The 72,089-nt window shown below is 44.8% G+C and overlaps 1 long non-coding RNA gene across 1 annotated transcript; it reads left to right on the top strand.

Moving 5' to 3' along the window:
- Window positions 1-6,631: 6,631 nt before the first annotated feature.
- On the top strand, window positions 6,632-11,781 carry LOC131591667 (uncharacterized). Its single transcript, XR_009280440.1, has 3 exons — window positions 6,632-6,677; window positions 7,055-7,146; window positions 11,698-11,781. It is a non-coding gene; the product is annotated as an uncharacterized LOC131591667 (long non-coding RNA).
- The last annotated feature ends 60,308 nt before the right edge of the window (window positions 11,782-72,089 follow it).

Raw genomic sequence — 72,089 nt, forward strand, 5'->3', positions numbered from 1 at the left:
CTGAGCCTACAGAAGAAACCACAATTCTCACAACTCCTTTGAATGATCAAAAAATTCTTCAGGCAATTTTCCCCCTCAGGGATAAAAATTAAGGTGAATCGAGAGGTCTTTGTCACACACCTCTCCTCGATCCAGACCCACTTTAAAAGTTGACAACGGCTCTAGGTTGGTAGATATAATGAGAGCTTTTGACACTCTTAACAATCCATTTCTCTTATCTTCTGGACTTTCTCGACAGTCCAGCTGTTTTTGGCTTTTTTGCAGACATTGCCATTTTCAGTGTCCTATGCCCTGCAGACAGCACACTGATCTTTTCTCAACTGCTGTTTGGGTTGGGTCTCCCCTGCTGGGGAGAGAAAGCCTCTGCCACTTCCTTGTGCCTGATCCTGTCCCCTCTGTCCTGGGGGACCCCTTGGACCTTGGGTTTTTTCCCTCTTTGGCCTGAAAAAGGCCATCACCTTCGTCTTTCCTCCTTGTGCTCACTCTATTTACCACACACCGAATACCAGAGCCAGTCCCTGTCCTGCCACATTGTCCAAACAGCTCCTCCCTGCTCCAGTGCTCCCGGCGGGTGCGGCCTGACAGCACCACAGGTGGCCAGGGCGTCCTGCAGCCTCAAAGGGCCGGCAGCTGCTGCTGCCCCTGCCCGGGGCTGGTGGGGTCAGGTACTGCCCAGTGCTGAGTCCCAGCAGCCTCACAGGCCCCCAGCCAGTGCTCCTGGTCCTGCACCTGCACTCCTGGTCCCTGCTTCAACCATATCTCTCTACACTCCTCATTAACCAATTCTGTTCCAGCACACCAACACAATCCATCCATCTCCTGCTGTCAAAGACTCTTTCTTGACTCCCCTTATTGCCCCCCCACCCCGGGCGTGGATTCTCGAGATCCCTTCTAGTTCCAGGCGGTGATATGATATGCTGCTCCCTTCCCCCTACACCACTGTTATTCTCAGGTGGAGTTGTAGGAACAGCATTTCCCTGATCCCTTTGCTCTGGAAGGTGAGGATACAGGGACCTGTAGCTGGCCTTAGGTCAGCTGGTAACACCGGAGGATAAGACAGGGGAAGGTGCTGAAAAACATTTTAATCTTCACTGTTTTCTTCTTCCCCCCCTTTTTCCTCTTCTTTTTTTTTCTTAACACATAGATTTCTCTTGTTGTTTGTTTAAACCTTATCAATCCACATTTCAATCCATCTTTTCCAATTCTCTTCTAGATACTTTCACAGAACTCAACACAAATGAATTCTGTTTTCTAAGGTGGCCATATAAGTCCATTTGACAACTTATACTCTGGCCATACATAATAACAATATTGTACCACCATCTCCATAGTTACCTCTGTGAGAATGCATAATCTGTCCCAAGATCTCAGCATTCTCCCCAAGGGACTCTCCGGGGGTATTGTGGGATCGTCATCCCTTTTGCTGAGACCCCTTCCCGGCTGTACCCTTGCAACCCTCCAGGGGTGCCTTATTTTGCCTGTGCTACCCTCCATGGGTGCCCTCTCAGGCTTCCTCCCCAAAGATCCCATTTTACTCACCGGTGAGATTTTCAGTGGTCCTTCCCTGTGGACTTCACGGACCCCCCTGGTCCGCCACTCGTCTGTCTCCTGGACAGTCTCGGGAACCCAATCGATCGCCCGGTGCTGGCTGCCACCAAGGGGAGCTGATCACCGAAACTGGGTGAGGCGCGCCTTCAGCTCCACTCGCTACCTGCCGGCCCGGACGGTGGAAATATCCCGGAAAAGAGCCCCCAGATTGTCAGGAAAATTAATCCACAAACACTAGAAGTTTATGTCCAAAAAGGAGACAGAGGAGTCCTTTTACTTTATTCGAATAAAGGGAGGGGCCATGGGGCATTCCCCTGGGGTCTCTCAAATTTTTGGAGGGCGCAGCCTCCTTTTTATCCTAATTCCCGGCCGCTTGTCCCTTCTCTCTTTCCTCATAGGCTGAGGTACTTGAGAGGTACAGGCTTCCCGGAGTGCCTGATACCTGCGATGCCTTCCCCCCCCATGCATAATCCCTTCTTAATTCTTAACTTTTGTGGAATTCATGGTGCTCTTTCAGTGCCTCTTTGATCTTTTAGTGGAATCCATCTCATTGTTTCTGTTGTCTCTCACTGATAGCTGCATCTTATCAGCAGACCCACAGCTTGTTTGTAAAGACAAACCCATCATTCCTCTCACTGCGTCCGCGTCCTCCCGCGCACGGACTCGCCTACCCAGTACCGATCCGCGTCCGCGTCTTCCTGCACACGGACCTGCCAAATCCCTCTGCCCGCAGAGGGTCCCTGATCGGAGCTCTAGATATTGAGGAACCGCTCAGAATATTCACTGAGTCTTCATAGAAGTATGGCGATCGTCGTTTATTTCTATCTTTAGCACACTTTTATAGGGTCAGACAGGGTCCGCGGGCGTAGCAAGCTACTATTGGTTAATACGTATGGTTTACATTCTTTCCCCAATACACAAGGCTATTGTTTTTCTTGCATTCTCACTGCTTCAGAAGAGTTTCAAGGACACTGCTTTTAATATCATTGCTTATACCAAAGGCTGTCTTGTGCAGAAAGGCTTTTACTAAAATGTCATGCTTTTGCTCTGTTAAAATGTTTTACTACATTGATCTAGTATCAATATCAATCTGTTAGCAGACAAAGAAACTCTCTAACAGTTTAATGTTAGAAAGGGTATGTTTATAATCACAGCACCGGGCAAGTTCGGTGGTCATCCCCTTAATATGCACTGCAAGTTGACAAAAGATTCCAGTGTCTATTTATTTACAAAAGTCTTGAATATCCAAAATACTAATACATATTCATAACACTAACACCTCCCATTCTCTGTTTCATATTCAAATGCATGGTAATGAGTTTAAAAAGTTGTTATGCCTGTGTGGATGGTTCCCTAATTTGAGGAGGGGGTTGTCTTGACGAGGAGGGGTCATCAAGAGATGAAGGAAAACGGTTCTTCTTCAGTCTGACCTTTCTACCTTTACAATGGTTGACATTACAAATGACATTTGGTATATCTCAAATTTCCTCCCTTTTGACTTTTAAATGGGTTTCCAGATGTAAGGTCTGTGATCTTCCTAAGCCTATTTATCAGTTTCTCTTTTCTCATTATCAGCACAGCTAAACAAACATACAATGACAAGTAATTTTTTACCTAAGTCCAGGATTCATTATCTCAAATACTGCTTCTAACTTAATCATTAACTAATTCCAGCAAGGCCTGTCTCTAGCTAAGATCTTTAATTTTTCAAAAATTCTTAATTCTTTTAAAAATAGTGACAGCACCATTCAGCCGAATTTTAAATTTTTTTTGTTTGGGTTACATCCTTAATGTAGTTAACTGAAAGGTTGATGAAATAAAAGTTAAAGCAAAAACTGGCTTTGGATGATCCCAACAAATCCAATTCTCTAGGTTCCCCCAGTGCCTTAGAAAACTTCTCCATCCACCGGTTCCATCCCTCCATAGTGCTTTCCATTGGGTTGTTCCACCTCCCCATGAAGGGGTGTTCGCTGGGCCTGAAAGGAATCCCAACCAGACATGACTGCAGCGGGTTATCAACTGAGCCCATGGAGAGGCACATATTGTCCTGCTGGAGTGTCCTGGCCAAGGTGACCCACACGTTATGGCTGTGTTGTCTAACTATCCAGCCAAGGGCATGCTGAGCTGTCAGGAGCATCCAGATGATCAGCTCGGTGGTTTTGAGGTTGGTGTTAAAGTGAGTGCCTTTCATTTTGGCTGAAAATGGAGCTTGTTATAAGCATAAGCATAGGTTGTGTCAGGAAAATTAATCTACAAACACCAGAGGTTTATGTCCAAAAAGGAGACAGAGGAGTCCTTTTACTTTATTCGAATAAAGGGAGAGGCCATGGGGCATTCCCCTGGGGTCTCTCAAATTTTTGGAGGGCGCAGCCTCCTTTTTATCCTAATTCCTGGCCGCTTGTCCCTTCTCTCTTTCCCCATAGGCTGAGGTACTTGAGAGGTACAGGCTTCCCGGAACGCCTGATACCGGCGGCGATACCTTCCCCCCCCCCCCCCCCCCCCCCATGCATAATCCCTTCTTAACTTTTATGGAATTCATAGTGTTCTTTCAGTGCCCCTTTGATCTTCTACTGGAATCCATCCCATTGTTTCTGTCGTCTCTCACTGATAGCTACATCTTATCAACTGACCCACAGCTTGTTTGTAAAGACAAACCTGTCATTCCTCTCAATCCCTCCTCTTTTAATTTATGTTAATAATTGTCTTTACAAACTTTAGTTATCATTGACTTAATTTCTTGTTCTTGGGTCTTTTTTGGCTTTGCAATTATTTGCAGGGGCATCACTCTCTGCCCTTTTGTAGCCTTCTCTGGGTCAGTAGGCACGGCTACTACCTGCATTCCTTTGATCACATGTTGAATGAGTTGTATTAAGCAAGGGATCATGCATGGTAAAAAGATTAGAGTTGCTACAACACATAAGAGGAAAAAAAGCATTTGTTTGACCCATAGGCCACCAGGTAACCATGAAAACATGTCCCATTCCCATCCTTTCCATGTTTGGACTGGTACATGGGCTAACTTTCTTATTCCTTTTGTTATTTGTTTCACCACCTTTCCATTGTCATCTATTTGCAAACAGCAGTTTGAGTCATTAAATTTTCCACACACCCCCCCCTTCTTCTGCTAATAAGTAGTCTAATACCATCCGATGTTGAAATATTGCATTTCTCATCTGGGTAGACTGGTCAGCAAGAAGGTCAAGAGCTGTAGCTGTCTGGTTGATTATTATTTCAAAGACAGCTTGCAACCTAATTATCTGATTTAGATTATGAATGGGTTCTCTGGCACCTGATATTAATTCATTTGGGTTCCAGGTAGCTGGTCCATAGTGTTGTATGATTCGTTCAGGTGGCCATTCATTTTTTCCCCACTTTTGGGTGCTCTTTCCAACCAGGGATGTATCAATGGACCGCTTTTCTCTAATTAGATCATCATATACTTTGATTCCTAACTGATTTCCCTGAACTTGTGGTAGCAGAAAGAACAATGGTCTAATATACCCCACATAACATATTCCTGACCAGTTTGGGGGTAGCCTGCGGTAAGCATTTTGGCCACAAATCCAGTAATGCCCCTTTAGAGCCCAGGTCCCATTAGCGAAGGGACCTTTCCAATTTTCATCATCAACTGGTGGGTCAAAATACAGCTTGCTTCCAGGGCCTAGTGGTCCACCAACAATAGTTGCCTCGCCATAAGAATCACAATATTTACATTTCCAAGCTCCTACATGAGGCTTCCACTTGCAATCACATCCCAGATCTGTTTTATTAGATCTGGACCAGAACTTACTGAAAAGGGTTCGAGTTCCATTCCGGTGTTGCCATTTCCACTGATAGTCTCGGACAACATGTGTCGGACTTGTGGAATTATCCTGGGGGCAGCTTAAAAATAAAGGGTCAAAAAACTTATCCTTCCCCACTGCTTTACAGCCTTTAAAATATTTTTGGTAATTATGGAAGGAACACCTTACCCAGCTACCATTAGTGAGCTTAACATGTGCTTGATTCCATCTGCCTTGATATCTGGAACAGTCATAAGGAGGGCAGTCGAGGATCCAACAATCTAAACCCAAAGATAAAGTCCAGTCACAAACGCTCTTTCCCACATATGTGCTTCCTGTTCTGTTTAGGCAATAAATGCCTCTTTCAGAAGAATGAAGCTGCCATGGACTTCCTTCTTTGTCCCAAAATCTTGTTCCATTATGGACTTCACTCAGGGTGCTAACCCACCATTTAGGCTCGACTGGGCTGGCTACCCATGGCCAGCTTTCAGATCCCCCAGGCCCCCCGCAGACCCAACAGTTCCTAAGGTTAAAGGTCTTTGCTACTTGTTCTCCTAAAGTAAAAAAATTATTTTCCCACTTTAGACTCCAACTTAACTGAAAATATAAAGGTGAAGCCATAAAATAGATAGCCTTCGAGAAATAATGGGTTAAAACATAGAATATGAAGGGAACATCTGGAAGTAATAAACACAACGAAAGAGAAGGATAAAAAAAATCACCGGACTAAGCGTAATTTAAGCTGAAGCTAAAGCATGCCTAATGTCAATATGATAAGTTGGCCCTAGGAGGTTGGGAACTCGGCCAACTACACCGGGAAAGGACCAAATTTGGAAAGAAGTTCAAAAGTTTAAGGAGGAAGACTCCTCGGAGACCCTCGCCCACGATGAAGGCCGACCGGAACGACCCCCGAAAAGATCCTCAAAATAGAAGTTTCCGCCCACGCCCCGCCTACGGCACGCCCCATATGAATATGCATTGATATGATGTAATTCCAAACCTAAACTGTATAAAAGGCATGCTTTTGTTGTAAGACTTTGGAAAACTCCCTTTAGAGATTTCCCCAACGTGCACGTTGCTAATAAAATACCTCCTGTCTATCTGACTTAAACTGCGTCTCTTAGACAGTTATTCATCGCCTTTTGGGGCAAAATTCGGCATCAGTTCTGGCGACCCAGGTGGGACGAAACAGGAGACTCAGACTTTGAGGGGTTCCCTCCGAAGAGCCGGTCCGGGGCCGGGACCCTCTGGGGCCCCTGACGGATTTTTGTCAGAAGAGACTCCCCTCCCGGACCAGCGCTCTTCGGCAGAGGAAGGATTCCCTGCATCTCCTGCTCCAATTAAGAGGTATTTTTAATTGTTTATTGGTTTTGGTTTAAAGCGCTTTATTGGGACACGGGGGTCAGACGTGACCACCGAAGGGTAAACCAGGGGACGCCCTGGTAAAAATCCCTAATTGGTACCATTTGTGTTCGATATCTCGGACATCATAGGTTTTGGTACTATTGGTGTTTGTCCCTAATTGGTACCATTTGTGTTCGATATCTCGGACATCATAGGTTTTGGTACTATTGGTGTTTGTCCCTAATTGGTACCATTTGTGTTCGATATCTCGGACATCATAGGTTTTGGTACCATTGGTGTTTGTATGTGTTTTGTGTGTTCGTTTTATGTGTTTGTTGCAAAGTTTTATAGGAGACATCTTGTCACTCTTTATGTAATAGATTGAAACGCGCATTGTGCTGTCTACGTGCCTTGAATTTGGGAAGCCGGTACTTCACAGTTTGAGGGCGACTTTTTTTTGTGACAAAACCTGGTAAAACAATTTTATTTTATAAGTGTGTGTTGTATGTGAGGGTGAGTGAGACGCAGCGTAGCTGCGAAGCGAGAGGGAGTCCTGCTCCGCATTTCCTGTTCTTCGCGAGAAGCCAGGTCGGAAACGGACGAAGCGATTGAGATTGTGTGCATGAAGTGTTAAAATATATCAGCATATCGTGGTTGCGAGAGAGGGACTGTTTCGGTTAACAGAAAACGCAGATACAGGGGATAGTCATGGGAGGTCAACAGAGTAAGGACGTAAATATGAAAACCCCCTTAGGGTGCATCCTAAAGCATTGGAAGGACCTGGGAGGGAGTCCGGGGTTGGAAGGAGGGCAGCCCATTAAAATCAGAGATTGACGGGAGAAAAAACAGCCCTCAGGGACTAGATAGTCCACAGGGGTCAGGGAGCTACATGAATGCTGACAGCCCACCCACACTGGAGGTTGAGGGGGAGGAAGGCAGTGGGTCAGAAGCAGAGAGCCGAAGGGAGGCACGTAGCATACCCGAGCTCAGTCCATATGGAGATAGCAACACCTCCAGAAATGGAGGCGTCTGTAGAATGGAAACCAGTGCACCAAGGACTGGGGATAAAAGCAATTCACCGGGAGGCGACGTCCCTAAATTGAGATACAGCAAGAAGAATGATAATGAGGCATACGAAAGGGAGGCAGAGAGTAACTCACAGAAACTGAACATAGTAATTCAGATAGAGGATAAGAGAAGTGGAGGGGGAGCAGAGGATGAGAGGAACCGCAGCCCGGGACAGGATAAGAGCTGGCAGATACAAAAGAGGCGACAGACGCAGGATGAGAATCGGATGGATTGTGTGATAGAGATAGGAGAGGAAAATGAAGAGCAGGAAGGGGGAAAGAAGAAAGAGAAGAGAAAGAATAGGGAAAGCATTGAGGCACAGGAAGAAAATCCCGGGGAGGGGACCAGTCACTCGTATTACACCAGATCTGTGGCACGGGGGGAAGCAAAGCAAGGGGAGAAAGGGAATCGCACGATAGCTCCTCTCCGACAAGTTATGCCAATAGTAGGGGAAAAGACTAGAGTAAAGGTGCCATTCTCGACGAGTGATTTGAACAATTGGAGGGATGAGGCAAGGAACTTCAGGAGGAATCCAGAGGGAGTAGCAAAGAGGTTTGAACTAATGGCAAAGAACTTAGATATTGATTGGGAGGATATAGAAGTGATGTTGTCAGAGTTGACAGATACGGAAAGGGAACTCGTATTGGAAACGGGGAGGCGACATGCCCAACTATTATCGGGGAGACTAGAAGATAATTTTCCCAGCAGTAAACCAGAGTGGGACCCGGGCAACGCGGAACACTATCAACGGCTAGTGCAGTATAGAGCTAGGGGAGGGTAAAAAGGAATTAGACTTTTTGATTGATACGGGAGCAACCTTTTCGGTTTTAAATCAAGAATTTGTACCTAAAAGTGATGAATTTGTGCAAGTTGTGGGAGCAACAGGCCAACCAGAAAAGGCTTACTTTTGAAACCCATTAAATACAAAATTGGGAAGCAAATGGGAATTCATCAGTTCCTGTATTTACCAAATTCACCAAAACCCCTACTAGGGAGAGACTTATTGGAGAACTTGGGGGCCGTAATAAAGTTTAACAAAGACCAATTGGAGTTTCAAGTAAATGAAGAACAACTGATTACAGCTCTAAGCCTAACGATCAGTTGTGTGGAGCCTAAACCTGAAAGCCACAATTTCGAGCAAATCCTGAGCAAGATGTACCCATTGGTGTGGGCTACTGATATACCTGGAAAATCAAAACAAGCAGCACCGATTGTCGTTGAACTTAAAGCTGGGACAAAACCGGTGAGAAAGAAACAATACCCTCTGAGGATAGAAGATAGGAAAGGGATTGAGCCCACAATCAGAAGGTTTATGGAACTGGGGTTATTGGTAGAATGCGAATCAGATTTTAATACACCAATCCTGCCAGTCAAGAAACCTAATGGAACCTATAGGTTAGTCCAGGATCTGAGAGCAGTAAATGAAATAACTAAGGCATTGCATCCGGTAGTTGCTAACCCATACACGCTTTTGACCAGACTGAAGGAGAATTTGGCCTGGTTCACCGTATTAGATTTAAAAGACGCGTTCTTTTGCCTCCCCTTAGCTCTCGAGAGTCAAAAGATTTTTGCCTTTGAGTGGGAATCTGTAGATAGTGGAAGAAAGACCCAACTCACCTGGACAGTGTTGCCCCAAGGGTGGTGCAATTCCCCTACGATTTTTGGGAATCAGTTAGCCAAGGAACTAGAACAGTGGGAAAGGCCGCTGGGAGATGGCACCCTTCTGCAGTACGTAGACGACCTCCTAATAGCAACAGCGACAGAGGAAGAATGCATTGAATGGACCATTTCCTTGCTGAATTTCCTGGGTTTAAATGGATATCGAGTCTCTCGACAGAAAGCACAGCTGGTACAGACACAAGTGGTGTACCTGGGATACGAAGTCTCCAGAGGACAGCGATCCCTGGGAGCAGCTAGGAAAGAGGCCATCTGCCAGATGCCCAAACCAGAGACGGTGAGAGATCTGCGCGCCTTTTTGGGGATGACAGGTTGGTGTCGGTTATGGATCTACCAGTACGGGATACTCGCTAAACCACTGTATGATTTGTTGAAGGAGGCTAAGAGCATCCTAGTTTGGACTCCCGAGGCAGAAGAAGCCTTCAAGAAGCTGAAGATGGAACTAATGAGAGCACCAGCCTTAGGTCTCCCAGACGTATCAAAACCATTCTGGCTGTTCTCCCACGAACGACAAGGGATGGCCTTAAGAGTCCTAGCACAGCAGCTGGGACCGCACAAGAGAGCTGTGGCCTACTTCTCTAAGCGATTGGATGAAGTAAGCAAAGGATGGCCAGGCTGTCTGAGGGCAGTGGCCGCAGTGATAATTAACATAGAAGAGGCCAGGAAGCTCACGCTGGGCCAAAAGGTGACTGTACTAGTATCCCACACCGTGTCAGCTGTGCTGGAACAGAAAGGCAACCATTGGTTGTCGCCTTCCAGATTCCTAAAATACCAGGCCGTTCTGGCTGAATCAGATGACGTAACCATTCAGGTAACTAACATTGTGAACCCAGCTTCATTTCTAGAAGGAAGAGCCCCGGCAGAACCCATCGAACATGACTACCTGGAGACAATTGAAGCTGTCTATTCCAGTCGCCCGGACCTCAAAGAAGAGCCGTTCGAAGATGCGGACAACTGGTTCTCAGATGGCAGCAGCTTCGTGAAGCAAGGAGTAAGAATGGCTGGTTATGCGGTCACTACTACAGAAAGGGTAATTGAGTCGAACCCCTTACCCACAGGAACTTCAGCCCAGAAGGCAGAACTGATAGCTCTGACTCGAGCTCTGGAATTGGCAGAGAATATGCAAATCAATATATGGACAGACTCTAAATATGCCTTTTCTGTTGTACATGCTCATGGGGCCATCTGGAAAGAAAGAGGACTGTTGACTACACAAGGAAAAACAGTCAAACATGCAGAAGAGGTTCTGCGATTGCTAGAGGCGGTCCAACTCCCAGCTCAAGTGGCCATAATGCATTGTAAGGGATATCTGAAAGGCAATACTATTCCAGAAATAGGAAATAGAAAGGCAGATACAGAGGCCAAATTGGCTGCCACAAAGTCTAGGGAAGTGGGAATAATGGCCCTAATACCAGGAGACCTGGATATCAGTATCAAGCCAGATTACCAGGAATCAGACCATAAATGGATTCAAAGAAATAAGGGCAAAATATTAGAAAATGGTTAGGGTCAATTGGAAACAGGGCAGTTAGTAGTACCAGGAAATGTGATGTGGCAGTTTGTAAAAGCAGAACATGAGAAGGCCCATTGGGGTTTGGATCCGCTTTACCAATATTTGCAAACCAGGATAGCAGGACCGAAATTATTTACTACTATAAAGCACGTAACATCCCAGTGCGAACGGTGCCTGAGAAATAACCCGAATACGAGAACCAAGATACACCAAGGAGCCATAAGTCGAGGTAAATTCCCAGGTGAAGTATGGCAAATTGATTTTTCTGAGCTCCCAAGAAAAGAGGGGCTCCGATATTTGTTGGTATTAACTGATACATTTTCTGGGTGGCCTGAAGCATTCCCTTGCAGGACAAACAAGGAAAGAGAAGTGACCGAAATACTGTTGAATGAAATCATTCCGCGGTTTGGGGTACCGAAGAGTATTTCCTCGGATAGGGGTACACACTTCTGTGCGAAAGTGGTGAGAGCAATAAGCAAAGCATTATGGTATCAAGCCTTGCCTATTGCTCTGCTGAGGCTGAGAGTCAAACCAAGGTCAAAAGAGAAGCTAAGCCCATTCGAAATCCTGTATGGTAGACCTTATGCTATGCAAGTTGTAAACGGGGATGCCATAGGCCAAATCGGTAACCAGTACATTTATGATTATGTAATTACAGTGGGGAAACAATTGGATAAGAATGCTACCGTGGTAATAGAGCACCAACCTAAACAACCTGATTGTAAATTGCATCCGTTTAACCCCGGTGATTGGGTGTATGTTAAGAATCTTTTAGGAAAACCCCTACAAGAGAAGTGGGAAGGACCTTTCCAAGTGCTGCTGACTACCTTCACCGCGGTCCGGATCAAGGAGCGACCTACGTGGATTCATTACTCGCGGGTCAAGAAAGCTCCGGAGAGTAAACAAGAGGAACGGACATCATGACCTTGACTTCACCTCAAGCCCTTTCAACCCTGATCATTGGACTCTCGATAAGTATAGTTCTTCCCCGAGACTCTGACCCGATAGATCCATGGTCTCACGCACACCAGTGTATCCACCCGGAATGGGGAGCGAAGGGACCCTATTTCGAGGTATATGCCCTACGTAACAATCAGCCATACGCAAGTAAATTATGGCATCAATCTTCCATGGTAGCATACAAGGGAGACCAAATCCAAATTGGGTGTCGAGAGCTTGACTCAGTGGAAGGAAGAACAAAGCAGCTAGTATTGACAATTCGATCCTTGGGGAAGTCAGCATCCGAACATAACTTAATTACTTTTAGTCCGGTAAAAATGGGTAAGCCCACTATTTGGAGGCAGCAAAAGGGCCCAATTTCATGTCGGTGGAGTGATTTCCGGGAAGATCCAACCGGATCACAGCCCCAAAGACTTGCCCCAAGAAACCACTCCACCAGCGGAATGCAAACAATGTTTGGGCCAGTTATGATTATATCAAAAATAAGTGGCAATCGGTTAGCACAGAGACATGTATTCCTAGAGGACAGCTAAGTTATGTTTGCGAAAACGCTGTAGTAGAGGCAGAAGATTTATGCTTAGATGCTGAGAATAGAGTGTGCACCTTTGAAGTGCTTTTGCGTAATCGAACACAGTCACAAGTTTACTATATAGGGAATGGGTGTGCTTGCGTACGGACAGCCTGTGACAATGTCACTATAGATAATTGCCAAGAGGAAACTAACAATACTAACTTTTGTGTACGCAACTTTACCAAAATAGTGGGTTGCGATTTTCATTATACTGTCCCAATAACTACTCAACAGCTAATTAACACAGATTTTAACCTGTATCGAGAAATACCAGAATTGCAAATAGGGATGGATGTCAAAATTCTCAAAGCAATGCTCGCACACCCTAAAGTAAAGGAATTGGTGCAAAGAGTGAATCAAACAACTACACGGATGGTATGGCAGGTAGAACATGATTCAGAAAGAATAAAGAATGTCCTCACCGAAGTAGAACAAGTAGGCCAGCATCATTGGTGGGATATCTTCACAGGATTTTCCCCAACAGCCACACAGGTTTTCAATTACCTGGTGCCCCCAATGATATTGGTAGTTGGAGCCTTGTTGGTTTAAACTTTTACAAATATTTTTATGTGGTGGAAGCTAAGGATCATAATGAAAAGGACCCAAATGGTTTGGGCTATGGTACGAGCGCATCAGCGCTCTTAGGATTAGACATCAGCACTCTTAGGATCAGACCTTGACGAAAGAATTCGTAAGTCATAAGAAAAGGGGGGAATGAAGCCATAAAATAGATAGCCTTCGAGAAATAATGGGTTAAAACATAGAATATGAAGGGAACATCTGGAAGTAATAAACACAACGAAAGAGAAGGATAAAAAAAATCACCGGACTAAGCGTAATTTAAGCTGAAGCTAAAGCATGCCTAATGTCAATATGATAAGTTGGCCCTAGGAGGTTGGGAACTCGGCCAACTACACCGGGAAAGGACCAAATTTGGAAAGAAGTTCAAAAGTTTAAGGAGGAAGACTCCTCGGAGACCCTCGCCCACGATGAAGGCCGACCGGAACGACCCCCGAAAAGATCCTCAAAATAGAAGTTTCCGCCCACGCCCCGCCTACGGCACGCCCCATATGAATATGCATTGATATGATGTAATTCCAAACCTAAACTGTATAAAAGGCATGCTTTTGTTGTAAGACTTTGGAAAACTCCCTTTAGAGATTTCCCCAACGTGCACGTTGCTAATAAAATACCTCCTGTCTATCTGACTTAAACTGCGTCTCTTAGACAGTTATTCATCGCCTTTTGGGGCAAAATTCGGCATCAAAGGTAAAATGATTAAGAAAAACATTCTAATAGTGTTACAATCTAATTTCTAATTTTCAATTTCACGTTGTCTTCTACACCACCTGTGGCAAGTGAAAGCACAGAAACAGTTTAGCATAAAGAAAGCAATGACAGCATGGATTGGCTCTCAGTGTCTGGAGATTTGAGATGTTATAAATTTGTATTGTGATATTGGCTTTCGCAGATGAATCTTATATGTTAAATACTTTTTAGCTATGTATGTACTTTTTTCTTACTAACAAGTCTTAAGCTTAAAAGAATTTTCTAGGTACAAGGCAAGGAAACCCCAGAGGGCAAGGACAGTGGGGCCCAAGCTGTTATCAGGAGAACAATAGAGCCCAAACTGTTATCAGCGAAAGATATGAAGCCCAGATACCCTCAGAGGAAGGATGACGGGGGCCGGACTGTTATCAACAATGACCATTTGCAAGAGAAAGGAAACCAAACTCCAAAATAATGCTCATCAGCAAGAATAATGATGACCAGCAAAAATAGTGCTGACCAGCAGAAAATTAAGTTGTGCAAAAGCATGATCTAAGAAGGCAGAACCAGGGAGGGGACACGCTTTGAATATGCATTAACCCCTCACAGCAGGAGGGGATAAAAAGAGTGTTCCTGGGATACCAGGTGTGTTCCTGGCAACTCACCAGGGCACCCGGCCGTTTTAACCCTTTGCTTTATTTCTTTTGTCTCCTAATTGTCTTTTTATTTATATTAAATTCTTTTTATAATTTATTAAGTGAATCTCGTTTTTAAGAATTTGGGGGGCTCTGTCTGGGATAAGTACCTCACCTCTAGGACCACCGGAGATCCAGAACGGGGAAACAGGCGCGCCCCTGCTGAGTTAAGGAGACCCCGCTCCGTTTCTCCTAGCATGGGCCAAGCGGCTGCAGGTCAAAACCCCGAGGACAAGAAGGAGAAGAAATAAAGCAAAGGAAAGGGGAAAAGGCTCCCTAAACCGCGGTATTTTTGCTCCATAATTCTTGTGCACGAAGACCCAAAGAAGAAAACGGATTGTAAGTAATCTTTGGGGGAGCGGGAAGCGGGGGTTTCAAGATACCCCCGGGGTTACTGGGACTGGGTCTCAGGGGAGGGGTTAGCCCCTCGGGAAAGGGAGCCGAAGGTTTTCCTGGCAAAATCCACTGGGAAAACAAAGTAAAATGTAGATTCTCTAAGACTTTGTCAAGTTGAGGATTAAATCCAATAAATTTGGATTTAAAACTGCCAAATTGAGGAATAATCCAAGAAACTTGAGATATTTGACATATTACAGTGCCCATGGGTGGATATTAACAAGTAACTGGGAAATAAAGAGTACCTTATTGTCTTGCTGTGACTGGGTGGAGTTGAATGAACAGATGTTAGAATGCGTAAATAGGTGTGATTGTTGCGTTAAAGTTTGGGGTTTTTTTTTTGGAATTGTGTTGCTAAAGAGGAAAGGTTTTCTGTGCTGTGCTGGAGTAAGAGTGAACACGAGTCGATGTTTCCACAGGGACTGGATCACGGTGGGGACACATGGAGTGATTCGCTTCCTCCCTGCGAGCTCCTGTCTAGGAGCCCCAGGGTGGCAAACCAGAACTGGGGCTTGTAACCCAGGGGCCGCGGGGGTGCTGTATCAAATCTGTTCTCAGCAGGATAGCGGCTCTGGTCTCAGAGCAGAGCCAAGGTTATCTTTAGTGGTGATCTTCACGCCTTTCCCCCCCCCGGGCAACAAGAGCTGCTTGTGGGGGAAGGTCGCTTTGGTGAGCTGGTATGTGATTCAGCGTTTGGAGTTGTTTGTTTTTTGGTTTTTTGGGGTTTTTTTTTAGAAGTTTTTTTTGCCCCACTGTGGCGGCGGTGAAAGGTTTTTCTGGGAGACCGTGCTCCCAGAGCTACTCCCCATCGAGCTATTGAGATGGAGTGGCGGGTCAGCCTCAGGAGTGCAGGGACTCCTGCAGCTCCAGCCGGCGGTGAGTCGGGCCGAACCCTGATAAGATCCGGGCACGGAGGGTGCCCTGAGGGGATGAGCTCAGCTCGTCCCTTTTGAGTAAGGCAAGAGCAAAGGCCGTTTAGGTCTTGGTGCCCCTGGATTGTTTAAACTTATTTTGGAGCTCTCAAGCCGCAGAGCTGTGTTTAGGTTGTTCTGGTGGCTGCAGGCAGGCTGGATTGAACCACAGATGCTGGTTCGGGTTCCCGGCTCCAGGCACAGGGGGATCGGAGGAGCTCTCAGTGACTCCTGGAACCTCCTGAAGCTGTGAAACAGGTCGGGAACATGCCCAATGGTGAGAGAGCTGAGTGAGTCCCTCTGGGACCCAGGTTTTCTAGGCCGGGGTCTTATGAGACCTCGGGCACATTAAGTTCTGTGATTCCGGGAGTAAAAACTGGTGTCAAACTGTCTCAGAGAGCTTTTTCTTAGCCAGATGTGTGAGTGAGATATGGAGCAGTACTGGCGTATGGTATCAGCTCCAAACCAAGGGAGCTGCAAGTTGCAAGCCTTTGTTTTCCCGGGTTCTGAGAGAATTCCGTGTGTGATTGTGTGGTGGGCTTCTGCAGCAGTAAGCTGTGTCGGTGCTTAAAATTTGAAATTTCAGGAAAAACAGAGAAGTTTGGAGGGGGGCTTAGAAGAATTCCAAGAAATGCATCCTGGGAGAAAGTAGAAAAAGAAGTAAGCTCTGTTTGTTTTTTTTTTCTTGAGTGACTGCAATATTTATTTTGTAGAGAAACAAACCAATTTCTTAGTATGCCTTCCAATTTCTTTACTTTAGTGAATATCGTAGAATTTTGTGGTTGATTTTAATTTTAAAGGCAAGTTACAGTAATTTGCATAGTAGTCACTTCTTGAGGTGAAAACTTACCAGTTTGTCAATAAGTGTTAGAGCTGTTAACCCTAATGTTGTTTGTGTCCCGTGCTGATGGGCACAGCCCATGGTTCTTAACAGCAGAACCTGGTGCCAGCCTAAAAGCAAAATCCTGTAGATTGTTGTAAATCTTTTTACTGCTGCTGAAAATTATTTTGTCTCTCTTTTCACAATATGAAATGCTGATCATCTCTCTGATGATTTCTAAAGAGTTCTTGTGATGGTGTGTTTAGCTGAAGATCAGGCTCAGAACTGCCATGATTTCTTGTTCTTTTGAATTTGCCAAGAGAGTGCACATGTCTCTAGGAGTTCTTGTGTTGTTTTGTAGCTGTGCTTATTACAGAAGCAGAAGTAGACCCAGTTAAAAGATTAGAATTAAGATTGTTGGTGTTTTGAATTGAGAAGAGAGTTGTAAAGACTCTAAACTTAGTCTATTTTAATAAATACATGTGTTAATTTAAAAATTAGTCTTATTTTGTGAAAGAAGAGTTTGAAAACAATTGTAAGACTGGTTCTTGCTATAGATGGTTCATAGTATATAAGCTGCAAGTACTGTTGAAACATAAAGGTATTGTCAGAAACTTGTCAATGTATCTAAATGCCTGTAAAAATAAAAGACCTGATCATATCTTGTCATGAGAAAAGTTACACTAGAGATTATTCACATTAAGCAGCTGTGTGAGAATAGACTCCTTTGTACTTGTAGAAGAAAATTTAGAGAAGAATGATGTCTGTGTCTTCATTTCTAGCTTGACTGAAGATCTGTTCAAGGGAGTAGAAATAGTAACTGCAGGTTTGTTTTAGTAAGTAAAGGTAGCTGGCTAGCTGACTGGTCTCTGTGTCTAGCGCCTTTGATGGCTTTGGGGAGGGTCCCCAAAAGGAGGTGTTGGAATTTGTAGTTGATTCTGAAGCAGAGTAATTTGTGTAGTAGAGATTCTGGAGGGATGTGGTGTAAAGAGTGGCAAGATGATAGTGGCAGAGAGAGAGAGAGAGGTCTGTGATCCCTTTCATTAGAGTTATAAAGATTTTTAGAAAGAGAGCGAAAAATGTCTTGTTGGCTCCAAAGAATGAGCACTGGCTTGTGAGGAGAGAAACTTTCAAGTGCGATTAGAGGTGAGAATTGTGCTCGAAATAAGAGATGTTAGGAGCATCTGGAGCGCTGGGTTTAGGTGTGGTTTTATTGCTTTTATGTAAAGCGGCTGCAGCAGGACCCGGTCCCTGTGAGTGGCGAACAGTGGGGCCCGGAGCGGTGGTTCCCGGTCCTCTCCCACCCGATGTGAAAGGTGCAGAGCGCGGTTCGTGAGGGGCGCTGCTGGAGCGGGACCTGCCGTGTCTGTGCCGGGGTCTCGAGGGGTGCGGGGTGCCGGCAGCGCTCGCCGGCCCGGCAGCGGTGCTGGGTGAGGATTGCTGCTGAGGAGTGAGCTGGCCCAGCAGAGGAGCCCCACACCAGAGCGCTGTGGACTCCGGGCTCTGCCCCTCGGCTGTGGTGGGAGCTGAGTGTGCTTGAACATGCCAGTCCTGTGTGTGAAGGGACGGCGCAGCGGAGAGAGGGGACATGGGCTTTGCCCCACGGTCAGCACGGAAGTGACTGGCAAGGACGCAAGTGGGCCCCTGCAGAGCGAGCTGCTGAATAGAGCCTGCTCGGCCCAGAGCTGCGGCAGCAGAGGGGGAGAGAAATGGCCTGAAAAACTGCTGGGAATGGGAAAGAAGGAACGGAACAAAAGCCGAGAAACAAACCAGTGTGATAGGACCAAAGCAAAAGCAGTCTTGCTTGTTAGGTTCTGAAAACCTCATCAAGGTGTTTAATTTCTTGAAATAAGATCTCTTTTTTTTTCTCTTATTTTTTTCCCTTCTTTTCTTTTACTCTTGTTAAAAAGAAGGGGTTTGTTTTAAGAAACTGATAAAAAAAAAGTTTGTGAAGCTAAACAAGTAAATATTAACCAAAGAATAAAAAGGTAATAAATGTAATTTATTTGAAGTTAAGACTAACCTAGCCGTTCTTGTTTAACTAATTTGAACGCGCAGAAAGAGATTTGCTCCTAAGTTTAATGTTAAATTTCGTTTTAACCCAAGAATTTTAAAGAATACTGATGGAAAATTTTGATGTGATGTTTTCACTCTCCCTGTGTTATTAAGAAATTGTTTTCAGGTACTACTGATAATTAAGGCAGAGAAGCTGCAATCTGGACCAAAGAGTGAAGTTGGATTCACACCAATAAGATCAAAAGACCTGAGGACTGGACTGTAACACCCAAACCCAGTGATAGCAAATGTACTCTTGAGCAGAGACCGGCGATAATGAACTGAAACAATCCAAATGATCCAAGGAATGAGCTAAGAATCACGCCTAACTGAGAAGTAAGACCAAGCCTGTATCAGTAGTTTCAAGTCCTGCCTGGACAAGTTCTGGGACACTTTCGATATCCACCTTGGGGGGGAAAACTCCCACTCCAAACAGGAGGACTGGGGCTGTTTTGGTCGGGAAATCCTCGTATATTTTTGCTTTTGCCTGTGATTTGTATAAAAGAGGGGGGAGAACCACAACTTCCATCAGTACCACATCATATACCTTGTCTAAATCATCCTAATACGAGACATGCTATCTGGATTAAATATAAGTGTTTAAATTAGAGAATAATAAGTATTGTGGTTCACAAAGTTAAGCCTCTCATTGCAGGAAGTGTTAGGTGCCAAATCTATTAAAAATAACTTAAATGATAACTTTTTTTTACAGATGGGCAATTACTAGTGCGTGTTGAGTGGGAAATACCTGAGGAACGGTGGGAAACTGCTGTTAAAAGGTGTCAAAAGAAATTTGCTTGGAAATTACAAAAGAGGAAGTGACAAGGAAATAGGGGGCAAGACCAGACTGACCACTACAACTCGCCACCGAGAAGAATATAAAACACCTGCTGTGAGCTGCAACCTCATAGGCAGGATTGGTGGGGGTGTAAGCCATACTGGACCCCTATTATTCCTTCTTCTGTCACTTATCCTTTTCCATTTTGGGACACCAGCAAAGCCATGTTACAAATGCTATCGAAAGCTTTACATGGAAAGACACCGGGGTTTCTTTCTTATTACCCACACCAGTATCAATAATCACTGCTATAACCCATCCAAATTAAGTACCTGTATGCATAAAAGGGAAAATATTAGACCACAGAAAATCTAGGAACAAGTAGTAACAGATTAGAAAACAACTGCCCAAAAGGAGAAAAAGATGGATTTGCTTCACAGTTGTTGCCAGGAGAAATAACCAAGATTTGGTAAGAGAGCAAATGGTAAGTGAAAAGATAAAGCCAACACAGCAACCTAGACCTGTATTAACCTCATATCAGGACCTGTAAGCAAAGCTCAAACAGCAATTAAATGGTGAAAATTTCTTCATGAAGTGAGAAATACTCCTGGTAAAAAGTATAAAGTTGGTAATAAAACTTGTACATAGTAAGTTCCAGAGAAACCAACTCTGTATTAGACCCAAAGGAAAGTAAAAGAAAAATTGTGTACATGGTAATAGAACCAGATTCTCCCAGTGTAATAGTACAGGGAAAAATCCTTACTCTGGAATCCCAGAAATAGCCAAATTTTGGGGAAACATAAATCAACAGAAAAATGACTATTAGAAAGCACCAGATGTCTTATTTTGGGATATGTGAGAAAAAGGCATACCCAAAGCTCCCTTCGCAATGGAAGGGGAGTTGTACTCTGAAAATGATTCAACCAGGATTTTTCCTTTTGTCAGGACGAGACAAATCAATTGGGGGTGTTGGTTTTTGAGGTCCTAAAAAGAAATAAAAGAGAATGGTTTTGAGCACCTCAAAAATGGAGAGATGAGAAATGGCCCCTGAACGCATATTGGAAACATTCTTGGGCACAAGATGGAAGTTGGGGATATCGAACCCCAATTTTTGCATTATGAAACTCCAAACTGTTGTAGAAATCATAACCAATAAAACAGCTGGGGCTATGGAACTAATAGCCATTCAGAGATGAAAAGCCAGAGCTGCAATATATCAGAGTAAGCTGGCTTTAGACTATTTATTGGCTAAAAGAAGGGGTGTTCTGTGAGAAAATTAATACATAAGATTGTTGTTTTCAATGACAATAAAAATGCCATTCTAGATATCGCCAAGGGTATCAGAAAAATGGCCCATGTGCCAGTCCAAAAATGAAAATCAGTAATGACCACTAATTGGTGGGATAATGTATTGGGGATAAAGTAGTAGAAGAAGCTAAGTTTCTTCCCCTTGTAGCAGTGCTACAGCTGGTTTAATATTTCTTCTTTGTTTAATCCCCTGTTTAAATTGGCTGATCACCAGTATATTTTAGGGCATAGCAAATGCCTACAGACTTGAAATTGGTTACATCTGGAATGGCGAAAACAAAAAAATCATGGTATTAAGAAAAGAAAATAATGTGAAAGATCCGTTGGAAGAAGCTAAATTGATTTGTGAAAAAAATGAACGAGTGCTAGAATCTAGAAAACAAGAATTATTGCTCAAGCCAAATGATTTATAAAAAAAGGAGGGGTTTGTTATAAATTTGTATTGTGATATTGGCTTTCGCAGATGAATCTTATATGTTAAATACTTTTTAGCTATGTATGTACTTTTTTCTTACTAACAAGTCTTAAGCTTAAAAGAATTTTCTAGGTACAAGGCAAGGAAACCCCAGAGGGCAAGGACAGTGGGGCCCAAGCTGTTATCAGGAGAACAATAGAGCCCAAATTGTTATCAGCGAAAGATATGAAGCCCAGATACCCTCAGAGGAAGGATGACGGGGGCCGGACTGTTATCAACAATGACCATTTGCAAGAGAAAGGAAACCAAACTCCAAAATAATGCTCATCAGCAAGAATAATGATGACCAGCAAAAATAGTGCTGACCAGCAGAAAATTAAGTTGTGCAAAAGCATGATCTAAGAAGGCAGAACCAGGGAGGGGACACGCTTTGAATATGCATTAACCCCTCACAGCAGGGGGGGATAAAAAGAGTGTTCCTGGGATACCAGATGTGTTCCTGGCAACTCACCAGGGCACCCGGCCGTTTTAACCCTTTGCTTTATTTCTTCTGTCTCCTAATTGTCTTTTTATTTATATTAAATTCTTTTTATAATTTATTAAGTGAATCTCGTTTTTAAGAGAGAGTAGGGATGCCCATACAATTTCAGCAGGCAGTCTGTGGGTAGGCACTCAGGGCTTCCCCCGATGTCGACGCACGGCTACTGCTCCAGTCCACTCCTGCGGAGTGTCAGTCGCGGCTTCCCATCCTTCTCTTCCAGCTGAGATGTCTAAATCTCTGGAGCTTTAGAGACCTTGACTCGAGTGTGATGTGTCCACCCGTGTTAGCTGTCTTGACGGCTGTTTCTGTAGTCAGCAACACCTGGAAAGGTCCACGCCACTTAGCCACTAGGGGTGCTTCTTTCCACTCTTTAACTAGAATCCAGTCTCCTGGTTCGATATTATGCACAGCGAAGTCCAAAGGCAGGGTCTGTGTCAGCTGAGCTTCTTGTCGAAGAGATTTCACAAGAGACAGTATCCGAGCCACATACTGTTTCAGATATACATCACTTATCTCTACCCCCGCCCCAGGCTGAGAATTACAAGGATAAGGAATTCTAAACATCAATTCAAAAGGAGATAGTTGAATATCTTCCCTGGGTCTGGCTCTTATTCTTGCTAAAGCTAGTGGTAAGAGCCAGAGCCATGGCATTTTGGTTTCTATCACTAGCTTTAGAAGATGTTTTTTTATCTCTCCATTCATCCTTTCAACCTGGCCTGAGCTTTGGGGATGCCAGGGAGTGTGGAGGTTCCATTGTATCCCTAAAGCAGTCATTACTCCTTTAAGAATTTTTCCAGTAAAATGAGTTCCTCTATCTGAGTCTATTGCTTCTACCATCCCATATCTTGGAATTATTTGTTCCAAGAATACTTTAATAACTGACCCTGTGGTTGCTGAAACAGCAGGGAAGGCTTCTGGCCATCCTGTTAATTGACATATTATTACCAAAAGATATTTAAATCTCCCCACCCGGGGCATCTCAGTAAAATCTACTTGGCATCTTTGGAAGGGACATAGGGCCCAAGGCCTTTCACCCCTGGCCAGTTTCTTTGTAACTTTGTTATTTGTCTTAGCACAAATTAAACAACCATCAACAGCTCGTTTTGCTAGAACAAAAAGACCCACAGCAACATACATCTTGAGGAAGGTTTCTGCTATCCCTCGGGAGCCTTAATGACTCCCTTCGTGGAGCTGTTTTAGCAGTTGTAAGGCTAAAGCTTTCGGTATCCACTGCTTACCGTCTCTTGTACACCAATTACCCCCTCTTTATTCTGCCCCACTCTTTTTAACTATCTCAAGTTCTTCTGGTGGAAAAGACAGTTTCTCTGGCAAGGGGGCAATTACTGGGAGCAAGGGAAGTAACTTAGAGATTTCTGGCAACAGTGCAGCTTTTCGAGCTTCTTCATCAGCTAGTCTGTTTCCTATTGCCTCTTCTGAGCACCCTGCCTGGTGTCCCTTGATGTGTATTATTGCTACCTTTTTTGGTAAATTCACCACTTCCAATAGGCGGGAGATTAAGTTCTCATGAGCTAACGTTTTTCCTCTGCAGGTTAATAAACCTCTCTCTTCCCACAGTTTCCCAAATGCGTGTATCACACCATATGCATATTTAGAATCAGTAAAAACATTTACTGTCTTGTCTCGGTGTAACTCACAGGCTCTCACGAGTGCATACAGCTCAGCTGTCTGAGCTGACCAGGTGGGCGGTAACCTCCCCCCTTCCTTTAATTGCTTTCCATTCACGACAGTACCCTGTAAACCGTCTTCCTTTTATTACCCTTGAAGACCCATCAATAAACACGTTTTCTCCTTCAGGCCATGGAATGTCTCGCAAATCATTCCTTGCCCTAGTCTGCAGATCTATTACTTGAATACAATCATGGACTTTGCCTTGGCTCTCCTCCTCGGGGCCATTCAGACAGGAGGCTGGGTTAAAACCTTCCTTGCTTTTAAATTCTAAATCCTCCTGTTCTAATAGACACATCTCATATTGTAACAACCGAGAGCTGGTCATCCACTTAGAGGCTCTCTCAGTTAACAAAGCTTTAATCTGGTGTGAAACTTTAACAATCAGATAACCCCCCCCTTGTCAGCTTTCGAGCCTCAGCGACCATCAGCTCTGTGGCTGCACAGTTTTGCAGACAATGGGGCCAGCCTCTGGCCACCGGGTCTAACAGTTTTGAAAAATAGGCAACAGGTCTCTGTGTTCCCCCATGCTCTTGAACTAAAATTCTTTTTGCATGGCCTTGTGTAACATCTACATATAATTCAAATTATTTTTCTATATCTGGAAGAGCTAGGACTGGGGCTTTAACCAATTTGTCTTTTAATTTTTTAAAACTTTGTTCTCCTTCTGGTGTCCATACTACAACATTAGGACTGTCTTGTGTTAAAAAGCTATATAAAGGTCTGGCCACAACAGAAAAGTCTTCTATCCACACTCGGCAGTATCTTACCAACCCTAAAAACTGCCGCAATTCTCTTTTTGTTTGGGGTAATGGTACTTGTAGAATTCCTTGTATCCTTTCTGGATCAATACACCGTAACTCTCTAGTAAAAATATGCCCTAAATATTTGACCTGTTTCTCTACTAACTGTGCTTTCTTTTTAGACACTCTAAGTCCTTTTTTAACAAGAAAATTAAGCAGTTTCACAGTAGCTCTTTCAACTATTTCTTTTTGTTCTCCTGATAACAATAAATCATCTACATACTGTAACAACTCCGGAGGGTGGAGTAAATTCTCTTAGTATTTTTTGCAAAGCTTGTCCAAACAAAACAGGTGACTCTGTATAACCCTGTGGGAGGACTGTCCAAGTCAATTGCTGTTTTATCATTTTACCTCTTTCCTCTTGTTCCCACTCAAAGGCAAAATACTGTTTACTCTCTTCTGTAATCGGACACCCCCAGAAAGCATCCTTTAAATTCAGTACTGAATAGTACTGATGTGAGGAGGGGACCTGGTTCAGAATCGTATAGGGATCCGGAACTGTGGGATGCCTTGATTTGACAATTTTATTTATTATTCTTAAACCTTGCACCATTCTGTAGGTTCCATCTGGTTTCTTAACTGGCAAGATAGGGGTGTTATAAGGAGACATGCATGGTTCCAACAGACCTGCCTTTAGCAGGGACTCAATGATAGGCTGTAACCCTTTCCTTCCCTCCCTTGAAAGAGGGTATTGTTTTTTTTGACACAACTTGTCCTGGTTGCTTCAAAGTAATTTGGAGAGGCTCTATGTCTAATTTTCCATATTTTCCCGGGGCTGCCCACACTTCCGGATCTATTTCAGCATATGCTCTCTCAGACATTTTACACAAAGATATTACAGTGCTGGACTCAGTGTCATTTTTTATAATACTGATTTGCATTCTCATTTTTGCCATCAAATCTCTTCCCAGTAAATTACAATCACAATTAGGAACAAACAGGAACTCATGCATTTCAAACTTGTCTCCCATATCTATTAACAATGGTTGAATAAAATGCACTCGCTCATCTTTTCCGCTTACTCCTTGAATAACTAATGACCTTTTTGACATTTTCCCCCCTTTAGGTATAAAATTTAAGGTGGATCGAGAGGCACCTGTGTCTACTAGAAAACACACCTCCTCTCAATCCGGACCCACCTTAAAAGTTATCAAGGGCTCCTGAGTGGTGGGTCCCTGGTATAATGGAAGCCCCTGACATCTCTAACAATCTATTTCCATTATCCTCTGGACTTCTTCCTCTTGTGGGTCCAGCCCTTTCTGTGGGCATTCCCTTTTCCAATGCCCTTCTTTCCTGCAGATGGCACATTGGTTCCTCCCCAGCCGCTGTTTGGGTCGGTTTTCCCCTGTCGAGGGGGGAATGCCCTGCACACCTCTTTGTGGCCGACCCCGTCCCCTCTGCCCCGGGGGACCCCTTGGACCTTGTGGTTTATTCTTTTGGGGCTGCAAAAACTCTGCCATCATCTTTGCTTTAGCTTTTACTTTTTCTTCATCCCTTCTTACATATATTTGCTGTGTTTTTCTTACCAATTCCTCTTGAGGCTTATTCTGCCACTCTTGATCTTTTTGTACTCCTTTCCTTATGTCAGGCCAAGCTTTAGTAACAAATTGTACTTTTAACAATGTGTCAAAGGCTTGCCCCTCAGGGTCCATTCCCCCATGCTTACGCAAGGCATCCCTAATTCTCTCTAGCCAATGAGAGGGGCTTTCGTGTTTCTCCTGTTCTAACAACATAGCCTTAGCTATGTTGTTAGTTCTAGGAGCTGTTGATTTGATTGCCCTAATCAAATAAGCACGGTAATCACGGAGGCAAGCTAGGCTGGCCTGGTTATTTGGATCCCACTGGGGGTCTACCTGTGGGATGGCATCATCCACTATAGGTACATTAGGTCCAGCTTCCCCCACTGCTTGTGGATGTTCATCCTCCCACAGCTGCCGAGCTTTTTGCAAAATCATCCGTTTCTCTGATGGCCCAAACAAAATCCCCAAAAGAAAATCCCAATCTTTCCAGGTATAATCTGCATTTCCCAAATATTCTTCTATCTTTTCCCCCACCCCTATGGGATCATCCAAGTATGGGGGTAATTCTTTTTTTTCAATCCTCTTATATCCTGGGTAGTAAGTGGTACAACTACAAACCCAAATCCTCCCCCTTGACCTCCCAAAGGGACTTGGCGGAGTGGCATTTGATGGACCCCTGTCTCTTGGGTCCGGGGGGCTTCTGATGCTCTAAATTGAGTTCCCCTTCTAGTTCTAGGGGGTGATATGATATGCTGCTCCCCCCCCCCCCCACCATTGTTATTCTCAGGTGGAGCTGTAGGAACAGCATTTCCCTGATCCCTTTGCCCTGGAAGGTGAGGATACAGGGTATCTGCAGCTGGCCCTGGGTCAGCTGGTAACACCGGAGGACAAGACAGGGGAAGGTGCTGAAAAACATCCCAGTCTTCACCATTTTCCTCTTCCCCCCCTTTTTCCTCTTCTCCTTTTTTTCTTAACACATAGATTTCTCCTGTTGCTTGTTTAAACCATATTAATCCACATTCTCTTTTAATCCATCCTTTCGAATTTTCCTCTAGATACCTCCACAGAATTCGACACAAATGAATTTTATCTGTTCCATAAGATGGCCATATGAGTCCATTCGGCAACTTATACTCTGGCCATACATAATAACAATATTTCACCATCATCTCCATAGTTACTTCTGGGTGAATGCACAATCTGTCCCAAGATCTCAGCATTCTCCCCAAGGGACTCTCCGGGGGTATTGTGGGATCGTCATCCCTTTTGCCAGAACCCCTTCCCGGCTGTACCCTTGCACCCCTCCATGGGTGCCCTGTTTGACCTGTGCTACCTTCCATGGGTGCCCTCCCAGGCTTGCCTGTGCTACCCTCCCTGGGTGCCCTCCCAGGCTTGCTCCCCGAAGATCCCATTTTACTCACCAGTGAGATTTTCAGTGGTCCTTCCCTGTGGACTCTTCACGGACCCCCCTGGTCCGCCACTCGTCTGTCTCCTGGACAGTCTCGGGAACCCAATCGATCGCCCGGTGCCGGCCGCCACCAAGGGGAGCTGATCACCGAAACTGGGTGAGGCGCGCCTTCAGCTCCGCTCGCTGCCTGCCGCCCCGGACGGTGGAAATATCCCAGACCGAGCCCCCAAAATTGTCAGTAAAATTAATCCACAAACACCAGAGGTTTATGTCCAAAAAGGAGACAGAGGAGTCCTTTTTCTTTATTCGAATAAAGGGAGAGATCATGGGGCATTCCCCTGGGGTCTCTCAAATTTTTGGAGGGCGCAGCCTCCTTTTTATCCTAATTCCCGGCCGCTTGTCCCTTCTCTCTTTCCCCATAGGCTGAGGTACTTGAGAGGTACAGGCTTCCTGGAACGCCTGATACCGGCGGCGATACCTCCCCCCCCCCCCCCCCCCCCCCCCGCCACCACAATGCATAATCCCTTCTTAACTTTTATGGAATTCATAGTGTTCTTTCAGTGCCCCTTTGATCTTCTACTGGAATCCATCCCATTGTTTCTGTCGTCTCTCACTGATAGCTACATCTTATCAACTGACCCACAGCTTGTTTGTAAAGACAAACCTGTCATTCCTCTCAGTTGTTAACTTTTTGGGGGAAGATGGGGGGGTATCTCTCTGCCTTTTATTTTTTCCTCCACTCTTCATTCCCCCTTTCCTTAATAAACTAAAACTTGAAGGGTAACGGTAGTGTTAGGAAGTTTAGGGAAAAGGGGGAGGGACTGAAGAGGGAAGGTAAGAATGGGGAAGGTAAGTAAAAAGGAAAATGGGAGTTTAGGGGATAACTGGGGTTAACAGTGAACTTGCTAGGATGTTCCTAGCTTTTTGGAATTGCTGTCATTTCTGGCATTCTGTTTGGCCTGGGACCTGGTGACAGAGCGGCGTATCCTCTGTAGGAGCTGTGTTTTGCAGCACTTTCATCTCCAGGCAGCTGCTGTCTGATCTTCTGGTTTTGTAAGAAAACATTTTAGCAGAATAAGGGCATGATATTTTAGTAAAAGTCTGTCTGCACAACCCAGCTTTCAATCCAGGCAACAATTCTAAGGGCAGTGTCCTTGAAACTCTCCTGGAACAGCGAGAATAAAGAAAAACGATGGCATTGTGTATAAGGAAAAGAATGTTAAACAATATGTATTAACCAATAGTAACTTGTAAAGCCACGTGAACCCTGTAGGACCCTATAAAAGTGTGCAAAACCTAGAAATAAACGACGTTTGCTGTACCTCTATGAGGACACAGTGAATGGTCTGAGCGGTTTTCCATTATGGTTCTGTGGTAGACTTGGAGGAAATCTTGTTATTTTTGTCGGGGACAGTGTTTGTTGACCTTAAATACTTTTGATGCACAACCAAGGGAGCCATCTCGGGCCAGATGGAGCTGACACACAGGTACATCCCTATTTCCACTGGAGATGAATAGATCACATGGACACAGCTCGAGGTGTGGTGAAAGGAAGAGAAAGTTTATTTCTTCTCCCAGGATTTATAGGTTTCTGACCACGGCCAGGGATTGGATGGTCAGGATAACACTTTCCCAACTGCAGAGGCCATGAGAGATGTCCATCACACAAGACGTGTATCAGAAAGAATGTACACATCTCTATGTTTACAGTTACTGTCCTGGAAAAGTCTTTAGAAAACTATGTCAGCAAGCTCAGAAGCTGAGTTTTCAGGCCGACACATCCCCTCCCCCAGGTTATCAATGGGAAAGGCCCTACTATTTGCTGGGTCTCAGGACCTTTGATCAGCACTGGTGGCTTCTCATCAAGCTTAGCTCGAGTCAAATTTGAGAAGTGCTGGTGTATGTCACTGTTGGACACAAAAAGTGGATTCATTCACAGCACACACCTGAACAAGATGCTAAGGAAAAAGCTTTATTATCCAAACTTTTCAGCTTTTTATAGGGTATTACACTACAGGTTTAACATGATTGGTAAAAGGAACACCACCTCTCTGTCCCATTGGTGGGACAAGAGAAAACACGCTAACCACAGCTGAGCAGAACTGTTTTGAGAAAATCAGATTATTTACAATAATAGTCCTTGAGAGAGAAATGCTCTCCAGAGACTTTCCCTTGGGAACAGATCAGCCACTGACAGGCTGGAACTCTCTCAGACTCAGAAAAATCAGGTCCACATCTCACCCTTTCTTTCTATAAAAAAAAAGAAAAAAAGAAAAAATGAGAAAGATGTTCCATGTCTTCTTGTAGAGGGACCATCCGAGTGATCACTCACATCTTCTGCATCTGTGTCATCACTCGAAGGTTCCTCCACTTGATGACCTTCCTCCTGGTCACGGCCTGTGGTTTGCCTGTTGGCTTGATTCTGCCTGTGATAAATGTATCTTTGGATAAAAATTCGTAAAAGCATAAATAAATATAACTGTATCTATAACGATGTAAGAAAATATAAAATATAGTATGGCTTAAGGATTCTTCCCCAGACCCAGCAGTGACTACCCACTCAGGCGGTAATGACTCTAAACGACGCTCATCAGCCTGAAAAAAAAAGCAGGACACGGACAATCGGGCTAAACAATGAGAGGAGCCCGGCCGAGATACCCATCGGCTCCGCACCGGACCTGGACACTCCATCCTGAGAGCCCAACAATCAGGAAGCACTCAGAACCTTTCACATGCGAGAGGACTCTGCCCAACTGTCTATTGATTCAGTTCGCCGATTCCAGGAAATCCATTCAACCAACCATCTAGACTCTTTGTTGAACGGTGACTGCTCGGAGTTTGGCCTCAGGGCACAAAACCCCTATAAAAACCCTGGAGAGACAACTCTCCTTCGTGGATTTTGGAACTCGGTACCTCTGGGTACAGATCCCTGTCCACCCGGCGCTGCGCTGATCTATTTATTGTGGTTTTTTTCTCTCGTTGCTGGTGCTTGAAATTGTTTTATAAATCGCTTTTTTATTAACCTTATTTTGCCATTGCATTTATAACATGCCTTTGCAATTGCAGGTTAGGATGGACACACTTTGTAGGTACCCAGTGCACCCCAGTATCTGTGGATACACATGCATACCCACAACATGAAGCGATAAGTTCAAACGAACCCTCCCACTGCTTGATGGTTAGATTTTCCACCCGAACTTTCACTCGGGGCTGATGTGTCTTGCCTGAAGCCTGCAAAGAAAGGTCATGGTTCAAGATGACCGGGTTATTTGAATTCTGCAGCACCATAAGGTGATTTATCGTGTACAAAGCTTTTGCCAATTGACTTTGCAGGGTTTCACCGTGCATTCCTCATTTTTGTTTTTGAAGAACCTGCTTCAGAGTACCATGAGCACGTTCAACAATGGCTTGACCAGTTAGAGAATACGAAATGCTGAATTTGTGCAAGACACCACACATCTGCGTAAACTGTCCCACATTCTGTGAGGTGTAAACAGGGCCATTGTCAGTTTTCACAGTAGAAGGTATTCCTAGCACGGCAAATGCCTGCCTCCAATGGGCAATGGCATTGCGTGTTTTTTCTCCAGTGTGAGCAGAAGCCCACATTGCAGAGGAGAAAGTGTCAATAGACACATGCACATACTTCACCCTTCCGAATTTGGCAGTTTGGGTAATATCTGTTTGCCAAATTTCCAAGGCCTTGAGACTTCTAGGGTTTATACCCACCAGTAAAGGCAGAGTAAGCGTGTGACAGTCATCACAGGAATTGACAATGTCACTAGCCTCAGTTGGAGTCAACTGAACCTGCTTTTGCAATGCATGTGCATTTTGATGAAAAAATTAATGCGATGCTTTGGCTTGTGCTAGTACATCAGGCTGAGGTGCTACTCAGGAATGGTTAGCCCACTTGTCAGTCCTGGCATTACCTTCTGCTGTGGAACTTGGCAGATCAGCATAGCTTGTCCCTTGCTCTTGAACCAAATCTGGAAGGGCAACTACATTTTCTTTTTGTAGGGACCACTGATTTTCCAGATGGATTTGTACCCACACCCCCATAAGAGACCCGTGGGGCATGGCATGCCCTTTGTCGCAGTCGTCCCCACTAAAAATTTTTCGTGATGCGAACCCCCCAAACTGCCAGTATTTCCGCCCACAGAGATTAGCCATAACCGTGGTAACATAAACCCAAACCACAGCCGATTGTCCCTCTGAGTTCATAATCCGCACCAGCCGCTGGCTGATGAAGCATTTGGCCGTTCCAACTGATAGTAAAAGGTTCTAAAATCTTAGAAAATTCGGAGACTTAGAAAGAAATTAGGTTTGGAAAGCCCTGGGAAAAGTAGGCCCTGAGAAATGTTAGGCCTTGTGCTTGCTAAAGATCAGGTCAAACTGCACCTGTGTAGTCAGTATATGATAAATGATACAATTGTTAGATGTGATTAGATATAATTATAGTTTAAAGAACATGAGGAACAATGTTAGGGGGCTAGGGGGGATCACGAGAAATCCATGCTTGGGTAAAAACAATGCATACAATAGAACAATGTAAGTTTAATAATTAATATGTAAGTTGTATAACGATAGAGTATAAAACATGTTCAACTCAAAAACAAATCAGGTCAGATTTGGGTATGTGTACCCCTGACACCCAGAGCTCTTCAATAAAGCACCTTCATATAATCATTCGTGATTATGTGTGTTCCTGAACGCTAACAAGGACACAGTTGTATCCGAAATTAATACAGATAGTTTGCGAACAGAAATTTTATATTATTATGATGTTGTGTCTCTACCAATTTTTTTTTTCAGTTATCTTTTGTTTTAAGATTTAGAATGATGTGAAGAACAACCTAAACATCGATGCCTTCAGTCAGTCACTGATCAGCTGCAAGCTGACGTCACAGGAGCAGCACATGTTCCAAGACTAAATCACGTTAAATCATCGTTTATGAAAAGAATTTTTTAGAAGATCTAGAAGAGTATAGACTCCATCTAATCGTATATAAAAGCAAATTGTAGTTGTATTTTTACCCTTTAAGCAAATTGCTTTCATGCTTAGATTGCATGAATACCAGAGCACGTGTCTTAAAAGCAGTTAGAGAATAGTTTAAGATAAAAAGTTTAGCTTGTGTGTTAATTGTTATTTGTAGGTTATTGATAATTTTAGAGAAGATATTAGTATAAGGTGTAAGTATTCCCCCTTCAAGAGCTAAAGTGAGCATATTTGAAAGTTCATTTAAACCTTAAAACCTAGCCGTGATTCTGAAAGCATGGTGTCATTTGCATGGAACAAACTGCTTATAGTGATTGTAATGTGTATAGCTTTAATCAACTGTCTGATAAACTAACATCCAAAAGCAACAGAACACATGGGTCACTCTAGCATACCAGACAGGCCAAAAATCAATGTGTTTAAGCCTAGCCATATCTAGAGATCCCTTTTGCACCTGTCTCATAGGAGTCCCTGAACGGGATCCTCAAGCATTTAAAAGTTTAGTTAGCAATGCAACTCGATTAAATCAATTGGCAATGTTACGAGAATGCAATCGCACTGCTTGCTTCATGTCAAGAAGCCTGCTGAAAAACAAAAATTATTAAAATTCTCAACGTTACCATAGGGCCCCCAGAAGAATTGGATTTGTTAGGCTCCACCAATACCTCAGGTGGATGGATAATGTTTGAACCCCCGACAAAAAGCCACTCCAACTAAGTAATGCATCACTGGGCTACAGTTAACCCTATAGTTGATCTCATTACTACCTCTGAAAGTAAAGCTTTTTATTCACGGTGCAATCTCACAGGACGATTACCAAGGTGATTACCTAGTGCAATATTCTTAATCTGTAGAGATAAAGCATGAAATGAGATTCCTGCTAGTCCACATGGAGGACCCTGTTACCTTGGGAAACTTACTTTGTTCCATCCAAACTTACACCAATTGTTGAATATAGCTAGTAAAATAAAAAACATCAAATGGTCAAAGCGAAGTCTGAATAAATTACAATGTGATGATGTTAGAGACCCAGACTTTTGGGGTTGTGGTATAATACGGCTAGCCTCCTTTTTTTTACTCCAGAAGGAGCTGCTGCTAAAGGCTTGTCAACTCTAAAAAAGCTAGCTTGTTAAACCAGGAAAGAACTGAATTTAACATCCACAATGTTAAGTGAACTTTTAGCTGATGTGAGTAGTGTACGTCATGCAGTATTGCAAAATCAAGCTGCAATTGACTTCTTGCTCTTGGCACAAGGACATGGTTGTGAGGAGTTTGAAGGCATGTGCTGTTTGAATCTTTCTGATCATTCAGTTTCCATCCACAAGCAACTAAAACAGCTACAGAATGGGTTACATGCCTTGAAAGAAGATAATGACCCCATTGGAAGTTGGTTAGCCAGCTGGGGCATCACTAGATGGTTGAGGTCTCTTGTGCTAGAAGGGAGTTGGATTTTACTTATGGTGTTAATAGAGATAGTTTTCTTAACCTGTATGTTATCTTGTATCTGTAGAAGTGTGAAACGAGTCGTGCCTAAAGCCTGGCTTGTACAAAAAGGGAAACGGGGAATTGTAGTAAAACATTTTAACAGAGTAAAAGCATGATATTTTAGTAAAAGTCTGTCTGCAAAAACTAGCCTTTGGTATAAGTGACGATATTAAAGGTAGTGTCCTTGAAACTCTCCTGAAGCAGAGAGAATGAAAGAAAAACAGTATCCTTGTGTATGGGAGAAAAAATGTAAACCAATATGTATTAGCCAATAGTAACTTGCTAAGCCCGCGGACCCTGTCAGACCCTATAAAAGTGTGCTAAAGATAGAAATAAACGGTGTTGACTATACTTCTGTGAAGACTCAGTGAATAATCTGGTGGTTTCTCAATAGGAGAATGAGGAGAAGCTTTAATAAGCTGAAATATTCTTTTGGTGGGGCCATGGAGATGTGTTGCCCTGAGAACTCAGCTTTTTGAGCTTGCTGACATAGTTTTCCCAGGACAGTAACTGTAAACATAGATACGTGTACATTCTTTCTGATATACGTCCTTTGATGGACATCTCTCACGGCCAGTGCGGTTGGGAAGGTGTTATCTTGACTATCCAATCCCTGGCCGTGGTCAGAAACCTATAAATTCTGGGAGAAGAAATAAAGCTTGCTCTTCCTTTCACCACACCTCGAGCTGTGTCCGTGTGACCTATTCATCTCCAGCAGCAACAGAGATGGACAATAATTTTCTGAATAACCCCTTTAATTCATGAAAAGAGTATTATGGAGGAATGAACTATTCAAACTGTGAATCTGAGCAAAGGTATCTATTGATAAGTTAATCAAATGGTGGAGTAGCTGTGATCCCATGAGATGCTGGAACAAAGAGAGAGAAGTGAGAGTTGATGAAGACACTTGGCCTTCACAGAGAAAACAAGAAAAACTCTTCCCAGAGATGACCACAGAGACAGATGAAGAGAACCTTTGAATAACTCATCCTTAAAATAATACCCCTCGAGTTCATGGCCCATGAACACACCAGGGTAGTGTGAAAATGGGAGGGAAGCATGATGGCAGAGTTTTTTTCCAGGTGACTGCCAATCATAAGACTGAAAAGCCATGTGAAAACAGTTTTCTTGTGGAGAACTCTCCATGGAATGACAAGGGAAAACTGCTCTCTCTTCAAAGACTGATTAAAAGACTATTGTATAATTGGTAATGCTTTAACATCCTAAGTTTTGTTTCTATGCTGTCAGCTGGTCAAGAAAAAGGTTGGGTGGTGGGGAGGAAAGGTTTCTGGAGGTTTTATTCTGGTTTCTTATTCTTGTAGTTCTATTAATAAACTTTCTTTATTTCTTTTAAGTTTTGAGCCTGCTTTGCCCTTCTCCTAATCCACATCTCACAGCAAGAAATGAGTAAGTATTCTGGTGATTTTTAGCTAGTGCCTTAAACCACCTCATTATTTGGTGCATTGGCTGGGAAACAGAAACTGGAGAATCTAAACTGCTACACGAGACTAATAGTCCTTGAAACTTTCCTGTCTTTGTTTTAAAAACGCCTGGCAAAGACAGGTGGAGGCTTCTCTGTGGACCTGATTTCTCTGAGCCTGAAAGAATTACAGCCTGTCAGTGGCTGATCTGTTCCCAAGGGAAAGTCTCTGGAGAGCGTCTCTCGTTCAAGGTCTATCTCTGTAAAAATTTCACTTTCTCAAAACAGTTCTGCACAGCTGGAGATAGTGTGTTTTTCTCTTATCCCACCAATGGGATAAGAGGTGGTGTTCCCTTTACCAATCATATTAAACCTGTAGCGTAAGACCCTATAAAAGCTTAAAAGTTCGGGGAATAAAAGCCTTTCCTAGCAACTAGTTCCGGTGTGTGCTGTGAATTAATCCACACCTCTACATCATGTCCAACAGCGGCATCTGGTGCTCAACGTGAGTTACAGCATCGACACCGCAACTGGCTAGAAGGTAATTGCCTTCCATCCTTCCCCCGCCCTCCCTCCCGCCCGCCCGGGATAAACTGAGTTTTCAGTCGAGACTGTGGGTTTTTGCCTGCAATTTTTGCTGGAGACCCTTTCCCTGTGACCTGACACCGTGATAGTTACCGTCTTGAGTCGGTAGGAAGAGCTGGTACTGGAATTATGGTTTGATACTCTGCACAGGCATGACATTCCTGAGGCAGATATTAATGCCTTGTATTTATGGGGACAGGAGCAGGGCTTCTTTCCAACTGCTGCCGACGCCCTGCTGAAGGCACACTGGCGGAGCCTTGGCGATGCCTTGTATCAGCTGGTGCTGTCTGGCTGGGGGGAAGAAGCGAAACTCCTCTTTCCATGGATTCACTCGAGAGAGTGTTAAAGTTTAATAAAGGGAAGTTTTATTAATTATAGCAAGCAAGCAATAAGCAAAAGACAGCGCTGGACAGCCGGGAAGCAATCCCGCTTCACCGCGGCCGTGCTTCCGTTTTCTGTGTGTCTCCTTTTAATCAGTCCGGCTCTCCGGGCTCTCCGGTGACGTGTCCTTCCTCGGGTATTTCTGCACATGCGTCTTCATCGGTCTAGGGGTTCGGTCTACCTTATCTTCCTTTAACCTTTCTTCACTGTTCTCTGTAAAGGCTTAGCTCAGTAATTTTCTGGAATTCAAGGAATCTTAGCAAGGACATGATAAACGTCAGTAGCTATACAAGCATCATTAACTATGCATACGTCAGTAACAATCTTGATTTTACAGAACATAGCATTACCGAATATCATATCTGCATGTTTAGTCGAACAAAAGGGTCTCTGTTTATCACAATCCCCCCTTTTTCTATTCCTTACTTTTGTTCGTTAAATCTTTGCATATATAATTATAGTTTAAAGAACATGAGGAACAATGTTAGGGGGCTAGGGGGGATCACGAGAAATCCATGCTTGGGTAAAAACAATGCATACAATAGAACAATGTAAGTTTAATAATTAATATGTAAGTTGTATAACGATAGAGTATAAAACATGTTCAACTCAAAAACAAATCAGGTCAGATTTGGGTATGTGTACCCCTGACACCCAGAGCTCTTCAATAAAGCACCTTCATATAATCATTCGTGATTATGTGTGTTCCTGAACTCTAACACAACCAACCCTGCAACAGGTGACTCCACAGGATCCAGAGGCCACTGTGGGGGCCACGCAGAGGAGGACAGGATGGTGATGTTGACACCTGTGTCGATATGACCTTGCAGGTGGATCTCTGGCAGGGTAGCACCTGGGAGGCCCAGGATACACTGAAGGAAACCCTTCCTTAGCCCCTCGACGTAATCCAGGCCAGCTCTGTCGACGGAGGGGTTCAGGGGGTCCTTCGAGACCGAAAAAAGACCCAAAGGAAGCTACTTTTTCCCCTCGGAGTATCGGGGGATGTTTAATTCTGGCTGGGCTCCAGGGGAAAAAAGAGGCCGGGTTTCACCTTCCCGGGCTCTTTCAAACCTCGGGAGAGGGGCGGGGGGACATATAACACCAACCAATGGGATCATGTTTCAGGGACAGGGAGGGGAGGGGAAAAACACGTCACAGCTGCTTAGAAGGTCCACACAGAAACTAGGAAACACCCAGAAATATGCATTACCACATCTGCCCCTACTTTGATATATGTAATTAAATGAGAGGTAACAGGTTTATACGTCTTACTGACCTGAAGTGGCCCACCAATCTCCATTCGCAGGCTGGTGGGGGTTACTCCGGTCTGCCAACTCTATATGGTTGACATCTGAGGTAGCTGACACTAGTTTAACTATGCTTCTGTACAGTATTTTGCTCAGCACTCCAAACACTAACACTGTTAGCAAAACAACGCCTAGCAGTGACAGAATGGTTTTCACGACTGAAGCCCACCACCCCGAGAGTCCCCAGTTTTTAAACAGTCCATTAAACCACTCATCTGCTTCTTGCTTGACTTGTCCAATCATGCTTTTCATCTCTCGGAGCGTGGCGTGGATGTTAGGAGCTTTTGATATCAGATCCATGCAGCAGAGACCTTCGAACTCCTGGCACTCGTGCCCGTGGAGCAATAGGAGAAAGTCTATTGCAGCACGGTTTTGAAGTGTCGCCTGCCTGGTAATTTCTTCATCTTCTAGGAGGGCACTTATGGCATTAGATGTTAAATTTGCTTGTTTTACTACCCAGCACTCTAGGTGTCCCAATTCACCTAGGGCTTTGGCTGCAGCCACCCAAGGAAGAAAAATGGATGCAGCAATTCTTTTTGATTTTGACCAATGGAAAATCTCTGAGTCACAATTTTCATCTAATTTTGTAGCACTTCTCTTTTGAATTTTTTTTGTCAAATTGGTTTTATGGGTCCACTCACCAATTAATGTTTGATTGGGCGCTAACAGTGATAGACGCCCTATGGTACACGGCCCTCCGAGGAGACGGGATGGAATTCCTGCCCATGCACGGTCCCCACAAATGAGGAACAGTCCTTTGGGGAGGCTTTTGGGTTGTGTATGAGCTAAGGAGTGCACTTTGATGTAGCTTAGTACACGGCACCACCTTTTTGCTGTGAACTCCTCTCGATGTTGTACTATATGGTGGAATGTTTCTTTATGAGTTGAAGGACTGACCCTAAAGTGCACACAGTAGGATGCTGGGGAGGAACCCAGTAGCTCTAACTCATGGGGTTCCTGGGTTGCCTTAGGAAAATGGGGTAGCCACTCTTCGATGGGGTTTCTTAACTCTGCTTCTACATGAGTGCTGTGTAGTTTATTATCTGCTTCAGGAGTCAGTGTACCAAGGCTGTGTGTGAATTCATTATCTTGCAAAGGAATTCCTACCAGACAGGTAGACATAGGATTTTTTGCTGCTGCTGTCGATAGGCATATGTTTTCCTGTTGGAGTGTTTGTGCCAGGGTCACCCAGATGTTCTGGTGTGGCTGTGGGACGATCCAGGCTGCTGTCAGGCTGCTCAGTGCGAGCAGGATGACAGCAGGGTTAAGGCTCATCTTGGATTTGAGTAAGAGGTAGGTTATTTCTAAAAAAAAGGAAACAAACATTTTTAAAACATATTTACAGTTACAGTATGCAGGTCAGAGGCTAGAGAGGTTTCTTCTTGCTCTCTTCAGCGGCGTCTTCTCTTGGAAGCAACAGCCACTTGCTTCTCCTTTTTTCTTGCTGGTGCTGGATTCTTTGGAACAAAAGGTTTTACCCATTTCTGAGGAATCCATCGGGGGCCTGTGGGGGTGGATACACACGCGTAACCACGCCCCCAGGTGACAAGTTCATAGGGACCCTTGGTTTCCCAAGTTTCAGGGTCTCTGATTAACACTGGTGGATGCTGTGACAATTTAAACTGACTACCATTGTTAAAATGCCGAGTTACAGGAGGATTCATGTTTTCAAATGAGCAGTTTAGGAAATTAATGGTAAACAGAGCTTTACAGAGTTTCTGTTGTGGAGACATCCACACTGCTTCACTGCCTTGCCTGGCTAGAACTTGTTTGAGCGTCTGGTGGGTACGCTCGATTACAGCCTGACCTGTGGGGGAGTGGGGGATGCCAGTTTTATGTTCCACTCCCCACTGCTGGACAAATTCCAGGAACTCCTTGGATTTATACGCTGGGCCATTGTCTGTTTTAATTTCTTTAGGGATTCCCAATACAGAAAAGGCCTGTACTAAATGTTGTTTAGCATGCACAGACTTTTCTCCTGCGTGAGCAGAGGCATACACCGCTCCTGAGTATGTATCAATACTCACATGTACATACTTAAGGCGGCCAAAACTGGGGATGTGAGTGATATCTGTTTGCCACACTTCACAGCTCTTAAGGCCTCGGGGATTAACCCCCAGGCCTAATGATGGCACTGCCTGGAGCTGACAATTGGGACAGGTAGCCACGATGGCTTTAGCCTGATCCCGTGTCAGCTGGAACTGACGAATCAGTCCTGGCACATTTTGATGGTATTGCTGGTGACTTATTTTTGCCTGCTGAAACACATCAGGGAGACATACCTTCTCCGCTGGGGCAGCAAGGGAATCAGCCCTCCGGTTTCCCTCAGAAATTTCACCTGGCAACGGTGTATGCGCCCTTATATGCATTACATAGAAAGGTTGTTCTCTATTCGAGACCAAGTAAATCAGTTTTGAAAGCAATCTAAAGAGATGTTCGTTCTCAATGTCTTTGAGAACTGCCTGTTCCGCTCTGGACACCACTCCTGCTACGTAGGCTGAGTCAGTAACTAAATTAATTGGTTCTGAAAATTTCTCAAAGGCTCTCACGACTGCAGCTAGTTCAGCTATCTGGGGTGACCCCTCTACAAACTCAACATCAGCTTCCCAAAGCTGAGTCTGTGGATTTCTCCAAGTCATCACCGACTTGTGGGATGTCCCAGATGCATCAGTGAACACTGTGAGCGCCTTGAGTGGCCTTCGGCTCCTTTTCTCACGAGGAATGAGATGGAATTCCTCATGAAACAATTTGTGCGATGGTGCATGAACTGAAATCTGCCCACTATAGCTGTCCAGAGCTAACTGGAGGTTAGCATTGCTCTGCAGCAGATGCTCAAACATCTCTTTGGTCAGTCTCTCAGGGGAGTGTTTGCCTTCTCCAGAGAGCCTGACTGGGAGGTGAATACACATAAAGTCACACCCTGCCAGTTCTCACAGCCTTACCCTGGCCTTTTGAATCAGCTGAGCCATCAGCTCTTGTGGCTTGGTGATAGTTTTGGGCCTTTGATGAGAGAGGAAGACCCACTCTATGATTAAGAGTGCATCTCTCTGCCCCTCAGCCCATTGGAATATTAACCCATGTAGGTGTGGTAACTTCCCCAGGACAATAAATTTGAAAGGCAGCTCAGGTTTGAAGCAGTGTGCCTGTCTTTCTGTCAAGGCCTTTTGTGCCTTTTCAATTACAGTTTTTGCTTCTGGAGTCAGCTCCCTGGGAGACAGTAACTCTCTCTCCCCTTTCAATAAATTGAGTAGGGGACTTAGGTCCTCATTTGTGAGACCTAGCCATGGTCTGACCCAGTTTAGTGACCCACATAGAGAATGGAGATCTGCTAGAGTTTTAGGATTACCAATAATTTCCAATTTTTGTGGAACAACAGTCCGTGCAGTAATTTCCAGGCCCAGGTATTTCCAAGGTGGCATCCTTTGAACTTTGTCTTCCTGCAACTGAAATCCAGCAGAGGTTAAAACTTTAACCACTAGGTCAAGGGTGTCTTTCAGTATGTTGTTATTGGGACATGAAATTAAGATATCATCCATGTAATGCAAAATGATAGCTTCTCTCTTTTCAGCACGCACTGAGGACAGCAATGACCCCACATACCACTGGCAGATGAAGGGGCTGGCTTTCATCCCCTGAGGTAACACTGTCCAGTGGTACCGTTTCATTGGAGCTTCCCTGTTAATTGTAGGAATGGAAAAGGCAAACCTTGGTGCATCCTCTGGGTGCAGGGGAATTTGAAAAAAACAATCTTTAATATCAATTACTGCTAGTGGCCAATTTTGTGGTAGCATGGTGGGAGATGGCATTCCTGGTTGGAGAGATCCCATATCTTGTATTTTTTTGTTTATTTCTCTTAAATCTTGAAGGAGACGCCATTTGTTGTTCCCTGGCTTTTTTATTACAAACACCGGGGAATTCCAAGGGCTGGTTGTTTCTACTATGTGTCCTTTAGCCAATTCTTCTTCTACTAATTTTTCTAGCGCCCCAAGTTTTTGTTTGCTGAGAGGCCACTGGTTCACCCAAATTGGATCATTATCTAGCCAAGATAACTTTTGGACTGGACGCTCTACAGTGGCCTCTATCAAAAATCCTGAGGTGTCTCAGGAATTGTTAATTTGACCCCCCACTGCGACATGGTATCTCTCCCCCACAAGGGACACTTGTAGTCAATTACAAAAGGTCGGACACTAGCTATTCTACCATCCGGACCTTCGATCTGGACGATATCTTTAGCAACTTTTGCCAGTTTCATTCCTCCAACACCTTGTATTTTTCCTGCCACCGGTTGTAATTCCCAATGTGAGGGCCACACCTTCTCCGGTATGATGGTCACATCTGCCCCAGTATCAATTAACCCTTCTACATGGAGATGTTCTGATTTATGTGTTAGATTACACCCCATAATGGGCTTATCTTCACCCACAACTTCTGCCCAGTAGACTCCTGGTGCTTTGACATCTGCTGGGACTTCTGTTGGAACAGGGATCACCTGGGCTATTACCTGCCCTTTGTCTATATAGAAAGGTGGTTGAGGGCACCTAGCTAAGAGAATGAGATGTGTTAGGTCTCCCATAATTGTCATGGGAGCCACCTCAATCTCTATTGGTGTGTGTGCTGTGTCTCCAATAACAAAATACCTACTATCCAGTCCAGCCAGGTCTTGTGAATTACCTTGCAAATCTACTCCAATGACAGTCCAGCGGTCAGATCTGAAACAAAAAGCTTTAGAAGTTACAAGTCTGAATCGCTTTTGCGGTTGCCAGACCTTATTAGGCAAACGTTTTTCACAATTACATTTTTGCAGTTTTTCACCCCCCTCCCCCCTTTTTATTAAAGGATAGAGATTTGTTTCCACTTCATTTATATCTGCGCGCTGAATGGATGAGCGCTGGGATGCAAGTTTTTTGGCAAGCTGGTATTCGTGTGTTTCTGTTGTTTTAAAGGACAGTTTTTCACGAAATGTCCTGGTTTTCTGCAGTGAAAACAAATTCGCTGTTGTTGGTCAGACGTCATCTGTTCACTCCTTGTCTCAGATGAAACCGCAGCAACAGGTCTTGGGGTGGTCCAGGGAGGTCTTTTTTCCTGCGAAAACATCTCTGCTTTCCTTGCACAGGCTGCTGACATCTGTGCAAGGGTTGGAGGGGGATCCATAGGCAAGCCTAGAATAATTCTACGACAGGATTCATTAGCATTTCTCTGAGCAAGTTCTTTGACCAACTCTGCTTGTACTACAGGGTCCTCTACTTGACGGGACACTTGTTCCCTTAATCGGTCTAAGAATTGCAGGAATCCTTCTGAAGGCATTTGTTTTATATTAATATAACTGCCCTTACTGTCAGCTGTAGGGAGCTGAGTGAAAGCCTTTTCTGCAGCGATAGTGATTTTATCTATTACAGCTTTTGGCAATGCCCTGGTTTGGTCCTCAGGTTTTTCCCATGTGCCTTCACCACATAGATGCTCTAAAGTAATAGGGTTATTCAATAAATCTGCATTTTGGTTATTAGTTTTTAATAATTCTACTAATATGTTTTTTAGAAATCGTTTCCATGTGCTTTCCCATAAATCAAATTCAGATGGTGTAAGCAAACACCTAAAAAGATCTTTAATATCTGTAGGAACCAAATTATTTGAGGTTAGTGTTGTTTTAACAATGCTTTTAAATATTTCACTATTGCGACCAAATTCTCTTTGTACTTTGCAGATTTCTTTTTTATCTTGGTATGAAAACGGTTTGTAGGTACGATTTTGAGGTCTTGTTCCAGTAAAAGTTACTGGAGCAGCAGTAGGGAAAAAAGCTGAGTTCCAATCACTTAGTTCCCCATTCCCAGGAGTTGTATTGAACTGGCAGGCGGGAGGGGTTTGCCCTGCCCAGGTATTGGGAAGGCTCGCATTTCCCCATCCCCCAGGGGCACCACGTGGCTCTACAGGGGTAGCAGGCAGAGGGGATCCACCCTTCCATTCCGCGGGGCGTCCCCCAGGGCCATCAGGGCAGATTGCATTGGCACAACCACACCTGCATTTGGAATGTGGTGAGGCAACCTCACCTCCCTGCTCGGTCTCGGCCCCGCCCCCCGGACCGTGGGAACTGGGAGGGGCTCCGCCCCTCACCCCCCACTCGGCCCAGCCCCCAGCCCCGCCCCCTGGACCGTGGGAACTGGGAGGGGCTCCGCCCCTCACCCCCCACTCGGCGCAGCCCCCAGCCTCGCCCCCGGTTTCCGCCCCATCTCCGCCTCCCGGACCCCCCCCCGGACCGTGGGAACTGGGAGGGGTTCCGCCCCTCACCCCCCACTCGGGTTCCGGGTTTCTGCCCCCCCCTACGCCGGGTTCCGGGGTGCTTGTTTCCCCGCAGGAGCCGGGCATGGGGCGGCCCCCCCTCACGTCGGGTCCCGGGGGTCCGGATCCCCCCCCGCCGCATCCCGGGGTCCCGCCCCTCATTACGCCGGGTCTCGGGGGTCCCATTCCCTCATCGGGCTTGTGGAGGGACTCAGCCCCACCCCCGCTGGAGCCGGGAGGGGGTCTGTGCCTCACCACTCCCGGCTCGGCAGGCAGGCACCCCACCATCGGGGAGCAGGGCCGGGACACCCCTCCCCACGTCCCTCCGCAGGAGCACTGGGTGTAACTCTCTCCCTCCCCGCCCCCCCTCCCCACAGGACAGGGGGCGGAGGGATAGGGGGTAGGGTTACAGCGTCGGGGGGCAGGGTCATAGGGTGGGGCCAAGCAGGGCTGGGAGGTGGAGCAGGGTGGAACATCAGAGGGAACAAAGGAGTTGTGATAAGGGTTATGGGTGGGAACCGGTGGGTGGGAGGGGTCATGGGTAGGAGAAAGGGAATACACAGGGGGTTCTACCATGTGGCTAGGTAGCACGTGGCCGGCGCCATCTTGGCTCTCAGCCATGTGCTCTTGAGTAAGTTCAGCTGACCCCTCCCCCCCTTGCAAGGAGGATTTTAAGCTATGTTTTTCAGGGTTTTCTGCGGGGGGGGGAAGGCACGGGGAGTTTTTGTTTGCCTGCAATGGTTCAGACAAACTTTCTGCCGGGGGGGCTGAGGGAAGAGGAGGGGGAGAGGGAGCTGGAGGCTTTTGCCTCTGTAGAATAGCTTTCCGAATTAAAAGGAAACGTGGGAGGTATTTGCCAGCTGTTTCCTCCCCCAGTTCAATTTGCACTGTGAGTGTATGTCCAACCTTTTCCCAGTCAGTAAGAGATTCAATATTAAAATCCAGAAAATGCAAAAAAACCCATTTTACTAATTTCTTCAGCTTATTTTTTGAGAAATTGATATTTCCAGCCTTTAAAATATTCTTAATAAGGGAATATTTATTCCTTTGCTGTGTAGACAAAAGAGTACCCATGGCCAATCTTAAGGCTTTACTACACAGGCTGGTCTAACCTTTTTTTCCTCCGAAAAAGCAGAAAAGATCCAAACTGTGGTCAGGGTTTAAAAAAAACCACCACGGAGCCCGGGATGCGCCGCCGGTGCACCTCCCCCACACCACGTGTAGTGCCACGTGGACTCCCCCGGTCCCGATACAGGGAAGAGGCACCACACCACACAAACCACAGTGCTTCGCAAAACCCCACAACAACCACCGGATCTCCCGCACCCCCCGCGCCCCCCCCCAGTACCTGTTTCCTGAGGGACGCGTGGTGTTCGAAGAAAAAAGAAAAAAGGTTCTCGGTCCAGGCTGGCTCGTGTACTCAGCGAGCTCCCAACCTGATCCCTGTCAGTGAAATCTGCAGGGTAGGTGACAAAACCTGGCTTGTTAAAACACCAGTGGGGTGTTTTCCAGCCTTCCCGAAGGGATCTAAAGCCCCACCGGTGGGCGCCACCTGAAGGAGACCCTTCCTTAGCCCCTCGACGTAATCCAGGCCAGCTCTGTCGACGGAGGGGTTCAGGGGGTCCTTCGAGACCGAAAAAAGACCCAAAGGAAGCTACTTTTTCCCCCCGGAGTATCGGGGGATGTTTAATTCTGGCTGGGCTCCAGGGGAAAAAAGAGGCCGGGTTTCACCTTCCCGGGCTCTTTCAAACCTCGGGAGAGGGGCGGGGGGACATATAACACCAACCAATGGGATCATGTTTCAGGGACAGGGAGAGGAAAAACACGTCACAGCTGCTTAGAAGGTCCACACAGAAACTAGGAAACACCCAGAAATATGCATTACCACAATACACCACATCTCAGGCCTTTTGTCCGTCAGGGTTACAGTCCAGTGCACTTGTGGTGGTCCAGTCGATCCAAAGAAACTGTCCCCTCGACACCGGCTCGCAGCCCAAGAAACTGAGGTCTTGAAAGGCACAAGTTGAGCAATGCATGTTTTCTCAGGAATGCTGAGGGGAGGGGTGGATGTGGAAACCATAGCAGAAATTTGTCCCAAATAATCAGCATCAATAAGCTCCAGATGCACAATGATGCCCTGGAGGGTGGCACTCGACCACCCCATAAGGAGAGTACTTTTACCCTCCCCCAGGGGTCCATTGGCATCCAAAATAAACTCTATGCACTGTGCAAGAGTTCAGGATTACCTGTGCTGCTGTGCAGACATCAAGTCCAGCTGAGCCAGAGGTGCTGGCAACAAGCTGGCTGAGCAAGCCTGCATCAGCTTCAGGTCCTGGGGAAATGCTTATGTCTGAGCATGTTTCCCCTTTGCACTCAGCTTTGCATTTCCCTGATCTGGCAAAGGCTGGCCTTTGGCATCTAGCTTTGCTGTGCAAGCCTCTGCAACGTGGTTTGGTTTTCTACACCGACCACTCAGAAACGAGGGAGCTTTCCCTTTCTGCTTCTGTTTCCCCTGCTTATCAGTGGCTTGTGCTGTTTCCTGCTTCTGCTGCTTACTTTTTGGCCCTTTTGAGGACCCTGGTAAGGCAGTAGCAAAGGCAGCCATCTTGTAATCTGGAGTGCCCATGTTTGCACAAGCCTGAGCCATCTGTGCCACAGATGGGTCACCTTGGAGGGCCTGTATTACCCTCTTGTTGGAAAGGTAGAATCAGAAAGGAATTATAGATATGACTCCTTAGCCAGAGAGGCTAAGGAAGAAATACAAATGAAAGCACGGTTTGAATAATTCAAAGAAACCGGTCTGGCAAACCAGAACACATTCTTCCCCCCAATAAAACTAAGCTGGGACCCTTCTCCCCAGCCTTATAAGGAAAGGTCCGAAGTACCCTGAGATAGTTAAAGTATTAGTATACTTATTAAGATTGGTTGGTGAAGGAATAGAATATTCAATGTATAGATTATATAAACAATTGTAAAGGAGAGCTCGCTCTCTTTTTCTGGCTCTCTTACTTCTGTTCTGTTATTCTCTTAGCTATCTTAAGTCCTGAACTCATGTATTCATGTTCTACCCCTTTTTCTATTGTTCCCTCTGAGCCTGCTTTGAGCTTCATCTGTTGGCTCTTAGCAGGGCTCCCTCACCCACACCCTGAAATAAACTACTAACATCTAACTCGACTATAGAGAGGTCTCTGCCGTGTCCCAGACTGTCCACACCCCGAAGAATCTCTTACACCCTCTTACAGTCATCATTGGCATTGCTTCTTGCCAACTGTGTGAGCAGTATGCGCCTCAGTTCTGGTTCGTCTACTTGCTTCTCTAAGGAGGCAGAGAGTTTCTCAATAAACTGCATGTATGGCTCCTTTGGTCCCTGGACAATGGTAGCAAACTTTTGCTTTGGAGCAGATAGCTCTATTGTTTTCATCAGAGCTGCAAAACCAGTCTTCTGGCACTGATCTAACATCAGCAGGTGGAACATGACCTGGAAATCAGGGTTAGAGATATTTCCAATCCCTGGAAAAGGTCAGGCCCAACCCCAAATCTAGGGTCCTCTTGAGGCAATTGACTATTTTGTCCAGCCACTTTTGTGGCCATCTGACTCCAATTGTCCTCAAAAATCTCAAATTGACTAGGCTGAAACAACACCTGAGCAAGGTGCGTAATATCATATGGTACCAGTGGCTCAGAGTTAAGAACGAGAATCATGTCCATTATTTCCTGAGACCCCAGTCCATGCTGTGCCACATTGTCCCTAATACTCATCACCGTTTTTGTGGTCAGGGCTCGGTGTGTGTTAGGCAGGTCTGTTCTAGGATTTCCTTTTATTACAGGAAAAGCCTGAAGACCTCCCTGCGAGGTCACAGCATCTCTGTGATCCTGCCCCTTAGACGTCACAGGAGCAGAGACAGGCCCCTGGCTAGAGCTTGTCTCTCCTGCACCATACTGTCCATTCCTGGCAGAATCTGAAAAATCAAAGAAACTTTGTCCAATGCCTCTAAATCTTTCCATTAGCTCCCAGTCCCCCATCTCCATCGCTTTTTCCTTTACTTCATCCCAAATTTTTCTTGGATCACGAGGCCGTACTGTAACCTGGCACGGTGGTAATGTCCACTGTGTACTCGAGTGAGGGCCGTCTTTATGTCCTGCACTCCTAGCAGACACTCGCCCCGCCGAGCCAGAGTCACTACGAGTCCCTACGGTAAACAAAGGAGACTCGTTTGCTCCTGCCCCAGCATCTGCAGCAGCCAGGGGGCTGTTCCCTGACGGCTCTGAGGCTGAGCAGGCAGGCGTGGCTGTCCCGCCGGGGCAAAGGGGCGGTGCCACCTGAGAGCCGCCTCTGCTCCTTTCCGGCACCGCTCCCAGTCCCGGGACAGCCCCGGCCGGGCTGTCAGAAGTGCCGGCACCGCCTCCCCAGGCGGCGCCAGCTTTCGCCGCCTCCGCCAAGCCCACGCCGGATGGGGGGGCGGTGTAGCCTCCCCCGCAGCTTGCTTCGCTTGTGCGACCCGCAACGGCGCCTGCGCTGTCTGCCCCGTCCAAGGCAGGGAGGCTCACGGGGCTTCGGAGCGGCGCCGGCGGCCGAGTCAGCGTAGCGTTCGCAACCGGCCCAGGGCCAGCCGCGTTCCTGCCTGCGCTGCTGTGAGCGCGGCCGTTCCCATTGGCCTCTGTGGCCACCGCGGCGAAGGCGAACCCCATAGTCTCACTGTCCCACAGCGCTGAGCCGCGGGAATCGGCGCCCACGGCCGTGCTGTGAACGGGGTCGGGCCCCCTCCCTTGCGCCGCGGGCGGGGGCCACTGCATCTGTGAAGTAGATCAGCGGCCCTACAGCGCCGGCTGGGACCAGCGCATGCGCAGAGGGGCCGGTCCCTGCAGACAGGACCTCGCGCGCCCGACCGCGGCGTCCGAGTGCGGAAAAGGAATAAGTGCCGCTAGTCCGCAGTTCATGCACACCATGGACAGCGGTTTGAATGGCTACGTTGGCGCCGCCAGCGGGAGGGGGGAGGGGGGGCGGGGTCTTGTGCCGCACCGCCCACCGCAGGAAACGCCACTGGAGTGCCTCCTTCCCCCTCCTCCTGTGGCTTCCCGAGTCCCGGGCGGGGTGACTCCCGCCAATCTCCCGCGTCCCCTTCCAGATTGTCAGTCGCCCTGGAGGACTCAGCATAAAGAGCGCCTAGCCCCCTGCTCAAATCACTAAAGGATATGGCAGGGGAAAGGCTGCTGTCCGAATAGTCCTGGAGCACTCCCACTGTGGTTACCTGTGTGTCCTGGTCCAGGGAACCGTCTTCTGGGTCCAACCAGTCTCCCGGATCGGAGCCTGCATCTGAGACGGCTCGCGAAGACCCTCTGGAGCTGGCGGCTCCTATCACATTCGTGAATTTTCTCCATTGTGATAAACAGAGACCCTTTTGTTCGACTAAACATGCAGATATGATATTCGGTAATGCTATGTTCTGTAAAATCAAGATTGTTACTGACGTATGCATAGTTAATGATGCTTGTATAGCTACTGACGTTTATCATGTCCTTGCTAAGATTCCTTGAATTCCAGAAAATTACTGAGCTAAGCCTTTACAGAGAACAGTGAAGAAAGGTTAAAGGAAGATAAGGTAGACCGAACCCCTAGACCGATGAAGACGCATGTGCAGAAATACCCGAGGAAGGACACGTCACCGGAGAGCCCGGAGAGCCGGACTGATTAAAAGGAGACACACAGAAAACGGAAGCACGGCCGCGGTGAAGCAGGATTGCTTCCCGGCTGTCCAGCGCTGTCTTTTGCTTATTGCTTGCTTGCTATAATTAATAAAACTTCCCTTTATTAAACTTTAACACTCTCTCGAGTGAATTTATAACAATTTGGTGCCCGTGACTCGGATGCAATTAATAGGACGGATCGGCACTTCCGGGAGGGCGCCCCCGCTAAGGTTTAGCGGCCCGGGGGGGCCGGTTCCTGCCTCGATTGCACCGACGAACCTAAAATTAAGGCAATAAGCAAAAGGGAGACCGGTCAACCCCTTAAATTCTGTGCACAGAGTCCGGACGAAGACGCAGGACGTGGGACGCGTGAGTATAACGGGGATCCGTCTGGGCGGGGTCGGGATCCCGGAGTGTGGTGAGTGTGTGTGTGTCTGAGAGGGGAACCGGTAGCTGGATTCCCCGAGCAAGAGCGGTACGAACGAGGGGAAGCGAAAGGAATTGTGTGATTGAAGGCACTCCGGAAGAATGGGACAGGGGAAGAGCAAGCCTCCTGTACCTGTTAAACTCCCACCGATACCTAAAGATAGTCCGTTGAGTTTTATACTAGATAATTGGAAACATTTCCCGGGGATAGAAAAGATAGGGCAAAAATGATTTTGTGTAGTAATTATTGTGTAGTAATATAGAGAGGAAAAGAAATTTCAAAGAATGTATTTTGACTTATATTTAGATCAACCGAAGAGTGGGTTAAACAAAAGTTAAATTCCTGGGAACAAAGGATCCCCTTTAACCCAGAGGAAAGTGCTTATGCAAAGACCTGAGTAGAAAATCCACTAGGATTTTGATCTACTAAGATCCACTAGGACGAAGAGGTATTTGAATCTCCCTACCTTTGGTGGTTCTGTGGAGTCAATTTGAGTGTTTGCGGGGGGTCTTTTTGCTGGGGGTCTCCCTCCATAAGGTAATTTTCAGAGATTTTTCCTATTTGTTTTTAAACATAGGAGGCAGCTTCTAGTAATTTGCTTAGCTAAGTTTTGAATACCTGTGCTCATATACTTTGCTGCAAAATAATCTATTAACCCTTGTGCTCCCCAATGTGTTCTTTAATGTATTTTTCTAATATTCTTTGAGCTATGACTTTTGGTAGTATTTCCCGGCCATCTGGGAGAAACTATCTCCCTTCTGAGTTTTCTATTGCTCCTGTCTCTGGGAGTTTTAACCTTTCTTCCTCAGTAAATCTACTTCTTAAGTCACTATTCTTATGTTCTAGAGTTTCTTCTTGTCCCTCCCTTTTTTTTCTTTTAGGACCATTGTTCGTAATGCCGCCTGTTTTGCCTCCTAATCAGCAGCATTATTTCCTCTACTCCTTAAGTCTATTCCCTTCTGGTGTCCTTTCAAATAAACCACTGCTAACCTCTTGGGCCTTCTCAGGGCCTTTAATACTACAATTATAAGTTTTTGATGAACTAAATCTTTCCCTTGAGAGTTTATTAAACCTCTTTCTTCCCACAGTTTACCAAACATATGCACCACCCCATAACTATATCTGGAATCTGTATATATTGTCCCCTCCTTTCCTTCTAGTAATTTCAATGTCCTTAATACTGCATACAATTCACAGGCTTGGGCTGACCAAGATTTGTCTAATGGACCTGATTCTAGAACTTGAATATCAGGTCCTCTTATTATAGCATAACCTGTTTTCCTCTTTCCTTCTATCACTCTGGAGGACCCATCCACAAACAGCTTTTCTCCGCTTTCTAATTCCTCTTCTTCCAGATCAGGTCTAATTTTGGTTTGTTCCTTAATTGTAGTTATACAGTCATGTGTCAAAGATTTACCTTCAGGTTCTCCATACAAAAATGCAGCCGGGTTTTGTACAGTTGTGGTTTTTAATATTAAGTTTAGGGCTTCAATTAAAATTCCTTCATATTTTAAAAGTCTAGCATCTGAAATCCATTTTTCTGCTTTTTGTTGTAGCACACCCCGAATGTTATGAGGGGACATTATCTTCAAATTGCTATTAAAGGTGATTTTGCTAGCTTCTTCCACCAGTAAGGCACATCCTGCTGCTGCTTGTAAACGGGCTGGCCAGCCTTTACTCACAAAGTCTAAGATCTTGATAAATACCCTATTGGCTTCTTCCTCCCTGCCCACTCCTGAGTTAGGACTCCAAAAGCAATCCTATTTTCTACATTTACAAACAAGTAAAAAGGTCTCTTCAAATCTGAGAGACTCAAGACAGGAGCATGAATTAAACTTTTTTGTAGTTCCCGGAATTTTTCTGTATCTTCTAAACTCCATTTTATTACTCCCTCCTGTGTCAATTTTTGATATAAAAATTTTACTTTACTGCTATAGTTTTCAATCCACTGTCTACAATACCCTGTAAATCCCAAGATTTGACGTATCTGTCTTTTATTTTTAGGAATTAGTAGTGACAAAATTCCTTATATTTTTTTCAGAGTCTATTTTTTCTCCCCTTTTCTAAAGTAATGGCCTAAATATTTTACTTTTTTCCACAAATTGGAGCTTTGCCTTAGATACTTGCAATCTTTTTAAACCCAGGAAATTTAACGATTTAATACTCTCTCTCCTTACATCTTCCTCCTCTTTCTAGCTAAAAGCAAATCATCCACATATTGTATCAAGGTCACTCCTGAGTCTGTCTGATAATCCTGTAAAATCTGTTCTAATGCTTGCTCAAACAAATTGAGAGATTCTGTAAATCCCTGGGGCAATAGTGTCCATCTCAGTTGTTGTCTCCTCTCTGTGTCTGGATCTTCCCATTCAAATGTAAAATAATTTCGACTAGTCTCATCAAGAGATGAGACCAAGGCCCAAAATGTATCCTTTAAATCTATAACACTGTACCATAGACTGTCAGGTCCCAATTTGCTTAATAATGTATACGGATTTGCTATTACAGGGAACCGTGCCACTGTACGTTTATTAATTTCTTATTAATTTCCCTTAAATCTTGTACCAAACGATAGGTCCCGTCTGGCTTCTTTACTGGCAGTATGGGTGTGTTAAAAAGTGACATACATGGTTCTAATAGTCCCTTATTTAACAATCTATCAATTTCTGGTTTCAACCCTCTTCGTCCCTCAAGTGACAAAAGATACTGTTTTATTCTAACTGAGATTTCTGAGTTTTTAATAGTGACTGAGAATGGAGTTATCTTCAACTGCCCTACACTCTCAGGTACAACCCGGAGAGTAAGCGCTGATAAGAAACTGGAAAGAAAATCCCTAACACCGAAGTGAAAAAGGCCGTACCAAGTGTTATTAACAACTGACTCTGTAGTTCGAACAGCTGAAAAGGAGTGGACACATGCCAGTCGTATAAAGAGACCTGTGAAGCCACAAAAGACTAATAACTGAGAACTGGTTAGCCCGGCTGGGAACCTGAGACTTAAGATATCCTGAACAAAGTAATATCCAAGGACTATTAACCGGCTTAAAAACTTATAAATAGTAAATTTCATAAAGATTTTTATATAGAATATAAAATACCCCCACTAGTAGTAAAGAAATATATAATAGAAGTGTTAAAATAAGCTGTACTTTATGTCAGAATTGTTATCTTTTTGTTTGTTTTAAATGTATAATATGTAAAGAACATTAGTGGACCCACTGTCATAGAGGCTACCCACTAAGAGGGGTGTGTAGATCTTGCTACACTGCCCAGAAAAAACTCACGGATTGGCCCTTAATAACTAGAATATGAGCAAGAAAATTTGAGACAGAATCAGAGGAGTGGTAGACTATTTATGCCAGAGGAGTTAACCCCTTGTATTATTATTACCATCCAAACGAACCTGCACCTTTTGTAGTAAATATAGTAGCTGGGTTGTGCAGACAGTGGCTCCAGGAATTGAGGTGTAATACCCCTTTAGTAAAGCATAAAAGTTGGGAAAAATACATACAAAGAATTAATAAGAGAAGGAGTAATTTCCCTCCCGAAGAATACTCTTGCTGCTGAGAAGATGGTACACCCCGTGTCCCGTAGCAACCGGGTCGACGATGGGAGAGGCAGAGGAGTAATAAACTGTGGAGGGAAACACTCCAATATATATAAGACCAAAAAGTCATAGACCTGGAAATGCCACAAGAATGGGAATGATACAACCCAGCAAAATAATTTTTGGAAAATCAAAACTAACACTATACAAAAGAAAAGCCTCTATTATAGCAGGGGAAGCTAATGCTCATTAAAGAAGTTAATAACATTTACAATCTTAATTAGCACATTTAACATTTGTATAAGTAAAACTCACGAACCCTTTAATTAGTCTTTAATCCAATAGGAAGACCAGGCTATTATTCAATCACAGATCACCTTTGGGGCCCCTAGTTTTCAAGTTACACTAGATTCTCTTATTAAGTAAAAGAGTATTAATCGTATCCTGCCCAGACGTAAAGTACTATATATGTACCCAGCTTCTAATCCAGGCAGAGAATATTGTAATTACCCTGGGGAATTTTACTATAAATATTGAGGCTGTGAAACAATTTCCATAGAGCAAAAAGTACAGAACCCAGATAAGTATTTAAAGGTTGAACAGAGTCCACATAGATGTATAAAGCCCTGGATAAGCCCCTCAAGGGAAGTAACATATACTGAAACTTGCAAATTTCATTACATCAATATTACACAGTCCCAAGACCCTGGGTGGTTAATAAGACGAACCTGGGGTCTCAGGGTATGGGAACCCGGAAAAGATCGGGGAGTGCACATTCTTATAAAAAAAAAAAGAGATGGTTCCACATGATTCGGGATCTGTTGGACCAAATCCAGTGGTGTGGGGAGTAATAGACCCCAAAGTAAGAGATCAGAATAACCATTCAGAAAAATTAGAAAATAGCACACAAGTAACAACCACAGTAGAGACACCCCAAGAATATGGAAATGAAGTTCTTTGGAAAATATTGCAAGCTACCTTTAAAGTATTAAATGATACACACCCGAATTTAACCAGAGAATGTTGGTTATGCTATAACATTAACCCACCCTTTTATGAGGCCATAAGCTCCATAGCAGAACCAAAAAGAGTAAACGGCACTAATCCTGCTGCCTGTTTATGAAAATCGGGAAGGGAAGACACTCCAGGAATAACATTATCTAGAGTCACTGGAAAAGGGAAATGTGTGGGAAATGTGCCCCCAGATAAGAAACATTAATGTCAAACAAAAATACAGATTGATGACCCTTGCAAACCAGCTCAGTAGCTGATTCCAGCATCTAATACTAAATGGGTTTGTAACACTTTAGGAGTAACCCCATGTGTCTCTGTAACAGCCTTTAATGAAACCTATGAATTTTGTATACAAATTATAATAGATCCCCGGATTATTTATCATTCTGAAGAGTATATGTATACACAATACCAAAACTCAGAACACCATTTGGTGAAACAAGAACCCCTCACAGCACTAATAGTAGCCGTATTACTAGGCATAGGAGAAGCTGGATTAAGAACAGGTGTAGCATCCTTAGTTAATCAACACCAAGGGCTTAAAAAGCTTAGAATTTCAATAGATGAGGATTTAAAGAGAATTTATGAATCCATAAAAGACCTCACAGACTCCCTAGACTCACTGGCTGAAGTGGCCTTGCAAAATAGAAGAGGATTAAACCTATTATTTTTATAACAAGGGGGCCTGTGTGCTGCACTTAAAGAAGAGTGTTGTGTATATGTAAATAAAAGCAAGATAGTAAGAGAAACCATGGCTAAATTACAAGACGGACTAGAAAAGAAAAAGAAGGAACAAGAAATGCAACAGAGTTAGTACAAATCCTAGTTTAATTATTCTCCCTGGCAAACAACTTTACTATCTACCATAGCAGGGTCGCTAATTTTACTAATCTTAAGACTTACATTTAGCCCTTGCATTCTTAACAAAGTTATTAACATTGTAAAAAGCAGGTTAAAAGCAGCTCACCTTAATACAAACCAAATATGAAACCTTAAATGAGGCAGAAACCGAAGATTATTTAGAACTAAGTAAAAAAGAATTGCAAAGATTTAACGAACAAAAGTAAGGAATAGAAAAAGGGGGGATTGTGATAAACAGAGACCCTTTTGTTCGACTAAACATGCAGATATGATATTCGGTAATGCTATGTTCTGTAAAATCAAGATTGTTACTGACGTATGCATAGTTAATGATGCTTGTATAGCTACTGACGTTTATCATGTCCTTGCTAAGATTCCTTGAATTCCAGAAAATTACTGAGCTAAGCCTTTACAGAGAACAGTGAAGAAAGGTTAAAGGAAGATAAGGTAGACCGAACCCCTAGACCGATGAAGACGCATGTGCAGAAATACCCGAGGAAGGACACGTCACCGGAGAGCCCGGAGAGCCGGACTGATTAAAAGGAGACACACAGAAAACGGAAGCACGGCCGCGGTGAAGCGGGATTGCTTCCCGGCTGTCCAGCGCTGTCTTTTGCTTATTGCTTGCTTGCTATAATTAATAAAACTTCCCTTTATTAAACTTTAACACTCTCTCGAGTGAATCCATGGAAAGAGGAGTTTCGCTTCTTCCCCCCAGCCAGACAGCACCAGCTGATACAAGGCATCGCCAAGGCTCCGCCAGTGTGCCTTCAGCAGGGCGTCGGCAGCAGTTGGAAAGAAGCCCTGCTCCTGTCCCCATAAATACAAGGCATTAATATCTGCCTCAGGAATGTCATGCCTGTGCAGAGTATCAAACCATAATTCCAGTACCAGCTCTTCCTACCGACTCAAGACGGTAACTATCACGGTGTCAGGTCACAGGGAAAGGGTCTCCAGCAAAAATTGCAGGCAAAAACCCACAGTCTCGACTGAAAACTCAGTTTATCCCGGGCGGGCGGGAGGGAGGGCGGGGGAAGGATGGAAGGCAATTACCTTCTAGCCAGTTGCGGTGTCGATGCTGTAACTCACGTTGAGCACCAGATGCCGCTGTTGGACATGATGTAGAGGTGTGGATTAATTCACAGCACACACCGGAACTAGTTGCTAGGAAAGGCTTTTATTCCCCGAACTTTTAAGCTTTTATAGGGTCTTACGCTACAGGTTTAATATGATTGGTAAAGGGAACACCACCTCTTATCCCATTGGTGGGATAAGAGAAAAACACACTATCTCCAGCTGTGCAGAACTGTTTTGAGAAAGTGAAATTTTTACAGAGATAGACCTTGAACGAGAGACGCTCTCCAGAGACTTTCCCTTGGGAACAGATCAGCCACTGACAGGCTGTAATTCTTTCAGGCTCAGAGAAATCAGGTCCACAGAGAAGCCTCCACCTGTCTTTGCCAGGCGTTTTTAAAACAAAGACAGGAAAGTTTCAAGGACTATTAGTCTCGTGTAGCAGTTTAGATTCTCCAGTTTCTGTTTCCCAGCCAATGCACCAAATAATGAGGTGGTTTAAGGCACTAGCTAAAAATCACCAGAATACTTACTCATTTCTTGCTGTGAGATGTGGATTAGGAGAAGGGCAAAGCAGGCTCAAAACTTAAAAGAAATAAAGAAAGTTTATTAATAGAACTACAAGAATAAGAAACCAGAATAAAACCTCCAGAAACCTTTCCTCCCCACCACCCAACCTTTTTCTTGACCAGCTGACAGCATAGAAACAAAACTTAGGATGTTAAAGCATTACCAATTATACAATAGTCTTTTAATCAGTCTTTGAAGAGAGAGCAGTTTTCCCTTGTCATTCCATGGAGAGTTCTCCACAAGAAAACTGTTTTCACATGGCTTTTCAGTCTTATGATTGGCAGTCACCTGGAAAAAAACTCTGCCATCATGCTTCCCTCCCATTTTCACACTACCCTGGTGTGTTCATGGGCCATGAACTCGAGGGGTATTATTTTAAGGATGAGTTATTCAAAGGTTCTCTTCATCTGTCTCTGTGGTCATCTCTGGGAAGAGTTTTTCTTGTTTTCTCTGTGAAGGCCAAGTGTCTTCATCAACTCTCACTTCTCTCTCTTTGTTCCAGCATCTCATGGGATCACAGCTACTCCACCATTTGATTAACTTATCAATAGATACCTTTGCTCAGATTCACAGTTTGAATAGTTCATTCCTCCATAATACTCTTTTCATGAATTAAAGGGGTTATTCAGAAAATTATTGTCCATCTCTGTTGCTGCTGGAGATGAATAGGTCACACGGACACAGCTCGAGGTGTGGTGAAAGGAAGAGCAAGCTTTATTTCTTCTCCCAGAATTTATAGGTTTCTGACCACGGCCAGGGATTGGATAGTCAAGATAACACCTTCCCAACCGCACTGGCCGTGAGAGATGTCCATCAAAGGACGTATATCAGAAAGAATGTACACGTATCTATGTTTACAGTTACTGTCCTGGGAAAACTATGTCAGCAAGCTCAAAAAGCTGAGTTCTCAGGGCAACACATCTCCATGGCCCCACCAAAAGAATATTTCAGCTTATTAAAGCTTCTCCTCATTCTCCTATTGAGAAACCACCAGATTATTCACTGAGTCTTCACAGAAGTATAGTCAACACCGTTTATTTCTATCTTTAGCACACTTTTATAGGGTCTGACAGGGTCCGCGGGCTTAGCAAGTTACTATTGGCTAATACATATTGGTTTACATTTTTTCTCCCATACACAAGGATACTGTTTTTCTTTCATTCTCTCTGCTTCAGGAGAGTTTCAAGGACACTACCTTTAATATCGTCACTTATACCAAAGGCTAGTTTTTGCAGACAGACTTTTACTAAAATATCATGCTTTTACTCTGTTAAAATGTTTTACTACAATTCCCCGTTTCCCTTTTTGTACAAGCCAGGCTTTAGGCACGACTCGTTTCACACTTCTACAGATACAAGATAACATACAGGTTAAGAAAACTATCTCTATTAACACCATAAGTAAAATCCAACTCCCTTCTAGCACAAGAGACCTCAACCATCTAGTGATGCCCCAGCTGGCTAACCAACTTCCAATGGGGTCATTATCTTCTTTCAAGGCATGTAACCCATTCTGTAGCTGTTTTAGTTGCTTGTGGATGGAAACTGAATGATCAGAAAGATTCAAACAGCACATGCCTTCAAACTCCTCACAACCATGTCCTTGTGCCAAGAGCAAGAAGTCAATTGCAGCTTGATTTTGCAATACTGCATGACGTACACTACTCACATCAGCTAAAAGTTCACTTAACATTGTGGATGTTAAATTCAGTTCTTTCCTGGTTTAACAAGCTAGCTTTTTTAGAGTTGACAAGCCTTTAGCAGCAGCTCCTTCTGGAGTAAAAAAAAGGAGGCTAGCCGTATTATACCACAACCCCAAAAGTCTGGGTCTCTAACATCATCACATTGTAATTTATTCAGACTTCGCTTTGACCATTTGATGTTTTTTATTTTACTAGCTATATTCAACAATTGGTGTAAGTTTGGATGGAACAAAGTAAGTTTCCCAAGGTAACAGGGTCCTCCATGTGGACTAGCAGGAATCTCATTTCATGCTTTATCTCTACAGATTAAGAATATTGCACTAGGTAATCACCTTGGTAATCGTCCTGTGAGATTGCACCGTGAATAAAAAGCTTTACTTTCAGAGGTAGTAATGAGATCAACTATAGGGTTAACTGTAGCCCAGTGATGCATTACTTAGTTGGAGTGGCTTTTTGTCGGGGGTTCAAACATTATCCATCCACCTGAGGTATTGGTGGAGCCTAACAAATCCAATTCTTCTGGGGGCCCTATGGTAACGTTGAGAATTTTAATAATTTTTGTTTTTCAGCAGGCTTCTTGACATGAAGCAAGCAGTGCGATTGCATTCTCGTAACATTGCCAATTGATTTAATCGAGTTGCATTGCTAACTAAACTTTTAAATGCTTGAGGATCCCGTTCAGGGACTCCTATGAGACAGGTGCAAAAGGGATCTCTAGATATGGCTAGGCTTAAACACATTGATTTTTGGCCTGTCTGGTATGCTAGAGTGACCCATGTGTTCTGTTGCTTTTGGATGTTAGTTTATCAGACAGTTGATTAAAGCTATACACATTACAATCACTATAAGCAGTTTGTTCCATGCAAATGACACCATGCTTTCAGAATCACGGCTAGGTTTTAAGGTTTAAATGAACTTTCAAATATGCTCACTTTAGCTCTTGAAGGGGGAATACTTACACCTTATACTAATATCTTCTCTAAAATTATCAATAACCTACAAATAACAATTAACACACAAGCTAAACTTTTTATCTTAAACTATTCTCTAACTGCTTTTAAGACACGTGCTCTGGTATTCATGCAATCTAAGCATGAAAGCAATTTGCTTAAAGGGTAAAAATACAACTACAATTTGCTTTTATATACGATTAGATGGAGTCTATACTCTTCTAGATCTTCTAAAAAATTCTTTTCATAAACGATGATTTAACGTGATTTAGTCTTGGAACATGTGCTGCTCCTGTGACGTCAGCTTGCAGCTGATCAGTGACTGACTGAAGGCATCGATGTTTAGGTTGTTCTTCACATCATTCTAAATCTTAAAACAAAAGATAACTGAAAAAAAAAATTGGTAGAGACACAACATCATAATAATATAAAATTTCTGTTCGCAAACTATCTGTATTAATTTCGGATACAACTGTGTCCTTGTTAGCGTTCAGGAACACACATAATCACGAATGATTATATGAAGGTGCTTTATTGAAGAGCTCTGGGTGTCAGGGGTACACATACCCAAATCTGACCTGATTTGTTTTTGAGTTGAACATGTTTTATACTCTATCGTTATACAACTTACATATTAATTATTAAACTTACATTGTTCTATTGTATGCATTGTTTTTACCCAAGCATGGATTTCTCGTGATCCCCCCTAGCCCCCTAACATTGTTCCTCATGTTCTTTAAACTATAATTATATCTAATCACATCTAACAATTGTATCATTTATCATATACTGACTACACAGGTGCAGTTTGACCTGATCTTTAGCAAGCACAAGGCCTAACATTTCTCAGGGCCTACTTTTCCCAGGGCTTTCCAAACCTAATTTCTTTCTAAGTCTCCGAATTTTCTAAGATTTTAGAACCTTTTACTATCAGTTGGAACGGCCAAATGCTTCATCAGCCAGCGGCTGGTGCGGATTATGAACTCAGAGGGACAATCGGCTGTGGTTTGGGTTTATGTTACCACGGTTATGGCTAATCTCTGTGGGCGGAAATACTGGCAGTTTGGGGGGTTCGCATCACGAAAAATTTTTAGTGGGGACGACTGCGACAAAGGGCATGCCATGCCCCACGGGTCTCTTATGGGGGTGTGGGTACAAATCCATCTGGAAAATCAGTGGTCCCTACAAAAAGAAAATGTAGTTGCCCTTCCAGATTTGGTTCAAGAGCAAGGGACAAGCTATGCTGATCTGCCAAGTTCCACAGCAGAAGGTAATGCCAGGACTGACAAGTGGGCTAACCATTCCTGAGTAGCACCTCAGCCTGATGTACTAGCACAAGCCAAAGCATCGCATTAATTTTTTCATCAAAATGCACATGCATTGCAAAAGCAGGTTCAGTTGACTCCAACTGAGGCTAGTGACATTGTCAATTCCTGTGATGACTGTCACACGCTTACTCTGCCTTTACTGGTGGGTATAAACCCTAGAAGTCTCAAGGCCTTGGAAATTTGGCAAACAGATATTACCCAAACTGCCAAATTCGGAAGGGTGAAGTATGTGCATGTGTCTATTGACACTTTCTCCTCTGCAATGTGGGCTTCTGCTCACACTGGAGAAAAAACACGCAATGCCATTGCCCATTGGAGGCAGGCATTTGCCGTGCTAGGAATACCTTCTACTGTGAAAACTGACAATGGCCCTGTTTACACCTCACAGAATGTGGGACAGTTTACGCAGATGTGTGGTGTCTTGCACAAATTCAGCATTTCGCATTCTCTAACTGGCCAAGCCATTGTCGAACATGCTCATGGTACTCTGAAGCAGGTTCTTCAAAAACAAAAATGGGTAATGCAGGGTGAAACCCCACCAAGGCGATTGGCAAAAGCTTTGTACACGGTAAGTCACCTTATGGTGCTGCAGAATTCAAAGAACCCGGTCATCTTGAACCATCGCCTTTCTTTGCAGGCTTCAGGCAAGACACATCAGTCCCGAGCAAAAGTTCAGGTGCAAAATCTAACCACCAAGCAGTGGGAGGGCCCATTCAAACTTATCGCTTCAGGTCATGGGTATGCATGTGTATCCACAGATACTGGGGTGCAATGGGTTCTTACAAAGTGTGTCTGACCTGACCTGCAATCGCAAAGGCAGAACCGAGCCAACAGGCAAACCACAGGCCATGACCAGAATGAAGGTCATCAAGTGGAGGAACCTTCGAGTGATGACACAGATGCAGAGGATGCGAGTGATCACTTGGATGGTCCTCCTACGAGCAGGCGTTAAGCATATTGCTAATTTTTCTTTTTTTTTTCCTTTTTTTATAGAAAAAGAAGGGTGAGATGTGTATATGGTTTTCTGAACCTGAGAGAATTTCAAGCTCTCAGGGGCTGATTGTTCCCAAGGGAAGGTCTTTTGAGAACTTTTTCTCTCTCAGGGACTGTTTGTGTAAATAAGGTTTTACTTTCCCAAAACAAGACACAGATGTTCTGAGAGTGTTTTCTTTCTTGTCCCACCAATGGGATGAGGGAGGTGTTGTTCCTTCTACCAATCAGGATAACCTGTATCGGAACACTTAAAAAAGTGTTGAAAAACCCCGAAATAAAGGCTTTTTTTCCTCATGAAAACCTGTGGCTGCTTGTGATTCTCGGAACCCTCGCTCTATACTTTGCATTCTCTAGCGACACTTCTTGACTTTCAGTTTGTTTTTCTAATGCAGTTTTTAGTCTGTCAACAAATTTGATGAAGCTCTCATCAAACCCTTTCTTTATAATGGTAAAGCTTTGAGTGGGGTTAGAATCATCAGGAGTGAGGAACAGTGCTGCTTTTGCAGCAGTAGCAACATCTTTCAGAACTGGTTCTGCTAAGTCCTTTACCTGTTCATTTCGTTTTAACAGGTTACCTTCTCCAGCTAACTGGTCAATGGTAAAGTGAGGCCAGTTTGCATCTTTGGCATAATTGTCAGCTAATGTTTTTAAATGTCTCTTCCAATGCCTTTCCCACAGCATATACTCTGCTGGGAAAAGGAGGCAATTTATGATATTTTTAATACCATGGGGAACCAATGTATGAACAGAGAAGGTAGCCTCAACCAAGTTTTTGAAAAAAATGTGAACTCCGCCCATGTTCCTTAGCTGCCGTACATAGCTCTTTTAGCTCCCCATATGGGAGTGGCTCCCAGGTATTGTGGGTTCCAGCCCTTCTCCCCCATTTGAAAACAACTGGGAAGGCAGAGATTTTATTTGCCAGCTCCCAGTCCCCTTCTCGGGTGGCTTCCCTTTGGGTCTTAGCCCAGTGATCCTCAAACTCAGAACTGGAGTCTGAAAAGTCCCTGCTGTCATCCTCCAAGGAGGATGGGGATGGCCGGCTGGCCGTGCGGGACCGCGCTTGGCGGCCCAGGGCTGCCACGCAGCGCGCTGAAGGGGGGGGGGGGGGGGGGCGGAGGAAACGACTTCGGCTGCCGCTGCCCCTGGCTTCGGCCCTGGTGGCGCAGGAACTGGGAGGGGGGGCAGCAGGTCTGTGGCGGCGGGGAGAACAGGTTCCGCGGCAGTTGGGGGACTCCTGAAGGGGAGGGAAGTCCCGGCGAGGTTACACCGATTGACTTAGAGGGGAGAGCGGGACGCAGGCTGGCCCGGGAGACGTGGGAACGAGCGGGGGAGGGGCGGGGAAACTTGGACAAGGAGAGAGAATGGCGTGGCTGCTCACGTGGCTGGCGCCATTTTTTGGGGGGAGCAAAATCGGACAGAGGAGAAACCTGGAACGAAGGCTGAAAAAAACGGGCAAGGAGATCTTCTCCTTTTTGTAAAGCCTTTATTGATCAGCCTGGGTGGGGGCCTGAGGGGTTGCACTCACTACCACTGCTCCCTGTGGACAACGAGAAGGAGGAGGTACAAGCAGCTTTGCCCAAAGGCAGAGCTGGGGTCTCCAACCTCACAGGAGCCCTATGGGAGACCTTTCTTATTTTGGCTTGCTGAAAGTCCAGCGGGATGACTATAAGAATGTAATAGATAAACTTATGAATAAAAATTCGTAAAGGTCTAAATAAATATATTTGTAGCTATAATAATAATATAAAATAGAAAATACAGTGTGGCCAAAAAGTCCTCCCCCAGATCTAGTCGCGAATTCCCATTCAGGAGATAACAATGCTAGCCGGCACCCAGATAAAGATCTTAGCCGGCGCCCATCAACCGAAAAGAATGAGCAGGACACGGGCCATCAGGCTGACAAAGGAACGAGCTCGGAGGAGATACTCATCGCCGGACCTGAACACCCCACCTGGCAGACCACGGTTGGGGAAGCAATCAGACTGGACAAAGGGAAAAGCCCAGCCGAGATATTCATCGGCTCCAACCCGGATCCAACCACTCCATCCTGATAGCCCGAACTAAAATAAAATCAAGGAATATTCAGAATCTCTTTACATATGAGGAGACTCTGCCCGGACATCTATTAACTCTATTCTCCAATGCCAGGAAATCCATTCATCCAACAATCAAGGACCTTTGGTGAATGGTGCCTGCTTGGAATTTAGCCTCAGGACACAAAATCCCTATAAAAACCCAGGCCTGAGAACCCTCGATCGTGGATTTGGGAACACCTATACCTCTGGTATAGACCCTGTCCACCCAGCGCTGCGCTGCCCATTTTATTGTGGTTTTTCTTGTTGTTTGTTCTTTATTGAAATTGTTTTATAATAAATTTCTCTTTTTATTTAACCTAAATTTGCCTTTGCATTTATAACAAGAGGGTCCTGTCCCTGTCATGGTAACACAACGAAATGGATTTGCAAGGTAGCTTGGTGTCCTGTCAGTCCTCCAGTGTGGTCCAGTGAGTTGTCTGTACGACGGCTCCCTGGCTCTAGGGATCCACATGTGGTGGTCTTACTTCCTGTTGTTGCTCAGACTCCTGGGAGTTGGCATGGTTAGCATACCAGGTGGAGCCATTTGTTGCCATGTGGAAGTATAGGGGAGCAGTGGGGGCGGGGCCCAACTGAATGAGGAACAAGAAACACAGGGTAGAGCAACTTGGGACAGGGGTACAAGGTAAGTGGTTTCTATTAATTTACAAACAGTAACTGTCCAACAAGAAACATGGCTAACAATCTTTTAATTGTTCTTAACAATATCCCCCCTCTTATATTTTGATAGGGCTTTAGCCCGCATCAACCTTTAGTTTCTGGCTCTTGGGAATATATATCTCTTAATTTTTTTATATTGGTCATATATTTCTCTGGCAGTTTTGTGCTCTTGGTCCTGACTTTGAGTTTCCATTAACATGATCCTGGCCTGCTTCTTATTGGTTATTTCAGGGATCTGAATGCTAGCTTGTACTGTGGTAGTCACTGTCCTGATTATACAGGGGAGTAAATAGGGTAGAAACAAAAAGCTTGCAAATGCACAGACTGCAATAAAGACTACTTTTTTCCACCACCCTCCCTTGAAGGACCAAAGGTCATTCCACCAGTCCGAGTTCACCAGAGGAGTCCATTCCTGGGTGCCCACATAGGCTAGTTTTCATATTTCTTTTGAGATGTTTTTAATTACCTCACTCTTATCATCCATCTTCAGGCAACACTCGGAGGAATTAAACTTTCCACAAATGTCTCCTTAATCTGCCAATAGGTAGTCCACCGCCAGCCGAATCTGGTAGACTACAGCCCTGGTTTGTGCCAATTGTGTACTGATGTGGTCTAAAGCAAGGGCAGTTCTGTTTGACACCACTTCCAGTACTGCCTGGAGACAGATGATTCAATTTAACATATAGACCAGGGTACAATACCCCCAGGATCCATCCTGGCCCCAGGTGGCCAGTCCATATGTCTTGATTATTTTTTCGGGGGTCCGGATCTTCCCCTTCCATTTCTGATTACTTTCTAAGTCCATTACATTCCTCCTCTTTCGATTGCCCTTTTTTAAGTTATCATACAAGGGGACTCCCAGCTATGACTCTGATTCCTTAGGTAGGAGAAAAAAAGCAGGCTTTATTATCCCAATTGTGCAGCTTCCCGCCCAATCCCCTGGGAGGTGGGTATAGGCGGTGCTCCCACAAATCCAAAATACTCAGGGGCTTTCCAAAAAGTGTCCTGTGTGTCTGTAGGATATTCCAAATATTTTGAGAGTTCTTTTAACCCCCAAAAAGGGTTTATTCCTCTGTCTGCGCACTCATGCAGTTTGTACCCCTCAAGATAAATACACCCCCTTTCCTTTTTCCCAATGACCCAATACCTGTTTGGTTCTTGGGGGATCCACCTGCTACCTGAGTCTTTCACAATTAGATATCTCTTGTAGGCCATTTTTCCCACAGGGGATTTTTATCTTCTCCCTGTCCTTTTAATGCATTCTTCCCCGATCACTCTTGCTTTCAGGTCCCATTGTTCTACTCCCCTGTTCCCTGTCTGGGGTTTCTGCTCAGTTAATTTCCACCTTAAAATGTCTAAAGCTGCCAGGCTGATCCCCTCCCAGGGCCAAATATCTGACATTTGGGTGTTCCCACATACCCAACAATTGGTTAAGTTTAACTCTTTGCTGATTTTCTCCATCAGGTCAATGAATAGATTCTTACCCAGTGTTTCATCCAGATTACCTTTCTTTATCCTCAATTGTTTTTCATCATTCAGTCCTTCACGTTCAAAGCAGAACCGGGCTTCTCCTACAGGGCATTCTCCAAGCAGGCGCTGCCTAAATGAGGCAGTATTTCTAGTAAACCAATATGTTTTTCCTTCTTCCTGGCAGGTTTCCAATTGTGTATGATCAAAACAGGTGGGATTGATGTTTGTGTGGACCCTCATTAGTGATCCTAGATCCTCTCCATCATAAAGGGGGTAGTAGCACTTCGTACATGCTTCTCCACAGCCCCCTATCCCAAGGCTCACCATCTGGATCAACATCAGTCCACCTAAGAGTCCGGTATGAGCTAGTTTTGTTTTAGGGAGCTTCATGGCCCACCTTCTTTAGCCTCATCCAGTCTTGCCTCTTAGGTTTTGGAGGGATCAGGAGAAATGGTATGGTCCTTCTCTTCCCACCTTTTTCTTAATTTAGCTGCCTTTTTGGAGAATGGTCTGTGGGAGAAATTAATGGGGGGGGGTTTCCTATTCAACCAACTTTATTAACATCAAAACACTTAACAGCAACAACCACAAGAATTTAACCAATGTATATTAACTTCAATAACACTCCTGCTCAAACAAGCCCGCTCAGCAGAGTTCTGCAGTTTTTGTCTATTTTTTCAGTCTATTTCTGGCTGCCTCTTAAGAGTCACTTTTAGACTGGTAGGATCCATAATTGCAGTCCACTTGGGAAAACTCGTGGGGGATTTTTCTGGGCCTTGTCCACAGTCAGGAGGAGGTGGTACCGGTCCTTTTACACGGGAGATGTGAGTCCACCCCTTTTCTTGGGTCTGAATGGCAGCGTGGGTCACCAGCAGGACCTGGAAGGGACCTTCAAATTTTGGGGTTAAGGGGGTGTCTTTCCAGGATTTGATCAACACCCAATCCCCCAGATTGATCTGGTGGATATTTGTGTCAAGTGGGAAGGTTTGGGAGAGGTATCCTGTCTTAAATTGTTTATGGTCCTCCCAATTGTCTCTTGGTACTTTTTAGCCATTTCTTCCCTTTCTATATCATCTCCAGTGCTGTAAGGGGTCATTAGAAAGGGGAGCCCAAACATCATTTCATATGGGGAGGCCCCAAGGTCAGATTGTGGCCTGGTTCTGATCATCAGGAGGGCGAGGGGCAAGCACTTTAACCAGTTCATCTGGGTCTTAGCTATTAGTTTTGTTAACACATTTTTCAATGTCTTGTTCATGTGTTCCACCCAGCCCTAACTCTGGGGGTGCCATGGAGTGTGCAGTCTCCACTTTATTCCCAGAGCCTTTACAATGGCCTGTAAGGCTTGGAAGGTGAAATGGGATCCCCTATCTGAGTCAATGGTATTAACTAACCCATATCTGGGGATAATACTTTCCAGTATTACCCAGGTGACCTCTTCTGCTGTTTCTCTTTTTGTGGGGAATGCCTCTACCCAATGGGTCAGATGGTCAACTATCACCAATAGGTGTTTATATCCTTGTATGGGAGGCATTTCTGTGAAGTCTACTTGCACACTCTGAAATGGTCTCATGGCTAACTCTCTTCCCCCAGGTTCAGCTTTTCTCATTACTTTCTGGTTTACCTTTTGACATATTACACACCCCTTTGTTATGGCCCTTGCTAGATCATAAACTCCCAAGCATAGGTTTTCCCTCAGGAAATGATCACACAACCCTTGGGTTCCCCAATGAGTCAGTTCATATATCTCATTTAGTATTTTTCGGGCTAAGGCCTTGTTTAAAAACTTTCTCCCATCCGAGGTTAACCATTCCCCTTGTTCCCCTTGAGATAATTCTGGTTTCTTTATTACTTCCCACTCTTTCTTACTAAATATTGGTCTCTTCCTTCCATCCTCTTCAGTCATTACCTCGTCCAGTGTAAAAATTTTTACTGGTTCTTCTGGATCCAAGGCTACTTCTTTAGCTGCTTGATCAGCAAGTCGGTTCCCTCTGCTTTCTAAGGAGTCTTTCTTCTGATGCCCCTTTGTGTGGACCACTGCAGTCTCTGTGGGTTTGGTCAGGGACTCTAATACTGATCTAATCAGCCCTTCATGTGCTAGGTTCTTCCCTTTGGAGTTCAGGTAGCCCCTCTCTTCCCAGATCTTACCAAAGGTATGGACTATCCCAAAGGCATACTTTGAATCTGTATAGATTGTCCCTTTTTCTTTCTCTAACAAGTCCAGACCGCTCTTTAGAGCATGAACCTCATAGCACTGAGCTGATCAACTGGGGGGTAGTCTCCTTTTTTCTAGAACCTCTAGTTTTCCTTCTCCTGCTTCTATGACCACTGCATACCCTGAATATCTTTTCCCCTCCACCATCTTGGAGGAACCATCAGTGAATAGTATCTTCCCATAGGGCAGGGGTACATCTCCCAGATCTTCCCTCACTTTAGTTTGGAGATTTACCAATTCCAAGCAGTCATGTTCTAATTCTGGTAGAGGCTCTCCCGATAAAAATTGTGCTGGGTTCAGGCTCTTGGAGGTTACCAGCTCCAAATTGCTGGTATCCATTAGGATGACCTCATATTTCAATATCCTGGCATCTGTCAGCCACTGTTGAGCCTTCCAGCTCAAGATTGTTTTTAAATCATGTGGCGTGTGGACTCTGATTTTACCTTGTAGGGTTAGCTTTTGGGCCTCTTCTATTAGAATGGCAGCAGCAGCTATTGATTGCATGCAGGTGGGCCACCCACGAGCTACCGGGTCCAGCAATTTAGATAAATAGGCTATGGGCTTACGACATCCTCCCCACTCCTGGGTTAGAACCCCATATGCAGTCCCTTCCTCAGAACTGACAAACAAATCAAATTCCTTCTTTAAAGCAGGCAAGCTTAAAACTGGTGCTGAGGAGAGCTTATCCTTCAACTGATTTAATTGCTCTTCATCTTCAGCTGTCCACCTTATAGGTTCACAATCAACCAGTTTTTCATAGAGAAATTTAATGCTCTGTGTATACTGTTCTATCCACAGTTTGCAATATCCGAAAAGACACAAGAGTTTTCTTATGTCCCTCTTTGTTTTTGGCACAGGTATGGTTAGGATGCCTGATATTTTCTCTGGGCTCAGTTCTTTATGGCCCTGTCCTATTATGTGTCCCAAATAAATGACTTTGGGCTCTACAAACTGTAATTTATTCCGGGACACCCTTAGTCCCTTGGTCCCCAAGAAATTTAACAGCCGCACACTGGTTTGTCTTACCCTCTCTTGATCTTCCCCTGATATCAAGAGATCGTCTACATATTGTAGAATTTGGATGTCACCTTCGGGATCAAATTGGCTCAGTAATTCTTCTAGCGCTTGCCTAAAAAGGTTTGGGGACTCTGTAAAGCCTTGGGGCAAGCGAGTCCACCTTAGCTGTTGCTTTCTTTTCTTTTCAGGATATTTCCACTCAAAGGCAAACCAATCACGGCATTCTTCTGCTAGGGGACATGCCCAGAATGCATCCTTTAAATCAATAACTGTGAACCAAGCATGTTCATTAGGTACTTGACTCAGGAGGGTGTATGGATTTGACACCACTGGTTGCCTGGTGACAGTCCTCTTATTTACCTCCCTCAGGTCCTGGACTAATGGGTATTTCCCTTCCGCCTTTTTGACAGCCAAAATCGGGGTGTTATGGGGGGACATGCATGGCTCTAAGATGCCTTCTGCCAATAGGTGATCGATGACGAGGGCCAGTCCTTTTCTGCCCTCTAGGGACATTGGGTACTGCCTGATTCTGATAGGAGGGGTTCCCTTCTGGATTTCAGTCTTTATTGGGGAAATGTCTAAATACCCAAACTTTCCTTCTGCCCAAACCTCGGGGTTGATTTCTTCTATATCTTCTGTTGTTAGCTTCATCATATGGACCACCATTTTTCCATTCACTGGGATTATTCCCACCCCCAACTGCACCTGCAAGTCTCTACCTAGTAGGTTAGTCTCCAAGTCTGGTAGATACATAAAGTCTGCATAGCACTGCCGAGAATTTCCCTTCACTTCAACATTTTTTTTCACAGGAGCCATAAAGAGTTTTCCCTCAGCTCCTGACACCTCACAAACTTTGCTACTCAAAAACATTCCAGTTGGGAGCTTGTTCAAACTTGAACGGTCTGCCCCTTTGTCTGCCAAAAATTCAACCTTCTCACTCTGGGGACCCACCTCAAAATTTACCAGGGGCTTGTCTTGGTGTTTCATCGGGTCCCCTATTACATACAGCCTCCAACACCCCTAATCATCACCTTCCTCTCCCCTTAAGATTTTCTCCAAGGCATCCTGCTCTCTAGCTATTGCCTCATCCATGGATAGTTTCTTGCAGTCCCTTTTGAGATACCCAGTCTCTCCACGGTAATAACACCTCCCACTCCCTCGAGGGTTCCCAGGGTTGATCCATGGGAGCATAACGGGTTTCTTCCTATCTCCCTCCGATTGGGACTTTGGCTTTCTGTCACCTGGCTGATCCCTATCTGCCCGATTCCTGTCTGCCCTGACAGTCTCCCTGGTCACCGCCACCATGAGCCTTGCCTTTGTCTTCATCTTTTCCTCTTCTCTCCTCAAGTAAACTCTTAGAGCTTGTTTCAATAGCTCGTTAATCCCCTTTTCTTGCCAGTCATCTAGTTTTTCAAGTTTCCTCCTGATATCAGGCCAGGACTTAGTAACAAACTGTACTTTTAATAGTACCTGGCCCTCAGGACTGTCAGGGTCTATGTTTGAATATAGTTGAAAATTTCTCCTCAACCTATTCAGCCAAGTGGCTGGAGTCTCGTCCTTTTCCTGGGTCCCATCAAAGGCTAGTTTCGTGTTATTACCCCAGGGAACTGATTCTTTAATACCCTTCACTACTAGGGACCTGTAGTCCCTCATATTCCATCTTCCTTCCTTCCTGTTAGGATCCCACCCTGGATCTACCTGTGGGAGCTTATACTCTCCTGGGAGCCCCAATCTATTCTCCCTCTCCCAGATTCATATCCCTGCGGTGTGGATCATGGCGACCTCTTCAGGGTTAAATAAGATATTCAGAATAGAGTTTAACTCTTCCCAGGTATAAATATTTGGACCCAGGAACTGGTCTACTTAGTTGGCTATCCCTACTGGGTCTTTGACTAGGTTTCCCAGCTCTTTCTTAAATCCCCTGACTTCTGAAGCCATCAATGGGGCACTGACAAACCCTATCCCTCCAGCTACTCCTCCCATAGGGACTTCTCTTAGGGGAAAAAGCTTGGTTGTCTTGGATTGTGTATGACAGTAGGGTCCGTCTTCAGGATTCTGTTCTTGACTAGGGGTGGGAGTCATAGGGAGCTGCTGGTTGTTAAAGGGAGGGTTGGTATTAACCTTGGGGGTACTCAACTCCCAGTTGGGAGGAGGCAAAGGGACAGTAGTAGGCAAGGGAGAGGAAATTTGGTTTGATAAAGGGGTTTCTGGAGGTAAGGGAGTGGTAGCAAATAGATTAGAAGGGACCGCGGCCACCAACGGTGGTGGGGTTGAGGAAAAGGGTATCGGAACGGTAGAGGAGGTTGAAGATGTAGAGGGGGATTGGTTTGGGCAGAAAGGATTTGAATTGGAAATAGGAGGGTCTAGTGGGGGTGATGCAGAGGTTGAGAAGGCTTGTGAAGAGGGAAAGACCAGAGAATTGGGGGAAGAAGTCTGGGGTGCTATTGGGTATGTGGGAGGAGGGGGTAGGTGATCTAAGGGGTCCCATCTACTACCTGTTTTGCTAGCCTCCTTTTCTTGCTTCCTACTTTCTTTCACTTCCCCCTTCTGTTCCTTTAACTTACATACTTTCACCATCTCCGTGTCCACTCTTTCTTTCAGCCACAAGGCTGCATAAGTTATCTCCTCTGGACTTGAGACTCTTCTAGTTTTTAAATGCTGGTGTAGTTGGGAGCACATCCAAGGATCTTTAGTGCCGTACCAAGGCCATTGTCCTTGCATCTCTAGTTTGGGCCAGACCTCCATACAGTACTGGACCATTTTGATCCGGTCTAGGCCCTTGGTGGCCTCTTGTGCATCCCCGTAATTCAGTATTTGCCCCAATGGGCTATCAGGGGGAATGGTTCTGGTGGCCTCTTCATTCCCCTTGGGACCTACTCCCTTACTTAAACACTGTCCCATTGCTCCTCCTGGCTCCAGGCCTTAACTTAAAACTTACGGTGCCTCTACCAGAACGAAATGACAACTGACAGGCAACA

Source organism: Poecile atricapillus, chromosome W (genome assembly GCF_030490865.1).
Source record: "Poecile atricapillus isolate bPoeAtr1 chromosome W, bPoeAtr1.hap1, whole genome shotgun sequence".
Classification (NCBI taxonomy): Eukaryota; Metazoa; Chordata; class Aves; order Passeriformes; family Paridae; genus Poecile; species Poecile atricapillus.